The following is a 72089-nucleotide window of genomic DNA, read 5'->3' as shown; positions in this document are numbered from 1 at the left end:
GATAGAGGCGTCTGTCCTAACTCAGTTGCCGGAAAGGAAGGAAGCCGTTCAGGATTTCACCATGAGGCCAAAGATGACTTTAAAATAGTTACAGAGTTTAATGGCTGAGGATGGGTCAACAGTGTAGTTATTCCACAATACTAACCTAATTGACAGAGTGAAAAGGAAGCTTTTCCAGAATACAAATATTCCAAAACATGCATCCTGGTTGCAACAAGGCACTAAGGTAATACTGCAAAGAATTTGACAAAGCAATTCACTTTTTGTAATGAATACAAATCCAATACAACACATTACCGAGTACCACTCTCCATATTTTCAAGCATAGTGATGGCTGCATCATGTTATGGGTATGCTTCTAATCATTTAGGACTGGGAAGTTTTTCAGGGGAAAAAACAAACGATATGGAGCTAATCAGAGGCAAAATCCTAGTGGAAAACCTGGTTCTGTCTGCTTTTCACCAGACACTGGGAGATGAATTCACCTTTCATCAGGACGATAACATAAAACACAAAGCCAAATCTACACTGGAGTTGCTTACCAAGAAGACAGTGAATGTTCCTGAGTGGATGAGTTACAGATTGACTTAAATCTACTATTCGCTGGTGTCACGGCTGTTATAAGGAGCGGACCAAGATGCAGCGTTTTCGTGATTCCATACATAAATAAACTTGAATTACAAAAGCAACAAACCGTGACGCAGAGAGGGGAAAAAACACACTACTCAAAATATAATCACCCACAAGGACATGTGGGACAAACATCAACTTAAATATGGCCTCCAATTAGAGACAACAACAACCAGCTGCCTCTAATTGGAGGTAATGCCAAACAATGACCAACATAGAAATACAAAAACTAGAACTGAACATAGACATACAAAAACAGATAAACACCCCCTGTCACGCCTTGACCACTCTACCATAAAAAATAACAACTTACTATGGTCAGGACGTGACAGCTGGCAAAGGTGCTTCTACAAAGTATTGACTCAGGGGGTTGAATACTTATGTAAATGAGATATTTCGCTATTTAATTTTCAATACATTTTCAAAAATGTCTAAAAACATGTTTTCACTTCATGGGGATATTGTGTGTAGATGGGTAAGGTAAATTCAAGCTGTAACACAACAAAATGTGGAATAAGTAAAGAGGTATTATAAGGGTACAAGGTGAGGCCCAGATGCAGACACGGGAGGCAGATGGTTTGAGTCTTCGGTATTTATTATAATCCGAAAGGGTAGGCAAGAGAATGTTAGTGGACAGGCAAAAGGTCAAAACCAGTTCAGAGTCCAGGAGGTACAGTGTGGCAGGCAGGTATGAGGTCAAAGCAGGCAGAACGGTCAGGCAGGCAGGTACAGAGTCCAGAAACAGGCAAGGGTCAAAACCGGGAGGGCTAGCAAAAAGAGGATAGAAAAAGCAGGAGCAGTGGGAAAAACACGCTGGTTGACTTGAACATACAAGACGAACTGGCACAGAGAGACAGGAAACACAGGGATAAATACACCGGGGAAAATAAGTGACACCTGGAGGGGGTAGAGACAATAATGTGGACAGGTGGAACCGATCAGGGCATGACAGTACCCCACCCCCCTCTAGGGATGCCACCTGGAGTCCTACCTGGGTGCATACCTGGCTGACCGAGGTGTCTTGAGGGCCGGGTCCAGGATGTCTTTAGTAGGAACCCAGCACCTCTCCTCCGGGCCATAACCCTCCCAGTCAACCAGGTACTGGAAACCCCTGCCCCGTGGTCGAACCCTCAGGAGGCGTCTCACTGTATACGCTGGCTGGCCATCGATGACACAGGGGGGAGGGATGGGCCTAGAAACAGAAGACAGAGGACTGTGAGACAAGGGAAAAATCCTGGACACATGAAAAGTAGGGTGAACACGGAGGGTACGGGGCAACAGCAGATGGACAGCAGTGGGACTAATGACTCTAGAAATGGGGAAAGGACCAATGAAACGGGGGGAAGTTTGCGGGATTCCCCTCGGAGGGGTAGGTCCAGAGTGGACAACCATACCCTCTGCCCGACCTGATAGCGAGGAGCCAGAGTTCGGTGGCGGTCCGCTTGTCGACGATACCTGGAGGTGTCTTGAGAAGAGCCGCCCGAGCTCTTTTCCTGGTACGTCAACAGCGATGGACGAACATCAGGAACATGGTGGGCCACCAGAAGCATTGACGGAGGAAAGCCAGGGTTCGAGGAGTACCAGGATGACAGGTAAGCCTGGAGGAGTGAGCCCATTCCAGGACCTGAGACCAGACCGAATCAGGAATAAAAAGCTGGTTAGCTGGGCCCCAGAGTCCAACTGGGAACACTGTGCCTTGCGGATCAGAGCCCAAATTCCGCAAACAACAGAAGCCGCCAAACAAGAGGCAGGGAGGACAGTCTCAGCTTCAGAGGGACAGGCAGTGGAACTGTACAGACGGAATAGAGAGTCTGGCTTCACGTTTTTTGATCCTGGGCGGTAGGAGATGGTGAAATTGAACCTGGTAAATAACAGGGCCCAACGAGCTTGCCTTGGGTTGAGGTACTTGGCAGTGCGGAGGTATTCTAAATTCTTATGATCCGTCCATACCAGAAATGGATGTTCCGCCCCTTCTAGCCAGTGTCTCCACTCCTCCAGAGCCATCTTAACTGCTAGGAGTTCCCAGTTCCCAACATCATAGTTCCTCTCCGCAGAGTTGAGACGATGGGACATGAAGGCACAGGGATGAAGCTTTTGGTCCTGGACAGATCACTGGGAAAGTACGGCCCCTACTCCCACGTCGGAAGCATCAACCACAAATTGACGAGTCGGGTCCGGATGGATGAGGATGGGAGCAGTAGTTAATCGCTGCTTTAGATCCCCAAAAGCCTTGTCCACTGCTGGAGACCATGTGAACGGTACCTTGGGAGAGGTGAGTGCAGAGAGCTGAGCCGCCAGGTTGCTGTAGCCCCGAATGAAACGGCAGTAGAAATGTGCAAATCCCAAAAACTGTTGTGGCTGCACCCTGGATGTGGGTTGGGGCCAATCCACCACCGCTCTCACCTTCTTCGGATCCATCTGAACATTCCCCTCAGCATTAATGTATCCCAGAAAGGAGATAGTGGAGCAGTGGAACTCACACTTCTCAGCCTTTACAAACAACTGATTCTCCCGGAGGCACTGAAGGACCTGTCGAACATGGTCAATGTGTTTCTGGGCAGAACGAGAGAAAACCAGGATGTAGTCGAGGTAGACAAAAACAAAACGATTCAACATGTCCTGGAGCACATTGTTGACCAGGGTCTGGAAGACAGCGGGCGTGTTGGTGAATCCAAACGTCATAACCAGGTACTCATAATGTCCACTGGCAGTGTTGAAAGCTGTCTTCCACTCGTCTCCTTTGCGTATCCGCAAAAGGTGGTAGGCATTTTGAAGGTCCAGTTTGAAAAAGATAATAGCACCCCGGAGAGGTTCAAAAGCTGAGGAGAGGAGTGGTAGAGGGTACCGATTTTTAATCGTAATGTCATTGAGGCCCTGGTAATCAATACATGGACACAGGGTCTTGTACTTCTTCCCCACAAAGAGAATCCTGCGCTGGCAGGAGAGGCAGAAGGGCGAATGCTCCCAACAGCCAGTGAGTCCTTGATGTACTCCTCCATGGCCTTGGTCTCAGGACCAGACAGAGAATATAGCTGGCCTCCAGGCGGTGTGGTGCCCGGAAGGGGGTCAATAGCACAACCGTAAGGACGATGTGGAGGAAGGGTGGTAGCACGAGCCTTGCTGAAAACCTCAAGGAGGTCATGATACTCTGCAGGCACGGCAGAGAGATCTGAGGCCGTACTTAACCCTGGAGGCAGATGTTTCGGAGAAGGCTGTGCCGCCTTTAGGCAGTGTGAATGGCAGAACGAGCTCAAACCCAGGATGGAACTCGAGGTCCAGTCAATATCTGGGTTGTGCTTCTGGAGCCAAGAAAAACCCAAAACAGGTATGTGAGGGGACTCAATGAGGAGGAGCTGAATTGAATCACTGTGATTTCCAGATACCCGCATGTTAATGGGAACTGTGCTGTGCGTGACTCTACCAATGGAGCGGCCGTCTAGTGCCCTGGCATCCATGGGAACAGAGAGGAGTTGAGTAGGGATACTTAGTTCTGATACCAGGGTAGCGTCCATGAAACTCTCATCTGCCCCAGAGTCAATAAGCACCAGAAGAGACTCAGACTGGTCTCCCCACAGCAAGCTCACATAAAAAGGAGTTTGGGTTCCCAGTCAGACTCACCAGAGTACTTGTATCTACTAAGGCTTCAGGTCTCTTTACTGTAATACCCTACAGCGCCACATACAGACAACAATTGGGGCATAGCCTGCGAGAACGTTCCCTAGGCGATAACCTAGCCCTTCCCAGTTGCATAGGTTCTGGTGTATCAAGCTCACCCGTCATCAATGGTTCTCGAGGGAGCTCGAGTGGCTTCGAATCCTCTCGGAAAAATAGCCTTCGGGGACTTCCGAATTCCTTTGAAGATGAGCGAACCCCTGCGGATGAACGAGTGTGACCTAGGCCAGACAGCCTCTCACTCCTGTGTTCCCTTAGACGTCCATCAATTCTAATGGTGAGGGCGATGAGGGAATCGAGGTCCACCGGGTATTCCCGAGCAGGTAGCTCATCTTTTTTCACCTCAGATAGTCCGTGAAGGAAGGTATCGAAAGGGACTCCAGATTCCAGGCACTCTCAGCGGCCAACGTGCGAAAATCAACAGCGTAGTCTGCCACACTATGGGAGTCTTGACGTAATTCAAGAGGTTTTTGGGCCGCCTCTCTCCTGGATACCGGAGAATCGATCACCTTCCTCACCTCTGTCATGAAATCCTCCAGATGACGACAAATGGCGGATTGTTGCTCCCAAACTGCCGTAGCCCAGGAGAGCGCCCTTCCCGACATTAGCATAATAATATACGCTATCTTCGATCGATGTGGAAGGAAACGAAGATGGTTGTAGCTCAAAAATCAGGGAGCACTGGGAAAGAAAACCTCGGCAGGTACCAGGATCCCCAGAATATCGCTCCGGAGGAGGTAAGCAGGGCTCTTGGGGAGCCGGGGTAGGCTGTACAAAGTCATCACTAATAGGGAAAAAGTTACTGAGTGGTTGGGGATTCTCAGATGTGGCAGGCTGCCTATGAGATAACTCCCTGATTTGCTCCATAATAGCCTTAAACCCTTGGTCGTGGCGTTCCGTCAGGGAACGAAGCCCTTCCAGAAGGTTCTGTAGTAGCTTCTCATGCCTCCCAATGGTGGCTCCCTGCAGGGAGACAGTGTGGCGGAGCTGGTCCAAGCCTGCTGGGTCTGTCATGGCCAGTTCGTACTATAACTGCACAAGGCGAGACCCAGATGCAGACACGGGAGGCAGATGGTTTGAGTCTTTGATATTTATTATAATCCAAAAGGGTAGGCAAGAGAATGTTAGTGGACAGGCAAAAGGTCAAAACCAGTTCAGAGTCCAGGAGGTACAGTGTGGCAGGCAGGCTTGAGGTCAAAGCAGGCAGAATGGTCAGGCAGGTGGGTACAGAGTCAGGCAAGTGTCAAAACCGGGAGGACTAGCAAAAAGAGAAAAAGCAAAGCAGGAGCATGGGCATTGGGAAAAACACGCTGGTTGACTTGAACATACAAGACGAACTGGCACAGAGAGACAGGAAACACAGAGATAAATACACCGGGGAAAATAAGCGACACCTGGAGGGGGTGGAGACAATCACAAGGACAGGTGGAACAGATCAGGGCATGACAGGTATGAATACTTCTTAAGTACTTTCTTCAATTTGCCAATTTAAAAGCTACGACCTACACAGTTGGGGCTCTTGTTTATCTAGGAGGGGATCTGGATACAAATACAGAAAAAATACATTATTTGGTATGAAATTGAAAGGCAATGATGTGAGAGTCCTCCCTTTATTGACTCACTCTCATCTCTCAAGTAAAGAGATAAATTAGGCCAAGTAGATAACATATAACCATGTCCAGATAATACACAATGACTGTGGAGGCATAAAATGGAGTTAACACGACAAATAAACAAGTATACATACATGCAGTATTCCCTTCACACTCTGATGATAAGTAGGCATTGGGTTCGTGTGAATGGCTTTTTCTAGCCATCTCTCTCACCCAGACAGGCCCTAGCCCTGGCACTGATCTTGACTGAATGGCTCTGCACTACAGTAATGACAGTCAGAAGGGATGGCTGGACGAGGAGACACATGTCTGTTTTGGGCTCTTCAAACGTCCACTCTAAACTCCCACTACGTGTGAATAAAGAGGACAGGAAGTGGCAGTTTGGCAGCTCCAACCAGGAGTGTCACTCTCAATTGCGTTCCCTGCCAACTCCAGACACGTCGCATGGCCGAGGAGGTCACGGTGCTGGCTCCGCTCGCTTGCTGCTTCTTTCAGGCGCTCCGTCTCCTCGAGAGGTTGGCAACGCCACCTACACGACACCACGCATTCGGGAGGAGACAGACTGACATACGGAAGACGCAGAGGGAGACCGACGGCCCATTTTTGAAAGCTCTGATAAAACATGAGGATGTCTTGTTGGATTAGCCTGACGCACTGTGTCAAAATGTCTGCCATGTCTAACCACTGTGTCTGGATTGCAGAGGAGAGGAAAGGATGTCCTGAGCTGGCCTTCTTACCTTCTCTGTCCAGAAGTTGAATCCTCATCCTAAAGGACGTTTAAGACGTTTTCAGATGGAAAAAACACATTCTCAGTTTAGCAAAAAAAAAAATTAAAAGCCTTTTTAGCTTTAAGGAGTGACTTGACTTATCCAAATATTGGTCTCTGTATGCTCTCTCTGTCTCTGGTATACATTAATGTCAAGATACTGTAAATGTTAATTTTACAGAATTTGTAAGGCCTCTCTTGTTTATACATGTCTATCTTTGACCCATATAAATCTTGTATGCATGTGTGCAGTAGGCTACAATGTGTGTGTGGAGGAAATAAAAGCCACAAATTACTGTAAACACATGCCAACAGCATCCCATTGTTGAACTGTACCCCAAACTGTTACCTGCTAAAACGCTTCATAATACAGAGGCTCAAGAATGAGGATTTAAATTCACAGCTCCATGTGTAAATTGTCTCAAACAGCATATGATTCTTGAACGTAATAATACCTTGGCAAATAGAAGGCTTGATAAATTCAATTAACACTTTATTAGGATAGTCCATCTGTAGATGCTCTACAAACTATCTACAGTAACATGTCAACTAACTATCTACGAACCCTAGCCCTTAACCCTTCTCCTAACCCTAAACTTAACCCTAGTCTTAACCTTTATTTTAAACTTAACTCTAAATGTAACTTTAGCAAGCAGTTGCATATCAAAAGATAGTTTGTTGATGTATGACCATCTGCAGATCGATAATCTTGACTATCCAAATATAGTGTGGCCTAAACTGATTTAGATTTGGTCCAAATCATTCATTTGCTTTCACACTAATGTAACTTGATCAGAGCCTGTCCAAACCATAATGACAGTTGAGATTCATTTTGTCAGCCTTGTAATCATACCTTATTGATGTGGTTGCTTTGAAATGGCACATTGGAAAAAGCAGTCACCACTACAGGCAACAGTTTCATATAGTGCCAGGTGTCAGTGTCAGGCCCTACACCCAAACAAGGGCACTGCGTTCATCCACCTCTGGCCTGCTGGCCCCCCTACCTCTGAGGAAGCACAGTTCCCGCTCAGCCCAGTCAAAACTGTTCGCTGCTCTGGCACCCCAATGGTGGAACAAGCTCCCTCACGATGCCAGGACAGCGGAGTCAATCACCACCTTCCGGAGACACCTGAAACCCCACCTCTTTAAGGAATACCTAGGATAGGATAAAGTAATCCTTCTAACCCCCCCCCCCCTTAAAAGATTTAGATGCACTATTGTAAAGTGGTTGTTCCACTGGATATCATAAGGTGAATGCACCAATTTGTAAGTCGCTCTGGATAAGAGCGTCTGCTAAATGACTTAAATGTAAATGTAGTGGCCATGTCACTGGACATTCAATTCTATTCTGTAATGTGGACCTGTTGCAATAACTGTTTTACACACGCACAAATGCACACACGCATGCACACACACCCACACACAAACAGGTGCGCTTGCATTAAGCTGATTTATGGAAGGGTAATGCAATTATTCCTATGCCTTAGCTGGAGGGTATTTTTATCCACAAAAACTAACCAGAAAAACATGATAACAAATCAAAAGTGATTTAGTTTAATAGTTTATATAAAGGATAGTTTATATAAAGGTTGCATCAAAGAGGTATCTATCAGAGGGGTGGCAGAGTGTGGACGTGGTGCCATGTGGGCAGCGTGGTGCCAGCCAGGCGAGGTGCCAGTCGGTCCGAGATGCATCCTCCATGCCAGCGCCCTGAGGGGGTGTCCTCATCACAAGGACAGGGAGGTCGTTAGGACCGGCTGTACTAAATCACACACACACACACACACACACACACACACACACACACTCATAGTCGACAGGGCAGGAGAACACAAAGACAGAGCCTGCATCCCAATAATCTGTAATTTCTCAGTGTTTACTTCCCTTCGTGGATTTGAAAAGAAATGACTGGTATAAGAAATATGGTGGAAAGTCCCTACTGTAACTATTTTTAAAATTGTGGTAAGGAGTGTACAAGAGGACGCTTCAGAAAGAACAGATTATTGGGATGCATGGATGGAGGGAGAGCTACAGAGCAATGTGCAGGGTGAGTCAGTGGACTCGTCAGAGGTTTGGCTCGCATACTTTTGGTTCCTGTGAATCATATTAACTAATCTGACAGGAGACTCTAATAGATGATGGTGTCATGACACCTCTCCAGTTTTTGAAAGCTCATAGTATCAACAAAGCTTTAAATCGAGTGACTTATATGCCTTAAATGCATTCTAGGCTTTCGCACATTGTTTACTTTCCAGTGCGAAGTAAACAATGCCAGCCATTATCTAGATGTATTGTTCATGTTTCTTCCAGTGCCTCTCTAAAAAAGACAGCATGGTGAGCTGAGGTAGATTTTCCATTCAGTCAGCACTTCTGTACCGCTGGAGAGATTTCTTAAGGTACCACTTAATGTGCTAGGAGACAGGATCTAATGGATTGATACACAGGTTTTGACATGCTATTTGAGCATGGAGCTCACTATAATTGGTAATGTCATTGTGCATTAAACTAACGATATAAAGAGTAGTGCCCTGAGAAGAGTGTCTTTAGTAAATCTGTCAGATATCAGAGCAAAACGCTTCTGACAGCTATCTCAGGATGGTCGTGCTGGGCCTCACTGCAACTCAGCAGCATGAAACCCTTCCCGCCAGTCACAGGAAATTTGTTACATCTGATTTTTTTTCTCCTCTTTGTCTCTTTTCAGCATTCTCCTTTTTTGTTAATCTCCTTGGCTTGTCCTTTAGGATAACTCATGTAATACGCTAAATCTTGACTTTTTAACATTTCCTGGTAAAGCAAAGGGTTAGGTGTTACAAAGTGTTAGGTGTAGTAAGGGACAGGCCATTGACCATGACACCGGCTGTCATCATAGGATGTGTTGATCCCTTTCTTTCAGAGGACACAGAGGTCAAGGGTCAAAGGTGAAGCCATCTCAGCACTACGCATGATCCACTCTGTGCTGTCATTAAGCATCATGTCACCTCAGATGGAGCGGCCGCAGTGGGAAGAGACACACTCCCAAGAAGCACGCAAGGGTTCTAAGAAACTCAAAGGTCAAAGTGGAGTATGCGATACAGTTGATAATCAAAGTAATCCGTAATCAGATAGGACATATGAGCTGTTGTGTCTTTCTTGTAAATCCATTGTTCTTGTAACCAAGTTAGTTACTGAAAGTTGTTGATTGCTTTTTACAGTAGCCTAGTTATACTCTATATATATTAAGATGGCGCTGAAGAATATGGCTGATGTTTTACAGTCTCCCAACCAATTGTGCTATTTTGTTATTGTTTTTGTGTAACTTATTTTTTAACTTAACCGAAAATAACTTCTGGACATCAGAAAAGCGTTTACTCACCATGGACTGGAAGAAACTTTTTCCTTTAACGAGTCCGACGAGAAGGATATCTTGCTTTCACTGGAACAGGCCCTGATCCACGCCTTTTGCATGAAGAAAAGATGACAGAAAAGGGGGCCGCAGATCGGGCAGCCTCCTGAGAATCCGGAGGCGAGCGAGTAAACTCCCACTACCATTCGTTCTGCTTGCTAACGTGCAATCATTGGAAAATAAAATTGATGACGATTAAGATTATCCTACCAACGGGACATTAAAAACGGTAACATGTTCCCTTGAGACATGGCTGAACGAAGATACGGACAATATAGAGCTAGCGAGATTTTCCATGCACCGGCAGAACAGAGACGCTACCTCTGGTAAGACGAGGGATGGAGGTGTGTGTCTATTTGTCAATAACAGCTGGTGAGCGATGTCAAATATTAAAGAAGTCTCGAGGTATTGCTTGCCTGAGGTAGAGTACCTTATGATAAGCTGTAGACCACACTATCTACCAAGAGAGTTCTCATCTGTATTATTTGTTGCCGTCTATTTACCACAACAGAACGAATCTGGCACTAAGACCGCTCTCAACAAACTCTATCAGGCCATAAGCAAAGAAGAAAATGCTCACCCAGAAGCGGTGCTCCTAGTGGCCGGGGACTTTAATGCAGGCAAACTTAAATCAGTTTTACCTCATTTTCCCCCTTGGTCATATGTGCAACTAGAGGGGGAAAAACCCTAGACCACCTTTACTCCACACACAGAGATGCATACAAAGCTCTCCCCCGCCCTCCATTTGTAAAATCTGACTATAATTATATCCTCCTAATTCCAGCTTACAAGAAAAAACTAAAGCAGGAAGTACCAGTGACTCGCTCAATGCGGAAGTTGTCAGATGGCGCGGATACTACACTACAGGACTGTTTTGCTAGCACAGACTGGAATATGTTCCGGGATTCATCCAATGGCATTGAGGAGAACATCACCTCAGTCATCAGCTTCATCAATAAGTGCATTAACGACGTCGTCCCCACAGTGACTGTACGTACATATCCCAACCAGAAGCCATGGATTACAGGCAACATTCGCATCGAGCTAAAGGCTAGAGCTGCCGCTTTCAAGGAGCGGGACACTAATCCGGACCCTCATAAGAAATCCCGCTATGGCCTCAGACTAACCATCAAACAAGCAAAGCGTCAATACAGGATTAAGACTGAATCCTACTACACCGGCTCTGACGCTCGTCGGATGTGGCAGGGCTTGAAAACTATTACGGACTACAAAGGGAAATCCAGACGCTAGCTGCCCAGTGACGAGAGCCTACCAGATGAGCTAAATGCCTTTTATGCTCGCTTCGAGGCAAGCAACACTGAAGCATGCACGAGAGCACCAGCTGTTCTGGATGACTGTGTGATAACGCTCTCGGTAGCCGATGTGAACAAAACCTTTAAACAGGTCAACATTCACAAAGCCGCTTGACCAGATGGATTACCAGGAAGTGTACTCAAATCATGTACGGACCAGCTGGCAAGTGTCTTATCTGACATTTTCAACCTCTCCCTGACCGAGTCTGTAATACCTACATGTTTCAAGCAGACCATGTGCCCAAGGAAGCGAAGGTAACCTGCCCGTGGCACTCACGTCAGAAGCCATGAAGTGCTTTGAAAGGCTGGTCATGGCTCACATCAACAGCATCCTCCCGGACACCATAGACCCACTCCAATTCACATACCACCCCAACAGATCCACAGATGACGCAAGCTCAATCGCACTCCACACTGCCCTTTCTCACCTGGACAAAAGGAACACCTATGTGAGAATGCTGTTCATTGACTACAGCTCAGCGTTCAACACCATAGTGCCCACTATAGCTCATCACTAAGCTAAGGACTCTGGGACTAAACACCTCCCTCTGCAACTGGATCCTGGACTTCCTGACGGGCCGCCCCCAAGTGGTAAGAGTAGCCAACAACATGTCTGCCACGCTGATCCTTAACACTGGGGCGTCTCAGGGGTGTGAGCTTAGTCCCCTCCTGTATTCCCTGTTCACCCACGACTGTGTGGCCAAACACGACTCCAACACCATCATTCAGTTTGCTGACGACACAACATCTCACCGACAACGATGAGACAGCCTATAGGGAGGAGGTCAGATAACTGGCAGTGTGGTGCCAGGACAACAACCTCTCCCTCAATGTGAGCAAGACAAAGGAGCTGATCGTGGACTACAGGAAAAGGCGGGCCGAACAGGCCCCCATTAACATCGACAGGGCTGTAGTGGAGCGGGTCGAGAGATTCAAGTACCTTGGTGTACACATTACCAACAAACTATCATGGTCCAAACATACCAAGACAGTCGTGAAGAGGGCACGACAAAACCTTTTCCTCCTCAGGAGACTGAAAAGATTTGTCATGGGTCCCCAGATCCTCAAAAGGTTCTACAGCTGCACCATCGAGAGCATCCTGACCGGTTGCATCACTGCCTGGTATGGCAACTGCTGGGCATCTGACCGTAAGGCGCTACAGAGGGTAGTTTGAACGGCCCAGTACATCACTGGAGCCAAGCTTCCTGCCATCCAGGACCTATATAATAAGCGGTGTCAGAAGAAAGCCCATAAAATTGTCAGAGACTCCAGAGACTGTTTTCTCTGCTATCGCATGGCAAGTGGTACCGGAGAGCCAAGTCTAGGACCAAAAGGCTCCTCAACAGCTTCTACCCCCAAGCCATAAGACTGCTGAACAATTCATAAAATCACCACCGGACAATTAACATTGACCCCCCCCTCCCTTTTGTACACTGCTGCTACTTGCTGTTTGTTTGTTATCTATGCATAGTCACTTCGCCCCCACCTACATGTACAGATTACCTCAACTAGCCTGTACCCCGCACACTGACTTGGTACCGGTGCCCCCTGTATATAGCCTCGTTATTGTTATTCTTATTGTGTTACTTTTTATTATTACTTTTTATTTTAGTCTACTTGGTAAAAAATGTCTTAACTCTTCTTGAACTGCTCTGTTGGTTAAGGGCTTGTAAGTAAACATTTCACGGCGCATGTGACAAATAAAGTTTGATTTGACTTGATTTATATCAGTCCCTCTAGGACTCTTTTTTTTTTTTACCAACAATCCACTCCATATTATGTGACGACTTGCAAATTCGACCAATCACTGCACTATTTCCGCATAAAACAGTAAAATCATCGCAATGTTATCACATAAAACAGACCCATCACCGCAATACTAACAGAGGGCTTGCAATTTCAACCAACCACCTCACATTTACCGTCAGTGCCTTTTCGTGATGAATTGGACAAAATCATTGCATATTGCCATGCAAAATGTCAGAATTGCCCAGTAACATCAAGCATTTTTGCTTGCAAATATCACAAAAGATCCCTGCAAAATCCTGAAGGGACTGATATAAATATTTTATTGTTACTTGGCCCAGATAATAACAACACATTCATTGAATCAATGGCCCACAATGTAATTGGTTTCAAGAATGATTTAGACATAGTTTTATCTCTATGGATTTAGACATGAATATATACAGAAATATACACCAAGTATTTTACACTATCACTAGTATTTTGAGACCGGTGCAGTGTATCCATGGCTTGATCCAAATCTACCCCCTGAAACAATGGCAGCCATTTTGTTTTCCTAAAACACTGAGCTGTCTGCCCTGTCAGTCAGCCTCTCTGTTCAGATTGGTGTGATAGCTCTGATGCTCATCACACTGTCAGCCCGGGCTCTTCTTTCATTAGTCTGGGCCTGTCCGTCCGCCACACTAACACAAATCACATTGACATCCTAACTCGTCAGATACACACAGAGCAATTTAACTGATATTCATTAGAGAGATGACAAGAGCTGATGGGCCTCTCTGGAGGAGGAGAGGGGACTCATTTCTCCCTCTCTATCTCTCCACCCGCCTGCACGATGCTGAGTGACTTTGTTTTGGGATCAGTGAGGCGTGGCATCGCCTATCCCTTTCCTCGGCTCGGGTATCCTCGAGACAAAGAAGAGACATCTCATCTGAATTACTTTCTACAATATAAAACCATCTACAAGCATTCTCCTCAATCTCCTGACATCTCCTGAAATGTCGCTTTTCAAGGGCTACGGCAGTTGCTTAGCCTACCTAATGGTCTGTATTAATGCTCATTCAAACAGAAGTCCAATAATTTAGGACTTTCTCCTCAAGCCCCTCATTAACCCCCATAGTGTAAACTATCTTATCTTCGCCCCAAAATCTTAGCCGTGTTCCCCAAGAAGTCAATACGATTCACTCACCCATCAATTATTTGGCATTAGCAACAAACACTTAGATTCAGGGCTATACATTTAAGTCACAGAATACTGTATACATGTTCATGTCCTCAGTCATATGTTCTGCACCAGTGTTGTCAGTTAAACTATACTATAATCAATGACGTGTTACACCCCATCTTTCAATGGTCAGTCTTTCTTAGCTAGAGGCTTTACTCAGCTAGTCTGAGGTGACTCCTCACAAGGTCCCCATGCAACGTTATCGCAACATATTCCAAACGTCTGAGACGGAGCCGTGAGCAGCAGTCTGAGGCGGTAATGAGTTTGTGTGAGAAGACGGGTTCAGGACAGTGTGTGTTAATTAATGTGTTCCCGGATGAGAGGAACTGAAGCGAGAAGAGATTTAAAAGAGTAAATGGTGTGCTGCTTGAGCAGACTGTCCTCCGTGACTGAGGAGAGAGAACAGGGGGTTAGTCTGGGCAACTGCATCACTCACCGTAGTAACCAAGCCAACTCAAAGCCAGATCACTCAGTTTAGACCAATAAAGAAATATGTTGTGGCTTGTCAATGTAGCATTGTATCAGAATTAAAAAATATATTTAAAAAATAATACAAAAGGCATTTGAGGAAGGCCCAAAAAAACTGTCAAAGACTCCGGTCACCCCAGTCATAGACTGTTCTCTCTGCTACCACACGGCAAGTGGTACCGGAGCGCCAAGTCTAGGACCAAAAGGCTCCTTAACAGCTTCTACCCCCAGGCCATAACACTGCTGAACAATTTATCAAATGTCGCCCAGACTATTTACATTGATTCCCCCCCCCCCGTTTTTACACTGCTGCTACTCGCGGCTTATTATCTATGCAGTCACTTTACAAATGACATCGACTAACCTGTAGCCCCGCAAATTGACTTGTGTTCCGGTACCCCCTGGATATAGCCTCGTAATGTCATTTTCTTGTTATTTTTTTTAATATTTTTGTAAGTAAGCAGTTCACAGTAAGGCGCATATGACAAATTGTTTTGATACCATAATAACAAACTCTGCATTCATTTGGTAACAGTGTGTGTATATTCACTTTATTCATGGTCTCAAGGATGCAGTGTGACCTAGCAGTTAAAGTCCGTGTTGTAAATTACAGTACCTCATGAGACAGAATAGGAGTTTGTGTCCTAGCTGTTTAGGGATGCAACTGCTAAGTGTAAGTCTGGCTGTGAGGATCTTCTGTATGTCTGCCATGACCATTAACCAGTGATGTCCCAGCTCCTGTGTCCCTAGCTGACTCATGGTGATGACATTGATGCCTGGTGGTAATCAGCCCACTCAGCCTGCTGTTGCTCTCTCCTCCAGTGGCTTGTTTCAGGAACATCTGGTGGTTTACATGCAGCACGCACCACCTGGCAGACTCCTCGGTGCAACACACCCTGCTCTTAGCTCGCACACACTGCTTGGTTGGCCTGTGCAGACAATACAGTCTACTACACAGATCTGAAGGCTCTGCCTGCAGTAACTAACCGTGTTGTTGTGGATGCAGACTCTACTTTCTGTAGTGCATTTTGGGACTGGGTAAGAGAATAAATTCAGGTCTAAAAAGCATTTGTGATATTTGAAGAAACAACAGTTGCGTGAAGCAATTTAAGTCAATTTAATAATAGAAGCAACAGGGCATGAACAACGTTCCATTTCATATATTTTGTTTTATCAAATAACATTTAGAAAACTATTGTGCAAAACATATTCATGTTAGTCTTCTTCAAAGGCTCTGCACCAGTGGATAGTCATAGTCCTCTTAAATGAGGAAATATAACAAGTATGCATAACAGCAAGTGGTAAGCCTATATACTATATGTACATTTTTACATAGACCTGGATTTTGAGGTCCCCTGACTTGATGATAAGCAATGTGGCAGATTTGACAGATCTGCAACACAAACTGTATATAAAATGTGATGTAACAGACTACTATGTTGTCAATTCATTTGGCAAATTCTCAGAAAGAGCACTCCCATGTTCTTACCAGATATCTTACAGTAAAAATAGACCAACTAAAAACTGACGCACCAAACTTGTTTTGAACTGTCAACTTGTCAATGCATACATGCAGTTCAACAAATGTATATAAACTTCACAAAATAAATACATTGTCATAAATCTGAAATGACTATACTTTCCAAAGGGAAAGTTCACCCAAAACACAAAATGACTTAAATATTTCCTAACCTTCAGCGAAGAAAACAAATGTTAAGTGTGTATCGTGGTCCTTCCTGGTCAATAGACAACTTACGGTAAAAGGTAAGGAAACACGTAACTTTGCAATTTGAGCAAACTATCCCTTTGAAAGCTGAATATTCATGAACTATATCTTCAACATATGAAGTTAATGTCTTTCGAAATAGAGAAAAATACAGACAAGCAAAGGCCATGGAAGTAAATACCATGTGCTGACACGTAACAGTAGTTAATGGCATCATTGTGCATTTGTCACACACTTCATTTGTTTTCTTTTTTCCTAAGGAACATTTTCAAATATTTTTTTTTTTACAGCGTATATTCCAGTATGTCCAATGCTGGCAGCACTCAAGTGTTTCTATAATGTAATGTCAATTCTACTTCTAGTGTTTCTCTATCTCAGAGACATACAGCAGATGGTCCTCCGGGGACATCCCGTGGCTCTTGCTGAGGTGGAGCTTGATGGCATGCTTACTGGCAAACTTACGGATACACAGCTGGCACCGGTACACAGTCCCACTGCCCTCCTCCAGTGACTGGGAGGAGGGTGGAGAAGAGAGGAGGAAGGGGTCCGGTAGGGGCAGTTTATCAGACCCGCCTTTCAAGGAGTCCCTCAGGGTCTGTTTGGGGGAGAGCTTGGCCAGGTCCTTCAGTCTGAAGCCCAGGTGGGCCTCCAGGTGGCAAATGTAGGCAGTGGGGGTCCGGATCTGTGAAGCACACTCGCTGCAGAAGAACACTGGGTGGCCCGAGTCCAGGTTCTTGAGGAACTTGGTCCGGCCAGTCCTCCTCAGCTGGTACTTGACGTTGGCCAGCCAGTGGCTGATGGTGGTCATGGAAAGACCAGTGAAACGGGACACGTGCATCCTCTCCTGGGGGCTCAGGTCGGACATGATGTACTTCCCCTCGGACGTCTGCCTGAGGCTGGAGGAGAACTGGGCCTGCAGGAGGATCAGGTGCTGGGGGTTCCAGTTGGACTGACGGCCCTTCCTCTTATTGGCCATGGACCCCTCAGCATCCTCTGCGGTGGTGGAGCCCACCATGTCTGTGACCCGCTCCGTGATCCTGGTCCGTGAGGGGGGCATGGAGATGTGGTGTGCTGATTGCGTCAGGTTCCTCAACATGTCGGAGATGTCCGACAGGGCGTTTTCATGGTGCGGGCTGCTGGATGTGAAGGGAGAGACCACGGTCATTTTAGCAGGGGTCACCATTGAGGAAGGGGAGATGGAGGAGGCTGTTGAGGAGGGAGTCAGAGGAGCAGAGCCAATAGAGCCCCCTCGATCACTCTTCCCTTTGGTCAGGTCCATGGGCTGGTCATCACTGGACTGACAGACACTGCTACGAGCCACGGGCACAGTTTTTTTTTTGTTGTGCGTGGGGGGAGCGGCCACGGCGGCCCTCTCGGCCATACTCTGGCTCAGCCTGGACAGCAGACTGAGAGGGTCCTGGCTGGGCAGGGTGGGCTTGGCTGCTTTCCCCAGGTGGACATTCATCACAGACTGAAGGGCACTTAAAGGGTTAACAAAGGGCTGCTCCAGAGGGGCGTGGCCTGTTATGAAGGCTGTGCTGCAGCTCAAAGCGGAGGCAGGTGATTGGACCATTTCTCTCAGGCGCTCTCTCTCAGACGGTGAGACCCTGTCGCTATGGCTACCTCCGTCGCTGCTAGCCAGGGTCACTGACCTCCACTCTCGGGGTGAGTCTGCTCCAGTGGATTCCCACCCCTCACTGCTACAGGGTGAGAGGTTCACCTCTTTCTTGGGGGACACCTTGCTCTTTACCCTCCTCTCCACTTTGGCCACTTTCTCTGTCACCTTCTTCACCAGCTCCTCCATGGCCTGGAAGTTGTTGAGGTGGGGGAGGGCAGAGCTCTGACTATCGGGTGGGGAGATCAGGGGCTGGGACTTGCTGAGGGAGGAGAGCCCCCCCTCCCCTCCAGTGAACAGGTACTTGACAGGGGAGCTCTTCTCAGGGCTACCCTGGGGCAGCTTCAGGGAGTTGGGGAACTGATAGGCAGCATGGATACTGGGGTATCCCCCCCAGCTGGGGTTACCACTCTGGGCTTTGTTGATCGCTGATGTCACGGTGTTCTCCAGGGACTTGAGGATGTCGAAGCCGCCCTTGGGGCTCTCTTTCAGGTCCTCCTCAGTCAGATAGTTATACTTGGTGGAGATGTCAAACTTCTCCTCCACCTCATCATCATCATCGTCCCCGTTCAACACCTGCTTGTCATGGCTGACCATGTCCTGGGTAAACTCTTCCTCCATCTCCTCTTTCTTAATGTCTTTGAGAGGAGGGGAGATAGCCGGGGGTGATACGGCAGAGGGTGGAGGAGGGGAGAATGTAGAAGGAGCTAATGGGATAGATTGAACCTGCTCCTCATTGGGGGGCGTGGCCTGTACAGGGCTGGGGGACATGGCCTCTGGGACTGGCCTACCTCCTCTCTTACTAGGGGGGTTGCAGTTGGTGACCCGGAGGAAGTGACCCGTCACCATCATGTGGGCGGTCAGCTCCTGCAGTGTATTGTGGGAACTCCCGCACTCCATGCACTTGAGGATCTGGGACTTGCGAGATTCGAACTGCCATGCATAGCTGGCGCCGTTCTGGTGGCCGAAGCGGTTGTTGGGGGTGATGTAGGGGTTGGAAGCCTTGTTGGATGGGATGTTGTGGTCACTACCTAGGAAGGCTTTGGGCTTGGGGGTCACCTCTCTTGAGCGTGGGGAGCCAGGGAGGTCCAGGCTCCCAGAGAGTGGGCCTCTCTTCCTTGAGATCATTTTGGCTGCCACAGGGGCCATGGGTTCCTTCAGAGGCACTTTCTGGTAGTGTTTGGTCTTGATCATGTGGACGCTCAGGTCCTGCAGGGACTCGAAGGAGTGGCCACAGTACATGCACTTCAGCACCTTCGCGGCATCCTCCTTGCCCTCCATCTCCAGCAGGGAGCGCTTGCGAGGCTTGGACCAGCGCCCCTTGGCCCCATTGGCTCCCCTATCGTGGTTGTCATCGCGGTAGTGACCCGTATCATTCATGTGCACAGTGAGGTCCACCAGGGTGTCGTAAGCAGCGCTGCAACCCTTGCAGCGAAACTTGCTGGCCCCGGTGAAGATGTTGCCGTACAGTCTGGGGTTCTGCCTGTGGAGCTGTACTGTGCTGAAGATACTGGGCTCAGAGGGAGGAGGGTTGTGGAGGCTCTGTGAGGCCTGCTGCTGCAGGGACTTAGCCACTGCAGACTGGTGCCAGTCATAACTACTGCTGCTGCAGCTACTGCTAGTGCTGCTAGTCCGCGGTGGCTTCTCCACGGGTGTCGGTGTCTGTGTTAGGGTTGAGTTAAAGTTCAGGGGTGACCAATAGGAGTTTGTCAGGAAGCTGGAGTAGATTTCCTTCATCTGTTCCAGGGTGTCCTGCGCCAAGGGAGCGTCCAGGCCCGAGGGGGTCCCTACCCTCACCCCTGCGCCGTTCAGAGGCTCTTTGCCAGGCCCCTCCTCAGATTTTACCGAGGCGGTCTCAAAGTCTGAGAGGGGGTCGCTGGCCTCGCTCACGTGTGATTCACTGTCCATCTCCTGAGCAGAGAGCTCAGCCCCAGCAATGGAGTCCTGGTCACCCAGTGGCTCTTTGGTGAGAAGGTCATTTTCTGAGCTCTCTCCCTCCTCTGGAAAGTCCACGTCCTCTCCTTCCACCTCCTCCTTCATCTCCTCTGGAGAGTAGGCTGGAGGGAAAACAGAAAAGAGAGCGAGTTATATTATGGCCAGTGAACACTGTGTTAGTAGAACTACTGTAGAGAAAGTTTATCTTCTACGGGTGCCTGAGGTCTCGCAGGAATAAATGAGCCATCTGTGAGGGATCCGAGTTAAAGCCAAGTTGAGAAATGACAGTCATCCTATTTCACCTCATCAACCGTTAAGGCAAGCCAGTGTTTATATACTACCCCAGCCACATGTATAACTTACTGATGCTCCGCTCCCCTTTACTTTGTTTATGGCGGGGAAAAAACTAATCTTGGCAAAAACATAATGTGCCATTTTATTTATCTCAGGGCGCAACAGCTTGAAATGAAAGCTGAATCTGAAATTAATGAAGCCCAATCGTGCTGTGGCATTCTCCTCTGGGGTAATAAATTAGTTGGATCAACCTCCATCTGTCAGTTAATATGTCTGACGCCTCTTCATCTGCCTCCTTACATGCACATGCCATCCACATTAACAAGGAAGTTTCACTCATTACTAAAAAAGGGAAGCGGGATTTATGACGATAAGACTATGGTAACATTTTTAGGGTCCGCAATAAACCATTTAAAAAGCATTTATGAATTCTGTGTTCACTACTTGTTCATAATTACTCCGACTTTAAGAAACTATTTAGTAATTATTAGTAAAGCATTTTTGCAGTCTCTAAAGTGAGTGCCATTTATGGTTCATAAATGTTTTGAATGACCACTAATTTCTCACAAGAAAATGGGCATGCCATTGGTAGACATTCCTGTCAACACAGGATGTTTAAGGAAATATACACATACACACGTGTGAATAACTATCTTACTAACATTTACAAATGTGGGAGTAATGATTATTAAATGGTGTGTACACTGTTTGTAAATGCCTTATAAATGTTTTATTATGGACCCTTAAAATAAAGTGTTACTGACTAGGTAAATGTTAGAATGACATTTTTCAATGTCATCTAGATTGATGCCAGTCACAACAGATTATCAAGAGTGATGTGGATTATGAGTATTGCAGACAGGGCAGGAATGGTTTTTGTAGCCCTGAATGTCTCCCTGAATGTCCCTCACAGGTGCTGGTGTTAGGCAAACACAGTATCAGGACATCAGACATTTCCTCAGAGAGAAAGAGAGGGAGGGAGAAAGACGGAGGGAAGAAGAGTGTGAGGTTGAGGAGAAGACAGCGGCAACACATAAGCGACCGGTCACTTTGCATGTGTGTGCCTTCAGCTCACCTTAGACAGGTGACTTGTTAGTGTGTGTGATGGGTGCCTGGCCCTAACAGATCACAGGGGACACAGACCCCTCCTTCAGTGCCCACCTCCCGTCCTCAGAGATAGACGGTCCCCTGTAGTGACAGACTGTCCCCCACCCGGGTCCCCACACACCATCACTCTGACACAGCTAAGTGGCACAAATGTCTTAGTGAAGGCCGCGTCACCAGCCTCCTCCCTCTGCCCCTCCCCTTTCTGTCCACTTCATTCTGGACTCAACCCCCCACCCCAAAAAAACAAAATCTCCAAAACAATGAGCAAAGATACTGGGAACATCTTGTATACTTATGACAGATATAGATGCAGATGAGCATACTGGCTCTGCACACACTGATCCACCATCCCAAACACCCACCCACCATCCAAACCATTCAACCACCAGCCCAACCACCCATCCACCAGCCCAACCATTCAACCACCAGCCCAACCATTCAACCACCAGCCCACCCACCCAACCAACCACCCATCCACCAGCCCAACCATTCAACCACCAGCCCACCCACCCAACCAACCACCCACCCACCAGCCCAACCATCCATCCATCCATCCATCCAACCACCAGCCCAACCAATCAACCAACCATCCAACCACCAGCCCAACCATCCAACCAACCAACCAACCACCAGCCCAACCATCCATCCAACCAACCAACCAACCACCAGCCCATCCATCCAACCAACCACCAGCCCATCCATCCAACCAACCACCAGCCCATCCATCCAACCAACCAACCACCAGCCCAACCAACCAACCAACCAACCAACCAACCAACCAACCAACCAACCCAACCACCAGCCCAACCAACCAACCAACCACCAGCCCAGCCCAACCAACCAACCAACCACCAGCCCAGCCCAACCAACCACCAGCCCAACCAACCACCAGCCCAACCATTCAAATCAGCCAACCACCAGCCCAACCATCCATCCAACCACCAGCCCATCCATCCAACCAACCACCAACCCAACCACCCGCCCAACCATCCATCCGCCAGTCCAACCAACCACAAGCCCAACCAACCACAAGCCCAACCAACCACAAGCCCAACCATCCATCCATTCATCGAACCACCAACCCAACTAACTAACCACCAGCCCAACCAACCGCCAGCCCATCCATCCAACCAAACAACCACCAGCCTAACCAACCACCAGCCTAACCAACCACCAGCCTAACCAACCACCAGCCTAACCAACCACCAGCCCAACCATCCATCGAACCACCAGCCCAACCAACCAACCACCAGCCCAACCAACCAACCACCAGCCCGACCATTCAAATCAACCAAGCACCAGCCCAACCATCCAATCACCAGCCCAGCCCATCCATCCATCCAACCAACCACCAGCCCATCCCTCCATCCATCCAACCACCAGCCCAGCCCATCCATCCATCCAACCAACCACCAGCCCATCCATCCATCCATCCATCCAACCACCAGCCCATCCATCCATCCATCCAACCACCAGCCCATCCAACCACCAGCCCATCCCTCCATCCATCCAACCACCAGCCCAGCCCTCCATCCATCCAACCACCAGCCCAGCCCATCCATCCATCCATCCAACCACCAGCCCATCCATCCATCCAACCACCAGCCCATCCATCCATCCAACCACCAGCCCATCCATCCATCCAACCAACCAACCACCAGCCCAACCAACCAACCACCAGCCCGACCATTCAAATCAACCAACCACCAGCCCAACCATCCATCCAACCAACCACCAGCCCATCCATCCATCCAACCAACCACCAGCCCATCCATCCATCCATCCATCCAACCACCAGCCCATCCATCCATCCATCCATCCAACCACCAGCCCATCCATCCAACCACCAGCCCAGCCCATCCATCCATCCAACCAACCACCAGCCCATCCATCCATCCAACCACCAGCCCATCCATCCATCCAACCACCAGCCCAGCCCATCCATCCATCCATCCAACCACCAGCCCAGCCCATCCATCCATCCATCCAACCACCAGCCCATCCATCCATCCATCCAACCACCAGCCCAGCCCACCCACCAGCCCATCCATCCATCCAACCAACCACCAGCCCATCCATCCATCCAACCAACCAACCACCAGCCCATCCATCCAACCAACCACCAGCCCAGCCCACCCACCAGCCCATCCATCCAACCACCAGCCCAACCATCCACCAGTCTATCCATCCATCCATCCATCCAACCACCAGCAAAACCATCCAACCACCCTATCCATCCATCCAACCAACCACCAGCCCAACCATCCAACCAACCACCAGCCCAACCATCCAACCAACCACCAGCCCAACCATCCAACCAACCACCAGCCCAACCAACCACCAGGCCATCCATCCATCCATCCATCCAACCACCCATCCAACCACCAGCCCAACCATCCATCCATCCAACCAACCACCAGCCCAGCCATCCAAACCAACCACCAGCCCAACCAAACCAACCACCAGTCCAACCATCCATCCATCCAACCAACCACCAGCCCAACCATCCAACCAAACACCAGCCTAACCAACCACCAGCCCAACCATCCAACCAAACACCAGCCTAACCAACCACCAGCCCAACCATCCAACCAACCACCAGCCTAACCAAACACCAGCCCAACCATCCATCCAACCACCAGCCCATCCATCCAACCAGCCACCAGCCTACCAACCACCAGCCCATCCATCCAACCAACCACCAGCCCATCCATCCATCCAACCACCAGCCCATCCATCCATCAGCCCAACCAACCATCAAACGACCAGCCCATCCAACCAACCATCCATCCAACCACCAGCCCAACCAACCACCAGCCCAACCAACATCCATCCATCCAACCAACCAACAGCCCAACCATCCATCCATCCAACCAACCACCAGCCCATCCATCCATCCATCAGCCCAACCAACCATCAAACGACCAGCCCATCCATCCAACCAACCACCAGCCCATCCATCCCTCCAACCATCAGCCCACCCAACCAACCACCAGCCCATCCATCCCTCCAACCATCAGCCCACCCAACCAACCACCAGTCCATCCATCCATCCATCCAACCACCAGCCCAACCAACCATCCATCCACCCACCAGCCCAACAATCCATCCACCATCCATCCACCATCCATCCATCCACCCCAACCAACGAACCACCAGCCCATCCACCCACCAGCCCAACCATCCATCCATCCACCCACCAGCCCAAACATCTATCCCACCAGCCCAACCATGCATCCCACCAGCCCAACCATCCATCCATCCATCCATCCATCCATCCAACCAACCACCAGCCTAACCAACCAACCACCAGCCCAACCATCCACCCACCAGCCCAACCATCCACCCACCAGCCCAACCAACCATCCAACGACCAGCCCATCCATCCATCCATCCATCCATCCATCCATCCAACCACCAGCCCATCCATCCCTCCAACCATCAGCCCACCCAACCAACCACCAGCCCAACCATCCATCCATCCACCCACCAGCCCAACCATCCACCCACCAGCCCAACCAACCATCCAACGACCAGCCCATCCATCCAACTAACCACCAGCCCATCCATCCCTCCAACCATCAGCCCACCCAACCAACCACCAGCCCAACCATCCATCCATCCACCCACCAGCCCAACCATCCACCCACCAGCCCAACCAACCATCCAACGACCAGCCCATCCATCCATCCATCCAACCAACCACCAGCCCATCCATCCCTCCAACCATCAGCCCACCCAACCAACCACCAGCCCAACCATCCATCCATCCACCCACCAGCCCAACCATCCACCCACCAGCCCAAACAACCACCAGCCCAACCAACCATCCAACGACCAGCCCATCCATCCATCCAACCAACCACCAGCCCATCCATCCCTCAGCCCATCCATCCCTCCAACCATCAGCCCACCCAACCAACCACCAGCCCACCCATCCAACCAACCAACAGCCCATCCAACCAACCCATCCACCAGCCCATCCATCCACCAGCCCACCCAACCAACCACACACACACACTATCCACTTCAAATCCCACATCCCCTACACACAAAAACATCCAGTCTAAACAAAAAAGTAATTGCTGGAATAACTCCCATTTCCAGTGCTAACAGCCAATCTCAGGGCGGGAAGCGGGTGGCGCTGGTCTGATGTGGGCCCTGGGGGTGGTGGGTGTCAGCAGGCAGGCAGCCCCACTGAGAGGGCCAGTCTAATGGGGACCTGACAGGTGTGGCCTAGTCTCCCATCCTGCCCGTAGATTTGGTTTGTCACTGGGTATCCATTAACTGCCAGTCTCTACTGATCGCCTGCGACAGCTCTGATCAAAAGATGTCACCGGGCGCTGTGCGCCTGGCAGGGCCTGGCACAGCGGTCGTAAAGAGAGCCAAACAGGCTGTAAATAAAATGACATGATCACTTCCCTGGCCTCCCATGTCCTGGACACAATTATGATAATGTGAAAGGAGGAGGTAAATCGCTCACCGCTCGGCAGCAAACCGGCAGGGAAGATATCTCGGTCGTTGTTTTTTTCCTCTCCGCTTCCGGATGGTGTTTGTGCGAGTGTCTCATTTGAAGAAGGAAATACAGTCAGGATGAGGTAGCTATGTTAATGTGTTTGTATCCAGAGCAGCTGGTCACAGATGTCAGGTTTAATCACGGAGGTTATGACTCTGGCATTAGCAGGCAGGTTGAACGAGTCCTTAAGTCTTATAGTCTTGACCTATCATGAACATGTCTCACATATTTCTTCAAATCTCTGTTCTATCTTTATATGACCACTTTTGGTGAAAGTGCGCCAGTCATCTAGCCATTCTTTCTTACTGTTGCATAAAAATTAAAAAGGGATCAGAATTTCAAGGTCCTTAAAAAAATAAAAAATAAATAGCTTTTCTGGCTATTTAAATACAGACATATACAACCTACTTTAGGTTACTGTTCATTAGTGTAAAGTCTAGACAGCCAAAGAAAGGAAGACTAAGAGATGGCCAAAAGGGCCTCGCAAAAACAAAACAAAAATGGCCGACCAGCAGTCAACGGTCCCAGGCAATTTAAAATGCCAAACAGCCATTACATCTGAGCACTATCTGTTAATTTGATCCCCAATGACTGATCATCCATCACCGTGGGTGACAACCACCATCCAATTATTCTCCCTGGCTTGACTGACAACAGAGGTGATTTATCACGCTAATAAAATATGATGGGTTTTGTGGGTTCATTTTGAGAAACAGAATGGATTATTAAGAAATCAGAATACACCTGGATGGATAATTAAGATGGCTACACTCTCATGGGTTCTTTAAAAAGGTTATTTGTGGTGGGGTAGGGTTCTACATGGAAGCTTTGTCATCTGAGGAACCCTTTATGGTTCTAGCTAACACCTGTTTTTTCTAAGAACGTAAAGTATCTGGGTGGTGTATTTGCTAATAGTGGTTGTGTGGGCTTTATCATGATTAAATCTGCCAAACGCTGCACTTTGGACTTAGTGTGGGAGGCAGTTTCACATCTCAGTCACGCTTCACACAGGAATAGCAAGACCAGAACACACACACACACAAACAGGAATCTTTCACATGTAGAGAAACACATCCTGCACGAACACAAACTAAACCCTACAAATTACAAATATAGTCTGTCGTCGGTTGCAACACACACATACAGGCGATGAGAAAAGACAGTGACATCTTTGGCATGATCACGGCATTCCTGTGGAGTATCAATTTCATAAACATTAGGGCCGCAGACGCGGACGGATAGATCATTTGATAGAAATGCTGGAGAGACATGGGATAAAAAGGTACAGCAAAAGTAAAAGAAAGGAAACCAGGCCCCCTCTGACGGTAGATGGTATAATCAAAACAAAGCATGTCTCAAAGTAAGAGGCACACCCTAGTTCATCATCAGTAATCATATAGTCACAGTCTGGACTGGAAAGCTTGTCGAGAGAAGGAAGCAAGACACGATTTAGTCTACAACCAGATTTTTTGACGTTGAAAGAAAACAAAACATGCAAACTGAAGTTATCAATTTGTAAGAATCAACCTTTAAGAATGGTAAGGGTGTTGTCGGATCTCTGTTGCCCCTCAGTCCCTGCTCCCTACACAACTAACCTCCTCAGTCATCCTACACAGCTGGGGAAACAGTAGAGCTGGGAGCCAAATCACGCACAACACCGGGGTAAACAGGATGTGTAATCACTACTACCAAAGTCTGCACTACAACCACTTCATGACACACTGTAACAGCTTACAGCTAGCGACAGGAGCTGAGCAGAGAGCAGCTGAAAAGTGGGAGAGGAGGGAGAAGAGACGGAGGAGTATTATATTCATTGGTGGTCCAACCACCGCCTAGCCTAAAGCTGCAGACGTAGACAATCATCTAGCACCGCAGCAAAATGTGGGTCATGAATATTCATAGGAAAGGGATGCCATCACTAAACGCTCTCGTTCTGCAACTGTACCACATAACAATAACAGCTCCACAGCAAGGAGGCTAGGGTTGTCCAGTTAGAATTGGCTAATGCTAGCTCGAGTTAGCAGTGGCTATTTAAACAAATCCAAACTGTAGATTAATCTATCCTGGCCCATATACTGCTTTCAGGGTAACTGGAAAAAGAGGTAGGTGTGAAAAAATATAGTATTTAAAAGGGAAAATCTTTCGAGGATCTGAGGTGGTAAGGAACAACACTCTACAGTAGAGTTATGATCATAGCTAGATCACAGGGAGGGTACTGAGAGCGCAGAGAGTTAAACAGGGCCTCACAACACGGCGGACAAGTTTCTTATTCCTGATGTGTTCTTTAACTGGGACCTCTCACCCTTAAAGCAACACAGCCCCTCGGCGGCAGGGGGGGGGGGGGGGGGGGGGGGGCTTACTGACAGGAAGTAGCCTTAAAACACTTAGAACCTCCAGGCAGGAAATCACTTCTGCCTCAATCACACAACCGCAAGCCACTGACTTCCACTAGCTCGGTTCCCAGCAGTTGACTGAGTAGAGGATTTAAAAGAGAGGAATAATTTCATACAACAGCCTTGTTTGGTTCTGTTAAACTGTCCTAAGATTAGTGGGAAAAGGAAGGAGGAGAGTATTATACTCATTGAAATGTCTTTATTCCATTAGCATTTGTCATGCTAGGCTAACCACTCCTTGGTCTAGCAGTGGTGTTCACCTCGTGGTCTCTGTTGCTAGGAAGGCTGAAGCAGGTGAAATGACACTGACTGCCAGAACAAATAGGCTACAGGTGTCATAAGTCATACCCTCAAGAGAAAGATTTACTAAAATGTAGGAATGGGAATTGCCAGGGACCGCATGATACGATATTATCACGATAGCTAGGTGCGATACGATATGTATTGCGATTCTCATGATTCTATATGTATTGCGATTCAATACTGCAATCGTATTGTGATCTGATGTTCCAAACATATTGCTCATTATATGTCTGCTGCAAAGAGACAAGAGAGAGCATGAGAAAATGAGTTTTGATCAGTCATAGAAATAAAAGTGCTGAAAACAGCTTGGCTCACCATTTAAAAAGAAGATGGAGAACAAACTCCAGTGTTTTTCATCCTATAGTTTTGGCACATGTACAGCCGACTAGCTACCGCTACCTAGCAATTATTATTGTCATTTTACAAATCGATACCTGGGAGTCAAAGTATCTATATAATATCGGCCAAAATAATTTGCCGATATCTAGCTATAGATTTTTTTCCCCCATCACTACTAATGTGTGCCTGGTCGCTCAGAAAGAGATGCTCACGACAGTCTATTGTAACTGTACATCTCTGTTCCTATTTTTTAGCCCCTAATGAACGAGGTAATACACTTTGTCCGCTGATTGTAGTGCAGGATGTGTACTCTGGGAGATGGGAAAAATCACAGATATCCCTCTCGCTCCAGGCAAGCCTTAGGGCTGTACCATGTCAAAGCAGGGGAAGAGAGAGAGAGAGAGAGGCTGAGCAGGCATATATATTAAACTGTACTGTACCCCCAGAATGCTGCACTGTTGTTTTATGACTGTACCTCCAATAGGCAGCTGTATATACAGACCTTTAGGACGTGAGCTATATTGGTTTCAAACAGGTACAGTTCAAAGACATTACGATCTTCCACATACAAAAAGATTAAGGGAGAGAGAGAGACCGTTTCAGATGTTATGTTCTCGCCCTATAAAAGTGTTTAGAACTAGACCCAGTCACAATAACTGATGGATAAATGGAAACAAACAAATGAATACTACCTAAACAGCTTACACAGGTGCAGAATGGGTTGGCAATGGGTTCACAAGTTCAAACATCAGAGTGGAAGAATTCTGTGTTACGGGAAAGCTGTGCTCTCAGATCTACCCTAAACCTATCGTCCAAGACCAAGCACTAACATAGGGTCACATTATCCAGTACTTGTACAGTTTTCTACCCATATCACCCAGTAATTCCCCTCAGCTCTACATCAATCATATATCCTTCAAGATCTACCATGTATGATATATTATCCACTCCAGTACACTTGTCTTACAGTTGCTCTACCCACATAACTCCTACTTCCTTGTATTTGTTCTCATCTCTCTTGTCCACCCCACTATAGCTAGCTCCATAGGTCATATGTTAACTGCTCTTTAGATTAATGTTCTGATGGTGTGACTCCAGCACAGGTCACCTGCCTCTGCCTTATCCTGTACCTAAGCCTCTGCCAGGACATAGGGCCAACTTCACTCCCAACAAACAGCTGTTGCGATGATCGCCTGGCAACGAGGTGGTGATGGACGACCCTAAGATGGATGGCCACCATAAATCACACAACACCAGTGTGTTGGGGGGAGGGGAGAAGAGAGAGAAACTAAAGAAAGAAGGACAAAAACAAAATAACCTTTTCTCTCTTTGTGGAAGAGGCAGTGGTGCTGGCCTTGCCTTGACCTCTCACTGAGCTCTTAGTGGTGATAGTGGTGTAACTGCATGGAGCACGATGGGTCAGACGCCTGACGACCTCATCAGGAAAGAGAAAGAAGGGTTTTGGTCTGACACCTAATGCGTTGAATTGCTAATCTACGCTACACTATCAACTGACTGATTATACATTAAAACGAACCATCACTATTTTTATTCCGTCTAGGAAGAAAAGCTCCTTTCACCCACGAAATGGTTTGCCAGCACATTGTTCACTTATAAGACTGGGATCTACTCTTTCAAAGGGCAGAACCCTCCCGGCAAAGCAAAGCAACCTGGGTAGTGTAGTTGAAGGATCAACATCTGATTCGGCCCAACTGCTGTGGCACGGGTGTCTAGTTACACTCAGGCAGAGAGCATGGTCATCCATCACACAGTGAGTGTCTGTCTAAGGCTTTCCACCCTGCCTCTGCTCGTCCTGCTCTCCAGTTACAGCCCTACACGGCCAGCCTAAATAATATTCTCCATGATAAATGGCACTATAAGCCTGGGATCCATCATTAATCTGCTTTTTAAAGAAGCATCCCCGGTTAGGACCACAGGAGAGCAGAGCAGCTTGGGTTCATTTTGAGGCCAGCCTAGCATGAGTGATACCCGTCAGCCCGCTCATCATGGAGCTACAGATTCTCTCTCTCTCTCTCTCTCTCTCTCTCTCAGCCATAGATACACACACACACCGCACACATTACACAAGGTGTAATTACACACAGATAACACACATTTCCAAGAACCAGATATTGTTCACATTTGTACAAACATCCAGGGATCGCCATGGAAAAACATTGTCACTCATCAAAACATAACTCATGTCACTCAATCCTCTGTCATTCAAAAAACCCTCCTTGTCCTCCTCCCCCATCCCCTCTAGTGCTTTGTACAGTCCCACACTGTTGTGAAAAACTTTTCAAAGTGCTCTTTGTCTCTTTCCTTCTTGCTCCTCCTTTTCTCACTACTCGCCCTTCCCCTCTTTCTCCATTCCTTCCCTTCTTTCTCTTTGTTTCTCTCAGTCCTCTGTCTATTTCTCTCCTCTTTCATTATCTCCCTCTCCCTCTTTCACCCCCTCCCTGTGTGTCTGCTAAAGCCAGTATGATAAATGACACACGTCAGTTTGTCAGGAGCGAAGGGTGGGCCAGTGATAAATGACTCTGTTGAAAAGGAAATCGGCTTTTTGGCATGGCCAGGCTATTCTCCTCCTGGATTCAGTTTCAGGACCCCTGAAGACCAGAGTAGGCTCAGTTTCCCGAAAAGAGCACACATCCCACTAGGCTCTGATGCGTTACCCCTGGGGGAGGAGGGTTTGAGTGAGCGAAGCTGCTCCAATTGTCACCATAGCACAGCTGCATCTATAACAACAACAAACGGTGGGACGCTTTTTAGAAAGTACCTCCGTAGGCCTACTCCAGTCCAGACAGAGGGCTCTTACATACAGATGAGGATGGCTAAAGTTTTTTATTTCTGTGAGAAGGTTCGCTTTTCTTTTCTGGAGCCCGGCCCTATGGTCTGACATATGTCAAGTGGGGTTTAAAAGGGAGAGGAGCCTGTTCCACCTCTCCTCACTCATTCACTGGCAGTTCAGGGTGGCATTGTTACCATCACACTGGGTGGATTTATGGAGTCAGGCCCTATGGCAAAAACAAAAAGGCATCTGTCAATACCAGTGGGAAGCACTCTGTCACCCACCCCTCCATGGCCTGGCAGACAGGCGTGGAGTGCTCATTAGGTATGCACTTATCAGACACATAGATCACAGACATGACTCAACCTCGCCGGAATCTAACCACAGTAACGTTCATTAGCAATGGGCTGAGTGGTGTAAAAAAACAAGACTTCCTCGAGACTCGGACCTGCACGGTCTAGCCCTATCTATTGTTTAGTGGAACAATTACAAGCCCATATGGCCCCTCATTCCCGTAATGACATATACAGAACACACACACACACACATACATACAACACCGAGTCACCCACAGAGAAAAACTGTGTTTTGGTGTGATTTCCAATCCAGACACTATATAAACGTGTCTTTCTACAACAGCTGTTGGTCTCTGTAATCCATATGTCTCTAAGCAAGTTTGTAAGTGAGAGCATCCGTTTTCAATTTCAATGTATATTTTAGATCTTTGTGTAATGTGCGCTAATGATAATCTACAGTATCTGAGCCAATTTCTGTCTAAGTATAAGAGATTCTGCAATGACGACAATGGTTGAGTGACAATGAGGATGGGGTGAGGAGGAGGAATGAGGGGGGGAGGAGAGAGAGAGAAGAGGGATAGAGGGCGAAAAGGGTTCAGAGAAACGATGGCCTATGACTGACCCTCCTCACTGCAGACTTTATGGCTGCCATTCCTTTCATTACCCCTGCCATCCAAACTGCACACACTGAACACACGGCTGATTGCTGCCACTCTGGCACAGCTGACCTGGAAGCCATAGGCCTGACCCTGCAGAAACAGGAGACTTCTAGCCGTAGAGCCCAGTCTAAACCAGAACCCCACCTCCTGTCGCTAGCTCTGCTCACACACGACTGGAGCACAGGCCGGATTTGAGCAGGGGCCTGGATTTCACTACGCTGGCCTGAGTAGGAGACTCGATACCTGTCTGGGACAGAGTAACTCTCACATCCATAGAAACTAGAGGTCGACCGATTAATGAGAATGGCCGATTAATTAGAGCCAATTTCAAGTTTTCATAACAATCGGAAATCGGTATTTTTGGACACCGATTAAAAAAAATACATTTTTATAACACCTTTATTTAACTAGACAAGTCAGTTAAGAACACATTCTTATTTTCAATAATGGCCTAGGAACGGTGGGTTAACTGCCTTGTTCAGGGGCAAAACGAGAGATTTTTACCTCGTCAGCTCAGGGATTCAATCTTGCAACCTTATGTTTAACCAGTCCAACGCTCTAACCACCTGCTTTACATTGCACTCCACGAGGAGCCTGCCTGTTACGCAAATGCAGTAAGAAGCCAAGGTAAGTTGCTAGCTAGCATTAAACTTATCTTATAAAAAAATCAATCAATCATAATCACTAGTTAAACTAGTAATATCATCAACCATGTGTAGTTATATAGCCTGTCCTGCGTTGCATATAATCGCTTAGGTACACGTTGCTCCAACGTGTACCTAACCATAAACATCAATGCGTTTCTTAAAATCAATACACAAGTATATATTTTTAAACCAGCATATTTAGTTAATATTGCCTGCTAACATGAATTTCTTTTAACTAGGGAAAATGTGTCACTTCTCTTGCAACAGAGTCAGGGTATATGCAGCAGTTTGGGTCGCCTGGCTCGTTGCAAACTGTGTGAAGACTATTTCTTCCTAACAAAAGACAGCCGACTTCGCCAAACAGGGGATGATTTTACAAAAGCGCATTTGCGAAAAAGCACAATCGTTGCACAAATGTACCTAACCATAAACATCAATGCCTTAAAATCAATACACAGAAGTATATATTTTTAAACCTGCATATTTAGCTAAAAGAAATCCAGGTTAGCAGGCAATATTAACCAGGTGAAATTGTGTCACTTCTCTTGCGTTCATTGCACGCAGAGTCAGGGTATATGCAACAGTTTGGGCCGCCTGGCTCGTCGCGAACTAATTTGCCAGAATTGTACGTAATTATGACATAACATTGAAGGTTGTGCAATGTAACAGGAATATTTACACTATGGATGCTACCCGTTAGATAAAATACGGAACGGTTCCGTATTTCACTGAAAGAATAAACGTGATAGTTTCCGGATTCGACCATATTAATGACCTAAGGCTCGTATTTCTGTGTGTTATTATGTTATAATTAAGTCTATGATTTGATAGAGCAGTCTGACTGAGCGGTGGTAGGCACCAGCAGGCTCGTAAGCATTCATTCAAACAGCACTTTCGTGCGTTTTGCCAGCAGCTCTTCGCAATGCTTCAAGTATTGCGCTGTTTATGACTTCAAGCCTATCAACTCCTGAGATTAGGCTGGTGTAACCCATGTGACATGGCTAGCTAGTTAGCGGGGTGCGCGCTAATAGCGTTTCAAACGTCACTTGCTCTGCATGGGTAACGCTGCTTCGAGGTAGGCTGTTGTCGATGTGTTCCTGGTTCGAGCCCAGGTAGGAGCGAGGAGAGGGACGGAAGCTATACTGTTACACTAGCAATACTAAAGTGCCTATAAGAACATCCAACAGTCAAAGATATATGAAATACAAATCGTACAGAGAGAAATAGTCCTATAATTCCTATAATAACTAGAACCTAAAAGTTCTTACCTGGGAAAAGGAACCACCAGCTTTCATATGTTCTCATGTTCTGAGCAAGGAACTTAAACGTTAGCTTTCTTACATGGCACATATTGCACTTTTAATTTCTTCTCCAACACTTTCATTTTGCATGATTTAAACCAAATTGAACATGTTTCATTATTTATTTGAGGCTAAATTGATTTTATTGATGTATTATATTAAGTTCAAAATAAGTGTTCATTCAGTATTGTTGTAATTGTCATTATTACAAATAATAATAATAAAAAAAAAAAATATATATATATATATATATTTTTTTAAACGGTCGATTAATCGTATTGGCTTTTTTTGGTCCTCCAATAATCGGTATCAGTGTTGAAAAATCATAATCGGTCGACCTCTAATAGAAACACCCACACACACCAAATATAGCCACTAACTGTGAGGAGGCTAACCTAGGGGCCACCCTGTTAGGTTCCAGTCACTACACCGAGTACACTCACTACAATGCTTCAAAAGCAAAAAGCACAGCCCCTGGGCCTATAGTCTAAGCTAATCACAAGCCATTTGAATGCATCCTGAGTTTCCTCCCCAGCTGTTTGAGTTTCTCCTGTTAGGCTGTCTTCAGAGCACTCAAACCTGACCCATGCAGGTACACTGGGCCATTTGTCACCTGCAGCGGAAAATTGAGTTACAGCACGACCAAATGTGAGTGCTGCGCCGGGGACCAAGGCACTGTGTAATATCAACTTGATTACATCAAAGTGGTGGCAAACCTAGTTGGTTGGGGCCGGGCACACCAAGGCTTGTCATCTCCAATCATTAAGCCCGTCAAGACTCCATCAGTCCTTCCAACTAATTAGGTTAACTCTAATTAAGCTAGCAAAATATCTTTGCTTTTTCTACCAGCCAAGAACAAGGCAGAGAGAAAAGTGGGGCCGAGAAAGGAGTGGGGTAGAGAGAGAGGTTTTTCATGGAAGTCTCAAGGTTGCTTTGGGCCGGCTCTCTCCCGAAGTCCCTAATCAAGACCCACCATCGGTCATCCTTTTCTTTTCTCTCTCTCCATCCCCATTTTCTGTGCTGCAATCAATTCATCATCACCCTTTGTGTGCAACTGAACAGTTGACAACTTTATAACTTGCAGCTGCAAGGGACCCACTGACTAAGAGGTAAAAAACCCAAAGAGAATCAATGGATGAATGAATGAACAAATAAATTACATTTCCTAACATCTCCATAACTAACACAGAATGGGTCTATATTACAACATGCCATGATCCTGCGTCAGAGAGACAACAAAACAAGTGGATAGGAAAGAAAAAAAGGAGAAACAAGATATTCCACTGATCTCAAATCAGAAAGCTTTCAGTCATTCTTTATGTGCTCCCCCCAGCCTCTCTCTCTGGGAGAGATTGAGGGTGTACATTAGGCAGGGGCATTTTGATGAAATAAAAGCCCGGGCCAGCGTATGGCTAAACAGAATGGGAGCACTCACTCAGCCTGTCTCTGATTGACCATTAAAGCCATTGATGAATGGGGCTGTCAGAGGAGAGAATTAAATCAAACATGAAACAAAGCCGTCCTGACTGCCTGGTCTGACAGAGCAAACCATTCCTCCCCTCCATTACATAGCGCACGTCTCCTTTTACAACCCCCCCAGTGTGTGTGTGTGTGTGTGTGTGGTAGGCAATATGTGTGTGTGTGTGTGTGTGTGTGTGTGTGTGTGTCAGAGAGCCAGTGATGTCTGACTGTGAAACCACTTTACCCCTTTGCTTTTTTCGTGAGTCACTTGACCATTGCAGAGGAGAGGGAGGAAAAAGTACACAATGCTTTCAAAGTGGTTTTAATGTGACGTCAAGGGGCTGCATCACATGGTGGAGTGAATTCCTGATGTAGATCGGGAAGGAACAGATCAAAGCCGGATGACAGCCAATCAATCAACCGTCAAATCAGACATGGCAACTGTCGATTATAGCTTCTTCCAGTCCACATAATCCCTTTGTCTGTACCCAATTGTTTATTTTATCAAAAAAAAGAGAGGTCATTCTTCAACCTCCCAATTCCAAAGTTAGCCGCTTGGCTCAAATGTTCACAAAGACCATACTACAGAGACAGTAGGCTCTGGCACCGCCTTGGGATTCCGTTATAGCAGACTGAACACCGTTTCCCCATATTCTAATTCGTCCACCACGGTAAGTTAACGTTTACCAGGAAAGTCAGCTATCCACGGGAACAATGGGAAGAGGAAAGTTGACTGTAGCTATCGGATGTGAGTGCTACTGAGAAAAATAGTATGGCTACTTTGTAACAAGGGGAAACAAATGGCAACATTCGAGGGATAGTTACAGTAGCGTGCTACTCCTGGGTTAGTAGGCTCGCATTAGTGTTACAAATCAAGTTAGCCTATACATCGAGTGAAAGCACTAGCACTCCTATGAAAAAATACTGGAAACGGAAATCCAGAGGTTTGAGAACAACACATCTTTCAGCTTCTATAGCTACATATAAAACCCTTCCCGTCGTAGTAGCCTACGTACCTGCAGCGCGCCTGGGCGCTTCTTGCTTCCTCCGCGGCATGTTTTCTTTCCCAAAGAAGAGTTCTCTTTGGCCTCACAGAATCAGAGCTACTCCACTACACCGCGATTACGCCTTCATACACGAAACAGTGAGTGTTATCCGTAAAAAAGCTAAGAGCATTGTTTTTCAAATAGCACAGAAAAACGAAGCAAGTCGGGAAAAACTGCGAATATCTGTTTTTCGTCCCCCTATGCGCGACCACAGGTAATGATCAACAGCGTTAAACGCGATCACCTCGGATCCTCTCTTGTCGAGGCAACAGGCAAACTTCAGCGATAGCGTCATTCAAAGCATGAGACTGGGCAAACCCACTTTACACCTCGAGAGGGGAGGGACATTATGACACGAGGCTGTCTGTCTTATTCTCTTTACTGTCAATAATGTGTGGGCTAACGTTACGTATGTTCACAGTGGGAACACCACTAGTAATTAGAATAGTTAACGTTTTGATAAGGACATACATTTAGTCTAGTCTACATTAGGCCTATACCTTTATGATCACTACTCTGGACGGTTCTGACTTAGAATATGTGGACAACTATAAATACCTAGGTGTCTGGTTAGACTGTAAACTCTCCTTCCAGACTCACATTAAGCATCTCCAATCCAAAATTACATCTAAAATCTGCTTCCTATTTTGCAACAAAGCATCCTTAACTCATGCTGCCAAACATACCCTGACTAAAAACTGACATAAAACTGACTATCCTACCGATCCTTGACTTCTGGGATGTCATTTACAAAATAGCCTCCAACACTCTACTCAGCAAATTGGATGTAGTCCATCACAGTGCCATCCGTTTTGTCACCAAAGCCCCATATACTACCCACCACTGCGACCTGTATGGTCTCGTTGGCTGGCCCTCGCTTCATATTCGTCACCAGACCCACTGGCTCCAGGTCATCTATAAGTCTTTGCTAGGTAAAGCCCCACCTTATCTCAGCTCACTGGTCACCATAGCAGCACCCACCCGTAGCACGCGCTCCAGCAGGTATATTTCACTGGTCACCCCCAAAGCCAATTCCTCCTTTGGCCGCCTTTCCTTCCAGTTCTCTGCTGCCAATGACTGGAACGAATTGCAAAAATCACTGAAGCTGGAGACTCATTTCTCCCTCACTAACTTTAAGCATCAGCTGTCAGAGCAACTTACCGATCATTGCACCTGTACATAGCCCATCTGTAAATAGCTCACCCAACTACCTCATCCCGATATTGTTATTTTTTTTCTCCTTTGCACCCCAGTATCTCTACTTGCACATTCATCTTCTGCACACCTACCATTCCAGTGTTTAATTGCTAAATTGTAATTATTTCGCCACTGTAGCCTATTTATTGCCTTAACTCCCTAATCTTACTACATTTGCACACACTGTATATAGATTTTCTATTGTGTTTTTAACTGTACGTTTGTTTATCCGATGTGTAACTATGTGTTGTTTGTGTCGCACTGCTTTGCTCTATCTTGGCCAGGTCGCAGTTGTAAATGAGAACTTGTTCTCAACTGGCCTACCTGGTTAAATAAAGGTTAAATAAACATTTTCAAAAATAATAAAAGTTTACAATGTTCTTAGCGCTTGACCATAACTCTCAGTTCTATTACACATAAATCATTGGATGAAGTTTTGTTAAGAGCAGCGACATTCGGTCTGAACATTAGCCTAACACGCATTGCATGCTCTATGGTTTTGGAAGCATAAGGACCTTATCTTTCATGTCAGCGAGATAATAAAAAAATATCTATATTTTAAATTGATACACACCTTTCTTAGGGTTAGGGTTCCCACACTGCCACATATTTTCATGTTACAGTGATTGTTTACAGAAAACAGATGGGAGACAATAGTGGACCTGTGCTAATTAGCTATTTGCGTACCTGTGTTTAAACGAAGAAGGACGCAACAAACGTGGTGACACTGAAATACTCTCGGCTGCAACTGTGTTAAAACACTGTAAAGTAATTGTTTATTTTGCATTTGTGAAATTATTTTGATGTGATATGAAAGTAGAGGGATTTATGTTTCTAGAACCATACCGCAATTGAGAAGCGATTCACTTTTGTAGTGGCGACCCATCATTCAGGTCAGGTGGGGCAGTTAATAAAGCCGCATACAAACAGGCAGCTCCAAAATGCAGGTGTTTCAGCCTTGCTCAGTGCTTTCTGTGGTGGTGGGGCAGGCCAGCAGGAAATAGGAGCATTGCACTGTGTTTGGCTCAGCATTGCACCGTGATTGGCTCAGTGTTCTGTCACTCATGGGGACACTACGTCACCCGCCTTTAGTAAGGGTAGACATCAAGAATGTGAGCCCTTTGAGTTCTGCCATAGACTTAGATTGGAAGTGCCCTTCCAAGAAGGCTCAAGGTCATTGGCCACAGATAAAATTATGTCAAATCACATATCTACAGTAGCTTTGATTGGACTGATCATGTCAACATCTTACTTTCAAAGTCTTAGCTAGCAGTCATCATCAGTTGTCATCAAGTCGACAATCTACTTACAAATCCTTTTTAATCCTTGTCATATGAAGAGAAATTATAGATAAAACGTATCGGTGCTCATCGGCCATTGGACATAAAGATTACACAACAAGTTGGAAATCACAAATTCAACAATGACTAATTTGGAAGGAATCAGTGGCTAACTGCAAGTGTTGCAAAGAAACCATTAACGCTAACCTGCTATTCAATGGAGTGGTTGTGTTTTTTTTTTCAGAATTCCCACCATAAATCCAGAGAATGCCAGACTTTGATGACAAAGTTTGATGACAATATTTGCCCACAAAGGACCGCTGCGCCACCTTCACAAGGTGAGTCTAAAAATGTCTTGTATGCTGCTGCATAAATGATGTAATATGCAAGGCAGAAATGTATACTGTAGCTAAGAAAGTAATACTAAGTGCATGTTGTATAGTAAGCTGTTAGTAGCCCATGTGCCTCACCCTAATAATTTGGTCTATTTTCACCAACGCGGTATTGTAAACACATCGTTCGTGGCCCAGTGAGTGCTTGTTTGGCTACTGTTTTGTACAGCTTTGACAGTGCTACTGATAGTAGTGGTGGTGCTTGGCTTACACGTGCAAATTCAGCACACACACAACATGGCTGCAGCGTAGCCTAGTGGTTAGAGCGTTGGACGAGTAACTGAAAGGTTGCAAGATCGAATCCTCTAGCTGACAAGGTAAAAATCTGTTGTTCTGCCCCTAAACAAGGCAGTTAACCCACTGTTCCTATGACGTCATTGAAAATAAGAATTTGTTCTTAACTGACTTGCCTAGTTAAATGAAGGTAAAAAAATGTATATTCTAAAAATTATTGAACGCTTGAAATAGTGTTATATGATGTGTATCTTTTTTGACTAGCAAAGACCCATACGGCGTTCAATGTGCTTCACCCTAATAATTTGGTCTATTTTCACCTCTTAATTTCGCCTACTGTTCTAAATTGGTGGTGCACATATAGCTTATAACTTGTTTTAGAGAAATGTAATAATTGAATATTGTAAGAGCTTACATTGTCTGCTTATTTGTCCCCTTTATTTATCCTACGGTTCTGCCTTGTACAGGGAGTACACTGTAAGAACGGCCCATGTTCTGAATTCTGTCGCTGTACATTTCAAAAGTGCTGAACAAATAGTTATATTGACTACGGCCGTCGTCGCTTGCTCATTAATGTCATAATCGAAATAACGGATTGCCTCTTATCCTCTTGCTGTTCCCTTATGCCATAGTTTGTACATCTCAATTGTCAGTAGAAACCACGTTTGTTTAAGCAAGTCAGCCATATCAGCTGTGTTTTTTAAAAAGGCAGTAAATGAGGCTGAATGACCTGTTTCTCTGCCAGACAAGGCTTCGCTGATAGCCAGGTGTAGCAGTGGTAAGGTGTTGGGACTCTGCCGTTGGGACTCTGCCGTTGGGACTCTGCCGTTGGGACTCTGCTGTTGGGACAGCTTTATGTAGGACCTAACAGTTTGTGGGCACCGTTTGCCACCGTTATAGTGCAATTAATGTATTGTTTAGTGTTGTGTAGTGGCTTTGCTGGCATGCACGTGGGAACTCATTCAAGACTGTTGGAGAAGCTTTCCAGGTGAAGCCAAGAGTGTGCAAAGTTGTCATCAAGGCAATGGGTGGCTACTTTGAAGAATCTCAAATATAAAATATATTTTTGTTTTTTTTTAACCTCCAAAAGAGTAAAATGTCAACAAAAAAAACTTGAATGAGTAGGTGTGTCCAAACTATATATATATATATATATACACAAATTTATTTTATATTTGAGATTCTTCAAAGTAGCCACCCATATATATATATACTCTAATAAATATGTTTTATATATATATATATAAAACATATTTATTAGAGTAGAAAATAATAGAATAAAAGAACTACAATAAAACATTTTCAGATAGAAGTCAACTCACTAGATATGCAAGTGGTCAGAGGTGACAATATTGTCTGCTCCTCTTCTTATAACCTCATAATAATCAAAGTGCCTTTGAAAACTAAAAGAAAGTATGGTGCTGCTTTTTTTCCCTAGTCAACTACCACTTATGGCACTGGAAGGATGCAACTGAAAATGGAAGGATGCATTTTTAGTGTTGGAACTAGGATAATGATTACTTGGCCATGTTAATTTCCCCTACCCTTCAAAGGGGGTAAGGTCCTTTGATTCCCCTTTTTCGCTTTTGACCAATGTCAACAATAAACACACACACACACACACACACACACACACACACCACACACACACACACAATTATTGCCTGCACAAGCAAACAAACACATGCACACAAATGAAAGCATTAAGCCCCCTGATCTGGCCGTGGCCCCTTCTAACAGCACAGTGGCTGCAGTCTCAGCCTTAGTGTCACTTTAACAACATGAAATTACAACCCAAAAGGGACGTCAGGGGTTAGAATTGTCTAGCTGCAGTATGTGAATATATTTTCTCCCATGGATTCACCCTCATCATGACCTTCCCAAGGAAAAACAAGTAACTGGCTGATTGGCATTTTTATGGCCAAATTAAACTGGCTCAGGGCCTGTCGGAGGCGGGGAAAGCATCCTCTCCAAAATTAGTGAGTCATCATGGTGACAGAAAGTAACAGGAACATGGTGTCATCTCGAAGGTGTATCGATTAACCCATAAATACTGCAGCATCCTATGCGCTTTTCCTCCAATATCTGTGCCATATGTCTTGGTGGGGGAGACTGTAGAACGCCTGCACATAAAATACCTTCTAGCCTATATACAACCTTGTAGATAACTTACACTGTACACCAATAGGGGGAACATTAGATTTACATATTGTGTTACAGATTCTGTAAATGTCCTTGAATCATGGGCATAAAACATGATCAATTATGAAATAAAACATATGCTCCTGAAAGTTGTAAAATAAAAATCAACTTGTTTCTTTGTTAAGACACACACAACACTTTTCATTTTAACTCTATTGTTTCACATTGTGTCAAACAATATAATTTAGATCAAGGCAGGTTTTTCTGATTTGGAGATGATCATTTCTTAGTTATTTTTGTAGAAGGCTCATGTGCTCCTCTTTGTGCGTGAGGTAGCCTTTCTGTTCTCTCCTCCTTGTTCTCCACACGAGGATTACCATAAAAGAGGACGTCTGTCAGAGCCGCATTGATTTGCACACATAAGTTCAACCAATCAATCTAAAAGTTGTGATTAAAAAGTACGCACTGCTTCTTTCTTCTATTGAAATCTTCTGAAAAAATGGGGAGAGGCCTTTCAATTTCATATCCTCCAGAACACTCAAGTATTCATTGCGCTCTACTTTTCTCTTTCAACCTCTCCACAGGAGGCAGGACTTATGACATTCTACTGTATGCATGCCGCTCTGTTTCAAGATGCTATTCAGCCTTCAGAGGAGTGCTGCCAGTGATCCCTCAATACCATCAGATCTCTCTTAATGCGTTTGCACCCAGTTGTGGGCCCATCCAGAGATACCAGAGTGTACTGCACTATGACTGTGCTCTTCTCCCATAAGAAGAAGGCACATCAGTCCCAACTGGATATAACTAAAAAAGTAGAATTAAACTAAAGTAGTAGAAGAAAAATAGATTGTATATTCGTTATTGTAAACAATTATCTGGTTATTTTCAGCAATGTGATTGGAAATACTGAATTAGATAAATATTCCGGAGTTATATTAACACTGTATCTCAATGACATGACATACATGCAGATGTGTGTGTGTGTGTATCATTGTGTGGGTGTGTACTGTGTAATGCATGGTCCTGTAAAGAAGAGTGATTGCTTTATTCCGGCCTTTGAGGGCTACAGGGGCCAGGGCTGTGTCTTTGGGCAGCTGTATGGATGACTTGAGGAGGTTTCCATCATTCATAAAGCCCATCTCCTACATGTAGAATTGATCTATTAAAGAAGCAGGGTGGCAACAGCACTTCATCAGTCTTGCAGCACCACAAATCACATGGCGGTATCCCCCAGGGGATAGGTGACGCCATGGTCAATGCAATGTCCCTCTCAAACACCAGAGGGGGCCAGTCTAGTCATCTGGTAGGGCCTAGTGTCCCCAAACTGTACTGCACCGGTATCACTGTTCAATTTATTTTAACATAAATTCAATCTGTTTTTGTTTAAAATAGTTCGTTAATGTTTTGAGTTACGATAACATTGAAAGACAACAGAATGGCAAGAAAATTGGCCTAAAATAAAATACATACATTTCTAAATCTGTTGTCATATAGTGAAAAAATGCATGATTTGAAATAGACATACATTTTAGGGTGCATCAGATCACTGGAATCACAAGTTCAGTAACTTGGGAAAACAGACTCTCTGCTTGCCAGTCTAGTGTTGTTGTGGGTGAGTAATAATGAATGGCCCAAACCAACCAGTCCCATAGCCTAGCAGTCACTGAAGTTAAACACTTTTCATAATACATACATAATTAAAGCTACCTTTACTCATTTTGTTTAATATATGCATTTCTAACTATTAATAACTTGATGGTCATAAATCGGCGGTGTATGACGTGGGGTATTTTTACTAACTGGTAGAGGGCGCATGAGATGACTGTCTTGCCTTGGGTTATGTATCTCCTTTCATTCCTTAGCTTTCACAGTCACACTTACCTTTCAGGCATTGTCATTGATCTTCTTGCTAAAATAATCTCTCATCATTGCTCATTGTAAGCCTGCAGAGGAACATTTCCAGAACCAGATTCATTAGTTTCACACTGAAAATAGAAAAGCTTGGGAAAAGGTGGACACCTGATGAGGATTCAGAATTTGTCAACCTATCCCATCCTATCATATCCCATCCTATCATATCCCATCCTATCATATTCCCATACTTTACTATCCTATATTCATTTATTTTTCATCAATTGTTTTTGGTCATTTTTCCAGTAGCTACAGTATTCATCAAATTGTTCCTCCCTGTCCCGTTTCCTCCCTGTCCCGTTTCTTACCTGTCCCGTTTCTTCCCTGTCCCGTTCTTCCCTGTCCCGTTTCTTACCTGTCCCGTTTCTTCCCTGTCCCGTTCCTCCCTGTCCCGTTTCATCCCTGTCCCGTTTCTTCCCTGTCCCGTTTCCTCCCTGTCCCGTTTCTTCCCTGTCCCGTTTCCACCCTGTCCCGTTTCTTACCTGTCCCGTTTCTTCCCTGTCCCGTTTCCTCCCTGTCCCGTTTTTTCCCTGTCCCGTTTCCTCCCTGTCCCGTTTCTTACCTGTCCCGTTTCTTCCCTGTCCCGTTTCCTCCCTGTCCCGTTTTTTCCCTGTCCCGTTTCCTCCCTGTCCCGTTTCTTACCTGTCCCGTTTCTTCCCTGTCCCGTTTCCTCCCTGTCCCGTTTCTTCCCTGTTTTGTTCTTCATAAGGTTGTATAGTTCAGGGACTTCTGCTCATGTCTTCATTAGGAACATTAACATTCGCACACTGTGCTGAGTGTGACAGTTAAAGGGTCTCCCTAATATTTCTCAGTGCAGAAAAATCCTCCCTAGACAACAACAGCTAACTGTCTCAATCAATGTCTCAATCTGTCTGGGAATTGATAATTAGATGCATTTGTAATAGGAGAGTAGATTTTAGATTTAGCCTCTAGTGCGTTGCTACTAGCCTTTGGACTGCTCACATGTTTGGCATGACAATTTCATAAGGAGTTGACAAGAGAGCAGAAACAGACTGGTGCCCAGGCTATCATGCTACTACTGTAATGTTAAATCTACTAAACATGAGTCTCATCATTACTACATGGTGTTAACATGTGGTAGAATAGATGATACCACAGTTCTAATTAGCACGTTTCTGATTGTGGAGGTGGAACTCAGACGATTGATCAAGTCTTTTCTCTCTCTCGTCGCCCAAAGATCCCATTAAATATTCAGGCAGATTATGAATGGTTACATGCCTATCTATTTATATCTCTTATATTGACAGAATTACATTTATATGGAGAGTCAAGGTGAAGGATTTAATTTAGGTTCAGGGCACTATTGCTCAGATCCTTTGGGAGGAGACTGATTAAAGGACTAGGATGTATATTAATAGCATTTCAGAAAAATTGTGAGGTGTTGTTTAATGACAACACACTATATAAAACAGGCACCAGTTCAGATATCGTTCTACTGTTAGCCATTGCTGTCAGTTTGGATATTGTGAGACGTCAGGCTTCTCTCTTCTTCTTCCTGTCTGAGACAGGTGGGGAACATAAAAGATAACATGTTTATGATGGACAGGCAGATTTTAGAATAAAAGTATCAGTGTTGGGTGGGAGAGAGGGAGTGGAGTCAGGACATCTGCGATGTGACGAGACAGGAACATTATTTTTCCACGTGTCGAGATGTCGGGTTGAGGCCGGGGAATCAGAGCTGAGACAACAGACAGCATCATCACTCCTCCAGAGAGAGGGTGATGGATCCAGAAGACAGGGAAGCAGAGAAGGAGAGAGGGTGATGGATCCAGAAGACAGGGAAGCAGAGAAGGAGAGAGGGTGATGGATCCAGAAGACAGGGAAGCAGAGAAGGAGAGAGGGTGATGGATCCAGAAGACAGGGAAGCAGAGAAGGAGAGAGGGTGATGGATCCAGAAGACAGGGAAGCAGAGAAGGAGAGAGGGTGATGGATCCAGAAGACAGGGAAGCAGAGAAGGAGAGAGGGTGATGGATCCAGAAGACAGGGAAGCAGAGAAGGAGAGAGGGTGATGGATCCAGAAGACAGGGAAGCAGAGAAGGAGAGAGGGTGACAGAGGGGTAGGAAGGCCATTACAGTTACCATTTCAATCAATGACTGATTTCTATGACTTCTGTCATTTAAAATCTTTGATGTTTGAAAGTGTAAAAAGTGTACTTTCTTCCCATTCACAATCACATATGGTATGGATACTGTTAAAGTTTGCATGATAAAATACATCAGCTGTTATTTGACATTGAATAGGCCTACATGGCATCCACAGCATACTGTGTAGGCTACATCTACATAATTATATATATATTTTACCTTTATTTAACTAGGCAAGTCAGTTAAGAACAAATTCTTATTTTTATCAATGACGGCCTACCCCGGCCAAAGCCTCCCATAACCCGGACAACGCTGGGCCAATTGTGCGACGCCCTATGGGACTCCCGATCACGGCCAGTTGTGATACAGCCCGGGATCGAACCAGGATCTGTAGTGACACCTCTAGCACTGAGATGCAGTGCCTTAGACCGCTGCGCCAATCAGGAGCTCCTTGACAAGTACAGTACCTTGACAAGTTGAGTTTTAGGCAAAAGCATGCTGGTTGAACAATCTTGGAAATAATCTCATAAATTCACACTCTCCAAAAAGTATTTCATTCCCCTCTGTATTTCTTATCATATTCAGCAATTACCCTTTGATCTTCCTGGGCTTAGAAAGGTGTGAAGATAGAAAGGAAAGATAGTTTAAGAGAGGGATTTGTTGTCGAAATATCTCATCAGCCAGAAATCGGAGGGCAAAGCTGCCTGTTAATACATACAGATCATGGAGGCCAATTGTACCAACCTCATCTTTCATACCAACTCCATTTTCTGGGATTTGAAAGTTTGCTCCTTGACTTTGCCATGTGTCATAAACCACTCTGTATGTGGCCCGTATCGTAAATCCCCTGTCATTATCAGTAGGGCTGGAAATTGCCAGGGACCTCACGATACAATATTGTCATGATACTTAGGTGCCGTTACGATGTGTATTGCAATTATCACGATTCTATATGTACTGCGATTCAATACTGTGATTTCATTGCGATCCGATGTTCCAAACATATTGCTCACCATACTGTATGTCTGCTGCAGAGGGACAAGAGAGAGCCATGATAAAACGAGTTTTGATCAGTCATGGAAATAAAAGTGCTGAAAACCAACTGGCTCCCTATTTAAAAAAAAGATGGAAAACAATCTTTGAGGGAGAAATACTGGAGTTTAGCACAAAAATAATACTGCAATATTGTCAAAATGATGCGATATATCGTTGAAAATAATATCCCGATACGTAACTGTATCGATTTTTTTTTTTTCTCCCATCACTTATTATCAGTGAGTGAACATAATTCAGATTCCCATCTTAACACGCTGATGACATGCAGTCACTCCATATGCCAAGTGGCCTCCTTGGACTTCAGTGCCACACAGAATGGAAACACTGGCTGAGGCCCTCTTCATCTAGTCAGACAGAAACAGAGAAGGCTGTGTTTATGTTACATTGCCCAAAGGCTATAGTAATACTGAAATAAAACCTGATACTCACATGATGTTTTTCACTGGGTATTTTTGCAGTGCACATAGAGGACTGCATTCTATTAGTCCCCGGATTCAATTGTATTGGATTCTTTGTTCATATCATGAGATTAATGACACTGTCATCCACTTTTGAGTTGTCCTTAACTAAGATTCAGTGGTGTAATGTCCACTCCATCTTGGTTCCATTTTCCCCTTCAGAGACATACCAATCAGCATTAGCCCATTTTGAATCCCTCTTCTCCTGTACCTGAGGATCATGCAGCATTTTTGCCAAACAGATGGAAAAGCATCACAGCATTACAGATCTTAATTTGAGACCGTTTGCTACAGCAGGAATATAATGCAGCAACAGGATATGTGAATTATTATATGGATTATAATTAATAAGTTATCCCGCAACAGGGTGATCAAATTAAGATCCTATACCTGTACACACAGCCGACATACTTTCCTCTTTCTGAAATCAGGGCCTGAATCCTTGTCTGACACCTTACTCATTGTGAATTAATGTGCAGTAGTTACAGTTTCCCTTTCAAAACAGATGCCACCAGAACATCTAGCTAAGTAACATACCATGTTTTTGAGCTTTTTGGTCTGTGCTATTTTGTCTCTCTCTGTACTGTAACTCTAGATACATTTCCACCTAGTTCCGACGTCTTTCAGAATGAAGCGATATCTCATCTCATTGAGGTGTTTTGACTCTGACCTCACCTCAGCCCCCAATAACTTAAATCACCATTTAAATTATTCACACAATAACGACCTGGCCGGGAGCCCTCCATTATGAAGCGTTAGTGCTGAGAAATGGGCTTGGGTGAGTTGAGGGATGACTCTTATCTTTCCCTGTCAGCTGAGACATTAGTCATGGTGAATGTTCCTTCTGATCTGTGTTCAGGGGCTTCCATTGACGCTTTACATAGCAGATCAATCATGGATCACAGTGTGATGGGGCTGGCTGGGCTGGTTCAGCTAGAGAGAGACACACGACTCTCTAGGGGTGGTAGAGGTGTGCGATGTCACTGTGACACTGAGGTCCTGCTGTAGGACATTCAGATGGAGACACTTGATCTGACTTGAGCTCCCTGTCATGCATGCATATGGTCCAGTAGACACACAAACATACTGTATGTGTACACGCACCATATACACATGCATGTACACCAGAGAGGGCTGGTGGGAGGAGCTATAGGGGGATGGGCTCACTGAAAATGCCTGGAATGGAATTGATGGTACGGAGTCAAACATGTAGTTTCCATATGTTTGTTGTGTTTAATACTGTTCCATTAATTCCATTACAATGAGTACATCCTCCTATAGGTCCTCCCACCAGCCTCTTCTGATGTACACATGGACACGCATGCACACACGCGTTCACACACACACGCGTGCACAAACACGCACGCACACACACACACATACAAAAAAGTCCTCTACATTTACATCTCAATCTCATTTCTTGGCTCAGACAAGAACAAAACCACTGATTGGTAGCAAAGTACATTACTGGATCAGAAAAAAAAACGTTTTTAGCTGAGGCAAAAGGGAAGAAGGACATCAGTTGTTTCCTCTGTCATTTCTTTTTTCTCTCTCCGAAAGCCAAACTCAATTTATGTCAACCAAGGTTAAAATGGAATGGAATTAAAGCCGCAAACTGACTGCTGTCAGAGCTAAAGCCCTGCTAACAATTTAGTGCCAAACTGGCGTTGTTCAATATCATTTCATATTATTTCATGTCACGGCACGGTGACAGCTACACATCAGCCCAGTCACAGCTGGTTTGCCCCGAAGAACTCCTAGTTGTCTGGTGCAATCGAAGCTGACTTCAGTTTGCTCTGATCTCAAATGGGAAATCTATCTGAACTACTCTGCAGGGAGCCCTGGCCAGGCTTTTTGTGTAACGAATGCACTCCCTCGGTTCTTCCAGGTCGATCAGGTAATGAGAAGAGATATTTGGGGGATGGAGGGACTAAAGCTGTAATGGGGCTGCCATGTCTTCACTGGCTCCATTGTAACTACTGGAGACAGCCTTAATGGACTAGTCACCTAAACAGGGACTGAAATAACGCCAAGCACTGTAATATTGTAGTTTTTCCATATAACTGTCTCAGAATGTAACTTAAAGCTTAGTCAAATGAAACGTCTAAGCCTCCATGAGCCATGTTTTTTGTCGATCCTCAAAAATGAAGTCATATTTGATTTGTATACTGTGTATATGTTGACATAGCATTTCCCGAGAATCACTATCTGTGCTATTAGAATGTTGACTCAACTGGGCGGCTACAGAAAACCCTCACATTCAAAGAGCTCCTTTTCCTCTGCCTCAGTCCCCCCCCCCCCCCACTGCTGGTACTTTCCTCAGCGGAAAGATAGTTATGGAAAGCTAGGCGAAGAGGAGTAGAAATTAATGTTAGTGGGTGTAGCCTACAGTACATGTATTTGATGGTGCTTGGCGACATCACTTAGCACACAACAAGGGTGAGGAACATGACAACAAGATCTCTGTGTGATGAGTGTATTTGTGAAGGCTGTCCGCACACAGCTGAGTGGCAATTTGAATCATCCTCACCATGCACACATGCAGATTTCACTTCACATTTTCCGTCCTAATGTCACTTTAAAGCAACAGAGGAGGTTCAACGAGACAGAGAGCTCTGTGTGTAAAGATGGGCTCATTTTGTCAGTCAATACAATTAGGATACAACATCAAGATGGTCTCTGTTGTTTTTACTGTAGTGAGTGTAGTCAGTGAGTTGCAATGGTTGAGAAAGAAACTTCAGACTTTAACTGAGAAGCAGCAATCACAATAGAGTGACACATAGTAGAGGCAAAATGGCTTCATCCCTGGCACCCAGCCACTATAACAGGAAGATAACACAGAAAGCATTACCTTGTAGAGAACTCTCTCTCTGTCACGACTTCCACCGAAGGTGGCTTCTCTCCCTGTTCGGGCTGTGCTCTGCGATCGTCGTCGCCGGCCTACTAGCTGCCACCAATCCATTTTTTCCTTTTCGTTTGTGTCTGTGTTTTGGTTACACCTGTGTCCTATTAGTTAATTTGGGTGGGTTTATTAACCTCCGCTGCCTGCTAGTCTTTGTGGGGAATTATTTGCTGTTGTAGCTCTGCTAGGGGTGCGTGTTTGGGTGGGTTTATTAACCTCCGCTGCCTGCTAGTCTTTGTGGGGGATTATTTGCTGTTGTAGCTCTGCTAGGGGTGCGTGTTTGGGTGGGTTTATTAACCTCCGCTGCCTGCTAGTCTTTGTGGGGGATTATTTGCTGTTGTAGCTCTGCTAGGGGTGCGTGTTTGGGTGGGTTTATTAACCTCCGCTGCCTGCTAGTCTTTGTGGGGGATTATTTGCTGTTGTAGCTCTGCTAGGGGTGCGTGTTTGGGTGGGTTTATTAACCTCCGCTGCCTGCTAGTCTTTGTGGGGGATTATTTGCTGTTGTAGCTCTGCTAGGGGTGCGTGTTTGGGTGGGTTTATTAACCTCCGCTGCCTGCTAGTCTTTGTGGGGGATTATTTGCTGTTGTAGCTCTGCTAGGGGTGCGTGTTTGCGCCACAGGGTTTTTTTCCCTCACGGTCGTGTGGTACCGTTTGTAGTGTATTTAGGTTAGAGGTTTCTCCTCCGTGTGTTACGTTTATATCCCTGTGTGTGGCGACTTCGTTGGGTGTGTTTCCCCACGTGTTGTTGTGGTGTTTTGGGACGTTCAATAAATGATTGTGCTACTGGAAATTCCTTGCTCTCCTGCTCCTGACTCCTGCACCTACCTCTTCTTAGGAGGAACATAACACTCTCCTTATTCCTCCCTCTCTCTCCTTTCTCTTTCTCCCTCCTCCTCTCTCTCTCTCCCCCCACTCTCTTCTCTCTCTTTATCGCAGCAAATATAACTGGTTGACAACTCATTCGTCTATGGCCATTCCACAGCACTATGCTTTCATTATTTGGCTTCTTATACGGTTAATGTGATTTTACACAGTGAAAGTGGAGGTGCTCACGCTCTGGGGCAGTGGGGATCCATGAACTCTGGGTCGGCCTGACCAGCTCAGACAGCAGCAGAGTCTGCCAGCCTGAGAGGCCTGATTACTGGCTTAAACGGCTACAAGTGAATGGTGAATACTGGCATCATTCTGCAAAAAACTGCAAACAACAATAAAATACAACCGATCCCCCACACATGTATGCATCACATGTCCCACTATAAAGTTGTATACTGTAGCTCTAAACAAACATGCCTGGTATGAGTGGCCTAGCCTGGTTCCACGTCTGTTAATAATGTCTTGCCAACATGAATGACACTAGGAGTTGGCAAGACACCACAAACAGATCTGGGCCCAGACTATGACTGTGGCTGAACTTCCCCAACAACATCCAGTCAAAAGTATTGTGCTTTCAGTGTGGTCTGATACACTGATGCAGACCATCAGTTGTCCAATCCTCTGCATCGCCATCATTTCGTATTGCCTGGCTAAGAAATGGCTTGAGTCAGGAACAATGTCAGTCTTTTCCTTCCCCATTCGAGTTTGTCTTGGGTTATAGGGAGGGCATTGCATTCACAGTGGCTCTGCTAGGTTGTGGCTCTTTCAAGATTTTTCTCCTTGGTGCTCTTTGTCAAAATATCAAACCCCAGACCTTACAGACCTTGTCACCTCCTAGACACCCACACATGGCTCTCCATATAGAGGTGGACTCTGTGACGCCGCTTTTTGATTTTGAAAGAACGAGTAAGATGATTTGAGAATATTGTCCAAATCCTCAGCACCCCTCTCTCCTCCTCTCTCTCGTCTCTGACATAGAACAAATATTACATGATGACTGGCTCCCATTGAATCCACATCGTGAATCCACATCGTGAATCATCGGCCAAGCAGCTGAATTGCACCAGGTCTGCCAAAATACTTCCCAGGACTACGCAGGAGATGTGAAAAATGAAATGTCATTTTTACACAGTGGAAAACTTTCACCTCTCATCGAAGCAGAATAATTTTATGCTACGTTCATTCCTGTCGTGATGTATGATGGCTTCAGGCTATACTTAACCTACTTAGTAATGTCATCTACACAAGAATGTGTTTACTTTTGAAAAATAGTGAGAAAACATCAACTCTATCAGAGCCTGACATCAACACATTCTTCCTACCCGAATAAAGTGGCTTTTTATGTTGATTCAGGGAATCAATTTCCCCCCTCATCAGACTTGTTTGCAGTGTATCATGCGGCAACGCTTGAAGTGTGAAAAAAGGATGTAGGCCAGAGGAGAAGAAAGATGCTATTTGGAAATACTGAGGGATGTCTGTTTGACTTTATACCGCTTAGGGTTGAAGATGGAAATGGAATAGCAATTGTTTCAGATGGCATCATGGCAAATTCTCATCCACCAACTTTAGTAAAGCATTATTATGGAACAGTAAAATACCCAGTAAATAAGGTGACAAATCAAAGTGAGAATAAGGGAAAGACAATGGGGGAGAAAAGCAGGAGAAAGAAAAGGATGAGGTTTAGAGACAGAAAGAGAAGGTGGTAGCAAAACTGTCTGAGCAATAACTGGCTACTTTAGCAATTAAAATGTGGGGCAAAGACACAGCAGCTTGGCTTGACCGAGAGACTGCACCATTCATCATAGCAGCTGCCATAAAGCAGCACTAGATGGAATCTTTGATTTCAGCTTCACAGGAACATAAATCAAAATCCAAACCATGGCTTGTCAGGGGCATCGCCAGAATTACCCATTTGAGAGAGAGAGAGAGAAAAAGGGAGGGAGGGAGGGGGAGAGAGAGAGGTAAGGTTGGAGAGTAAGTACATTCTCTCATTGTTTCACACTCTCTTACCCCCCCCCCCCCCCCCCTTCCCCCCCCGCCCAACACACACAACGACACAACCGAATCCTGGGATCATTGATCAAGAGGCTGGCTTCTGTCACTGGCCGGTGGGGAGTACCTGACCTGCCCAGCCCTGCCACGTCCCCCCTCCCTCACACCCTCGCTTACAAGGAAGTGAGGTCACACCACGTGTACAGCCATCAATCTAAATAGGATGACAATGACAGCTAATAAATCATTCATTCATTGTTTAATCTATTGTCTGGCCGGGCTTAAGTCAGCGGCCTGATATGAAGACAGATTTACCCCATGCAGGTGAGGCACAGCAAGGGTGAGGTTTTAATGTTTCTACTCTGCTCGGGTTTCATTATTAATTAGTTATGTCTTCATTATACCTGGGTGCAATTAAAGCCTTTAATGATTGAAATAACACGGGGAGTCCTCGATCAAGAAGTGCCATGCCTTGCCAATTGGTTGAACATTTGATTTTCGTTTGAAACACACAAATACACAAAGCAGACTAATCTGTAGCCTTGTAGTTTTAGTCCGACCACCACAGAGCAGTCACAAACCCTGTTTTTAAATTCACAACTGCCGGTTCTACTAATTTAGCAGTCATTTATGCGTCTGGAATGGAAAGACTCCATGTCATGCACCAGAGAGGTCATGTTGCAGAAAAGTTTTGGTTTTTCAAACAAAACCATGAATATTCAGCTTCTGAGCTTCAACCTTAATGAACGTTACATAGGCTAGCAGGCCTGATTTCCATTAATTACAGCAGGTCTAGCTCTAAAGGTAAAGCATAATGGAAGAGGTAACAACCCTGACATAACCCTATTACAGGGACAGTATTCTTCCCCAGTGCCAAATCAATGAAAAGCTAGTGACCTGAAACAGCTCAGGACAGGTTAATGGGGTCACAGTGGGATGTGCATATCATTACCACAGCTAGCTTACCACAGCCAGCCAGAGGGGAGGTCAGGAAAGGGAAATGCTGATGTTCATGGAACAACAACCACAGCCTTGAACAAAATAATATCAAATAAATGAAAAGGGAAATCAGCTGGACATCTCATGTAATATTCAGCGTTGAAAAGAGGCCAAGATCAACCAAATAATATCTAATAAAAGAGTGAGGAAATTGCCTGTTCAACTCTTGTAATGTTCAGCCTTGAAAAGGAGAAGAAAATCACCTTCACAAATCATTTTGGGCACCATTGTTTTTTTAAAGAAAATTGTCTGTGTACTCCATATATAGGCTACAGAACATGCGGTACAAAAACACTATGGAGGTTCGTACACAACAACATCATCTATATTCTAGAGATCAGAAATCTCAGCTATGTTACGACTGATCTTTAAGCGTTTTCATCTCTGAGGTCAATAGAATGAGTCTGGGCTCCAACAAGACTGGTTACAGGGCAACCCAACCTGTTGTTTGTGTGGTAAGGCAGTGTGTGGCACTCCTGTCTGTGCCCACGTGCAGAGCGTGGCATTAGTCAGTGGGTGTAAGGTCCTGACAGCGAGACGGGAGACAGGGTGAAGGAGATGAATGGGAGGCAGGTTCACTTTATTACTGTCACTCTCTCTCTCTCTCTCCACCTCCCCAATACCACCCCAGGATTAATCACCTGCTACAAATGCCTCCCTCCCTCTCCGTCTCTCTCTTTCTTTCTTTCCTGCTGTCTGTCCCTGTTTGTCTGTCTGTATCTGCTTCTCTCTCACACTCTACCTCTACCTCTCAGACTAACACTCTCCCCTCTTTCCTGTCTTTTGGGTAGGTGTGTGAACAACAAGGCTCTATGTTACACCAGAGCTCACAATGCAATTCCAGTAATGCAGAATGCTTTTAAAGTGATATGATCAACAGACCTGAACATTTTGATAACTCCATGCCTTCATAAAGCCTTCATAACAGCTATGCAATACATTATAATGCCACATTGGGGCTCCCGAGTGGCGCAGCCGTCTAAGTCACTGCATCTCAATGCTAGAGGCGTCACCACAGACGCTGGTTCGATTCCAGGCTGTATCATAACCGGCCGTGATTGGGAGTCCCATAGGGCAGCGCACAACTGGCCCAGCGTCGTCCGGGTTTGGCCGGGGTACGCCGTAATTGTAAATAAGAATTTGTTCTTAACTGACTTGCCTAGTTAAATAAAGGTTCAATAAAAAACTAAATAAAACATTTTTCAAGACCGGTCTAAAGTAATCCTGGCCCAGATTCAGTACAGATTCAGCTGGCAGTTAGAGAAGGCTCTAGGGTCTGGTCCAGTCTAACAGCATAACAGCTATCCGGCTATCTCTCTCCCTCTCCATGTCCCAATAGTGATCAACTACTCCGAAGCTCCCCTCTCCCATGGGTCTGTGTCAGACAGTTGTGCTGTGTTGATGTTTTTGTCATATGTTATATATAGAGCTAGCTAGCTCTCTGGGGTACTTGGGTACCACTACCTGGATACCAAAGGATACCAGGCGGGCTCCCAGGGCCCTGAGGCAGGCTGAGCCCATCTCCCATAGGCTGGCCGCGCTGCCGCTCCCCGGATCCTTGCGCCTAATGGGTCGGCTGGGATTTGGGGAGGGGGAGAGGGCGGACAGAGACAGATGGCTGCTGACAAACAGCCACTGACAGCCAGTGAGTACAGGGCAGCCTAGCAGAAAGGTCAGAGCAGGGAAGGATAAAGGACCGCTTGACTTTCAAAGTTTCACCCTTTATGGGGGAGAAATGCTTGCACAGGATAGACTGGTTATTCTTGTGGTATAGTGAACATACAAATATCTTGTTAGGAATTGCGTTTTTCATCCACCTAAAATGCCTGTTAGATTGGTGAAATTAAAAATATAAGCATAATAATGTGTATATGTTGTCACACAACATAAAAGATGCATTCAACAACATAACACACATTTTTATGGATTGCGTTAACGGTTTCGATCATCAAAACATTTTACAAATCACAAGGATGGAATTGATGAACTTATTACATTCTTTACCTTCACAAAGACAAACAGTTTCCACCAAATGAATGTGCCCTCCCCTTGGTGGCCAGTTTCACAGTGTAGGTGCTGTGCTTATTGACTCCAGTGGACAAGAGGAGGGCAGCAGTCTGAAGCAGTGCTGATCTAGTCAGATGTCACCAGCCCACAGCAAAGCCACACTAATGGAACCTCAGGGACATTGTCTTTGGCCTCTCACTAGGAGGAGGATCTCCATGAGCATACTGCTGCTCCATGTGGAAGTTAGGGGGAGATGCATGTCACAGGTGTGACCTATTTGAATGCAATCTATATTAATAATTCCTTTTGGTTAATTGATAGTTCATATGATTTGAGCTGCCTGTATTTAAACCCCATATTTTGTTTTTTCTAGGCGGCTGCCCACAGGAAGTGATGCAGTCCGGAGGCATGGTGGAGCCTTGTGTCAGAGAGCTTATGGCTGAAGTGTTTGGTGAGGGAGCACCTGGATAATGGAGTTTTTTTCTGTAGTGACTAAGTCTGAGATGCTGCATGCTGTACTGCATCGGTTCCTGTGCCCTTTTTTTGCTAACATGGTCTTTAGTGTAAAAAGAAAGATAAATGATGTTGATGGTCAACTATATTTTCAGAGTAACTTTCCCAACACTGGTTTTATGTAAGATGGCTGTGTGTGTGTGTGTGTGTGTGTGTGTGTGTGTGTGTGTGTGTGTGTGTGTGTGTGTGTGTGTGTGTGTGTGTGTGTGTGTGTGTGTGTGTGTGTGTGTGTGTGTGTGTGTGTGTGTGTGTGTGTGTGTGTGTGTGTGACAGGTTCTGTGTCTGGGTTGAGCAGGCAGATTGAAGCAGAGGTAGACAAAGGCACAGTTGTCAACATTTATTTTCTATTATTGGTTTTCTGTTTTTCCGTTTAAACACACTCCAGTTTTTAATTTCCGTTCAATTGCTTGGTTTCCAAGTTACCAATTGGTTCACACTGGAAGAAGTTAAGCTACACTAAGTTACACTTAAGAAATAAATAGTTTACCTAAATAAAGTTACTTTGAAAAAGTAGTTCGCTTCATCCAAACGACATTGTGAAAAATGATCATATGTAAATCTGAAATGTCATGAACTCACTTTGGGGTCATAATGTTAACAGAATGACTAGTGGAGCTACATGTAGTATACTACCACTCCACCACTGCATCAAACACAAAGCTGCATCTTTACTCACTCCACCATCAATCCACTTTTCATTCTGCCTGTCTATTCATATTCATTTCTGATCAGTGATGGTGGCTTATTTCACTATGATGGAATGGTAGCTTCAAGCAACTGTGTTTGTTTCAGACAATTTCTTAGGCCAGGATTCAATCCGATCTACCCTTTTCGGCTATGCAGCTTTTACAGGCAATGTTCCCGCGGATTCTGCATTCACGGTAAATGCTGCATATGTTGTCTCAATTTGAAATTACCTTTAAATGTCAAGCACGCTACAGTGCCGATCTTCCACGGTCCGGATTGAATCTAGGCCTTAGTTCTTTTAAAAAAACATTCTTGTTTGATATACTTACAGTGGAAGTCAGAAAATTACATACACCTTAGCCAAATACATTTAAATGCAGTTTTTCACAATTCCTGACATTTAATCATAGTAAAAAATCCCTGTCTTAGGTCAGTTAGATCACCACTTTATTTTAAGAATGTGAAATGTCAGAATAATAGTAGAGAGAAGGATTTATTTCAGCTTTTATTTCTTTCATCACATTCCCAGTGGGTCAGAAGTTTACATACACTCAATTAGTATTTGGTAGCATTGCCTTTAAATTGTTTAACATGGGTCAAATGTTTTGGGTAGCCTTCCACAAGCTTCCCACAATAAGTTGGGTGAATTTTGGCCCATTCCTCCTGACAGAGCTGGTGTAACTGAGTCAGGTTTGTAGGCCTCCTTGCTCGCACACGCTTTTTCAGTTCTGCCCACACATTTTCTATAGGATTGAGGTCAGGGCTTTGTGATGGCCATTCCAATAGCTTGACTTTGTTGTCCTTAAGCCGCAAAATGGCTTAAGGATAACAAAGTCAAGGTATTGGAATGGAAGTACAGTGAGGGAAAAAAGTATTTGATCCCCTGCTGATTTTGTGCGTTTGCCCACTGACAAAGAAATGATCAGTCTATAATTTTAATGGTAGGTTTATTTGAACAGTGAGAGACAGAATAACAACAACAAAAATCCAGAAAAACGCATGTCAGAAAGCTGAGATTAGGAGCACACTCTTAAAGGGAGTGCTCCTAATCTCAGCTTGTTACCTGTATAAAAGACACCTGTCCACAGAAGCAATCAATCAATCAGATTCCAAACTCTCCACCATGGCCAAGACCAAAGAGCTCTCCAAGGATGTCAGGGACAAGATTGTAGACCTACACTAGGCTGGAATGGGCTACAAGACCATCGCCAAGCAGCTTGGTGAGAAGGTGACAACAGTTGGTGCGATTATTCGCAAATGGAAGAAACACAAAAGAACTGTCAATCTCCCTCGGCCTGGGGCTCCATGCAAGATCTCACCTCGTGGAGTTGCAATGATCATGAGAATGGTGAGGAATCAGCCCAGAACTACACAGGAGGATGTTGTCAATGATCTCAAGGCAGCTGGGACCATAGTCATCAAGAAAAGAATTGGTAACACACTACGCCGTGAAGGACTGAAATCCTGCAGCGCCCGCAAGGTCCCGCTGCTCAAGAAAGCACATATACATGCCCATCTGAAGTTTGCCAATGAACATCTGAATGATTCAGAGGACAACTGGTGAAAGTGTTGTGGTCAGATGAGACCAAAATGGAGCTCTTTGGCATCAACTCAACTCGCCGTGTTTGGAGGAGAAGGAATGCTGCCTGTGACCCCAAGAACATCATCCCCACCATCAAACATGGAGGTGGAAACATTATGCTTTGGGAGTGTTTTTCTGCTAAGGGGACAGGACAACTGTCAATCAATTTATAGCATTTTTTACATGCGTTTTTCTGGATTTTTTTGCTGTTATTCTGTCTCTCACTGTTCAAATAAACCTACCATTAAAATTATAGACTGATCATTTCTTTGTCAGTGGGCAAACGTACAAAAACAGCAGGGGATCAAATACTTTTTTCCCTCACTGTATGCTTGGGGTCATTGTCCATTTGGAAGACCCATTTGCGACTAAGCTTTAATTTCCTGACTGATGTCTTGAAATGTTACTTCAATATATCCACATAATTTTCCTCCCTCATGATGCCATCTATTTTGTGAAGTGCACCAGTCCCTCCTGCAGCAAAGCACCCCCACAACATGATAGGAGCACACTCTTTTTTATGGTGGTTTTGGAGCAGTGGCTTCTTCCTTGCTGAGCTGCCTTTCAGGTTATGTCGATATAGGACTCGTTTTACTGTGGATATAGATACTTTTGTACCTGTTTCCTCCAGCATCTTCACAAGGACCTTTGTTGTTGTTCTCGGATTGATTTGTACTTGTCGCACCAAAGTACGTTAATCTCTAGGAAACAGAACACGTCTCCTTCCTGAGCGGTATGACAGCTACTTGGTCCCATGGTGTTTATACTTGCGTACTATTGTTTGTACAGATGAACGTGGTACCTTCAGGCGTTTGGAAATTGCTCCCAAGGATGAACCAGACTTGTGGAGGGCTACAATTTTTTCGGGGGCTGATTTCTTTTGATTTTCCCATGATGTCAAGCAAAGAGGCACGGAGTTTGAAGGTAGGCCCTAAAATAAATCCATAGGTACACCTCCAATTGACTGAAATTATGTCAATTACCCTATCAGAAGCTTCTAAAGCCATGACGACATTTTCTGGAATTTTCCATGCTGTTTAAAGGAACAGTCAACTTAGTGTATGTAAACTTCTGACCCACTGGAATTGTGATACAGTGAATTATAAGTGAAATAATCTGTAAACATTTGTTGGAAAAATGACTTGTCATGCAAAGTAGATGTCCTAACCGACTTGCCAAATCTATAGTTTGTTAACAAGAAATTTGTGGAGTGGTTGAAAAACGAGTTTTAATGACTCCAACCTAAGTGTATGTAAACATTCGACTTCAACTGTATAACTTCACAGGGGACATGCATCTTCAACTAACTGTCTTGATTTCAAAAGTCTTCTTAGTACACTCTATTGTGATGATCATACTTAGCGTGATCCTCATTGTCTCAGTCCAGCTCGGAGGTCGGTTCATCACCCTGGCTGTGAAACCAGAATGGACACTTCCCAGCAGGACTCCTGTCCTACCCACCGCTCCCAGAAGGCCATGCTCCAGCCATGTGTCCATCAGCGCTCTCGGGATGCATCTCGTTTGTGACCCTGCCATCCCGTTTGAAGTGCCACTCGCTGTCCAACCTCCGCTCGCTGATGAGCCATGTGACCTTTTTCCCTGTCATGTGTCGCGCTCCCTTAAGTCAGGGCAGCGGACGCCGTGTCACAACGGGGCCCCCTCAGCCTCTTTTGACTCAGTGAACGTTCCCCAACGTTCCTGTTTGTTCCCATCGAGTGGCTGCTTTAGAGTGAAACGGGACCTGACGCGAGATGACAGCTGTGACACAGCGGTGACACTGACTGGGCGTTCTGGCGCACGTCGAGGCGAGTAGGGTGAGGTTGCCTGGGCGCAGTGGGAGGTGTCCCAAGAAGACGGGCCACACATTGTTCATTACCCAGGCGGTGGTGGACAGCTGCCAAGATGAAAGCTGAGAAGAGGCCGTGTGGTGACACCCCCAGACTGCAGGGAGGACAGTGTGGAGGCAGGGCCAGTCAACTCGGTTTAGAGACTTTACTCCACACACTGGACTGAGAAAGAGGGAGGGAGAGAGAAAGAGAGGGAGCGGGGGAGAGATAGAGAGAGAGAAGACAGGGGGATTGCCATTATGCCCATATCCCATCCGTACATGAAGTAGCACTGCCACTGAGACCAGACACTGAGACCAGACACTGAGACTTTTATTAACCAAAGATACAGTATTTGTATGAGTACGTTAATCTGTCTGTGTGTGTGTGTGTATATGTGTGTGTGTTTGTACGGGAGTGCATCCATGTGTGTGCTCATCTGTGTGTAAGTCAATGTGTGTGAACGTGCGTTTGTGTGTGTGTGTTTGTATGGGTGTGTGCATGTGTGTGGGCGTGTATGTGTAACATCTGTATGTGTTAGGCTATGGCTATGTCTGTTCACTGTGTGCCCACTGTGTTATAACCCTTTCCCTCTCCCTCATTACTTCCCTCATGGTGGAAGTAATGAGCGGAACACAGCAGAACACAGCGCTCACACCGTTGCCTCATCTAGTCAGGGCTGACTGGGACACCATAGCAGGCTTCTTCCAGTGGTCTACCCCGGGGCTACTCACCCCCAACTGTCACAGGACTGTATGTACCAGCAGTGCAGGGGTCAGTCCACCCCACACACTAACTCCATCTGTCCACCACCATCATGTATTATAGTAGAAACACATCAGAGCTTTTCCATAAATTAACTCCCCACTGTAGCATTCCTTTCAGAGTACTTTACACTACAGTATGTGGTGGTTTTGCATGATAACAGTCATCTTGATAGTTAATAGTCATAATGGCATTAAGGCTTATTTTCAGTGTGCCTTGACTTTTAGTGGGCGTACACAGGGAGAATTGTGTTTGCGTTATGGTTTGACTGACATGTTTTGAATGCATATTTTAAGGATTTCTATCTATTTCAATGGCCACCAAGCCAATGGTAATATCCTGTCATGCAGGGAAGGACAGAGGGGGTATTTGTGATTGTGAAACAACCCGACTACAGTATAACATCCACACACAGCCAAACGACGGATACCAGCCCAGCAAACAACCACCACACCCACAATCCATTTTTATTGTGTTTGAGCAGCCGTCTTATATTTCCTGGCCTCCCCTAGCACCACACACACAGGGCACTCCAAACAAAAAATCCATACTATCGACCGGCCAATGTCACCACAATTACTCTTCCCAAACAGCCATTGAGGACAAATTACATCTGCACTGCCTTTTCACCCGGTCACTCCGGCTGAGCAGAGCTATCTCCCTCCACTTCTCTGTCCTACCTCTCTTGTACCCCAGAGTCTCAGGGACAGGATAGCAGAGAGGGGACAGGGGGCAGGTGAAAGGGATATGGGACAGGGGACAAGGCAGAAGTATGAGGAGCCGTTCAGTGAAGCAAGTTCACATGACAAAGTAGTGTATTTGACGAGAGGCTTATAACTGGCTCAATTATTCTTATACTGAATGTATCTAGTATACCTATTCTCTTACTTTCCACCAAATCCCAAAGAAGCAGGAGGTGGAGGATTGGTCCACAGCTAGGCCTATAGTGGTAAGAGGTATAGTCTAATGATGCTCTGAGATGTCAGCGAAACCACTTCCCATGTCGACACGAACACAGCAGCACAACTAACACAAGAAGTCCTCTGGTACGCTGCATTGATTTTGCTGTCTGGATGCAGCGACCCAATCATTTATTCACTATTGGCAGCTGGGCTAGCAGGAGCCTGCTTTTAATGCTCTTAGCTATTAAGTTTCTTCTTAGTAATCTTAGGAGAAAGTTGTCCCCCTTCAGTAGCAGACAAGGTGATTGAATTTCTCACTGTAACTGTGACCCAAGAAGACATTTTAAATGACTTGTAGTGCAGGTGGCATGTACCAGTAAATGTCTGAGTTTCAGACTGTCTGGGTCTCAATCTGATCCAGGATCATCAGTCACCACCTACAATCTGCCCAGAACCCCTGTCTAAGCCAATGCGAGGCAGTGTTATACAATTATTACCCAATAATCCCTTCACACACTGGAACATTCTCAGCTCTTAGTTGATGAATATGATGAAACGTTTCATGTTCCCCCTCAGGCTCAGCAGCCTTTGTCAGTAGCAGCCATCTTATCTACAGCCGGGCTAGCCTATCCATAATACTCTTAAATAAAATGAAAGTTAGTGCCCGAAATGTATTCTTGTGCACAAGGACTTTTCTGCATCCAAAGCTATAGTCTTGATCCATCATAAACTCAAACACAGCAGCTCTCTCTCTCTCTCTCTCTCTCTCTCCCCCCCCCCCTGTTTGGACTATTCAAAAAGCGTCTCAGTGAGAGTGCTTATCTAGGATCAGCTCCCCCCTGTCCATAAAATCGTATTAATTATGATCTAAAAGCAAAACTGATCCTAGGTCAACTATCCTACTCTGGGACACAGATGAATAAACCCATCAGGATTAGACTGTAAAGTCATCAGCAGTGTGAGGCTGTGGCATGTGGTCATCAGTCACTGTGTGATTATTCCCCCACTGGCACTAATGAGCCACGGCTGCACTCAGAACCTATTGCAGGCAAATTACACCTCCAGGGGGGAGGGGCTACTGGCTGCTGCCTCGCCGCTTATCACCGCAAAATAATCACCTGCTTTTATTCTGGACTTGTAGTCTTAGACCCAGGTGGGAATTGAGATATTGTCTATTGGGAGATAGGGGATTGGATATTTAATGATTCAATGATTTAGGCTGTACTGTAGAAGCATAGATCTGCAATAGTTTTAGTGTGCCAATATATGCCATCTGCCTGGGTCAGATTCCTACTCTGCTTGGTGTGAGGGATTGGTTACTGGAGGGGAATGGTAGAAAGAAGGAAAAACAGTGATGGGGTAGAGAGAGGAGGTTCAAAAAACTATCGGTAACTCTTTATTTCAAGGGCCCGTAATAAACCATTTATAAGGCATTTATAAATAGTGTGTTCAGTCTGTTTATCATTATTACTCTGGTCATCTATGAACGTTTGAACATCTTGAAGAACAATCTGGCCTTAATGGCCATGTACTCTTATAATCTCCACCTCGGCACTGCCAGAAGAGGACTGGCCACCCCTCAGAGCCTGCTTACTCTTTAGGTTTCTTCCTTAAGTTCCATGCCTTTCTAGGGAGTTTTTCCTAGCCACCGGGCTTCTACAGTACATCTGTATTGCTTGCTGTTTGGGGTTTTAGGCTGGGTCTCTGTACCAGATCAATGTGGAGCTATATACAGGGAGTACCAGTACCAGATCAATGTGGAGCAATATACAGGGAGTACCAGTACCAGATCAATGTGGAGCTATATACAGTGAGTACCAGTACCAGATCAATGTGGAGCTATATACAGGGAGTACCAGTACCAGATCAATGTGGAGCTATATACAGGGAGTACCAGTACCAGATCAATGTGGAGCAATATACAGGGAGTACCAGTACCAGATCAATGTGGAGCTATATACAGTGAGTACCAGTACCAGATCAATGTGGAGCTATATACAGGGAGTACCAGTACCAGATCAATGTGGAGCTATATACAGGGAGTACCAGTACCAGATCAATGTGGAGCTATATACAGGGAGTACCAGTACCAGATCAATGTGGAGCTATATACAGGGAGTACCAGTACCAGATCAATGTGGAGCTATATACAGGGAGTTCCAGTACCAGATCAATGTGGAGCTATATACAGGGAGTACCAGTACCAGATCAATGTGGAGCTATATACAGCAGCGGAGGTGGCTCCGGTTCAGGGTGTAACCCCCGTTCCGCCCGCAGATCCCTCTGCTTCTGTAACACCGGACCGTGGATCGTTACCGGACGAATCGGACTGTAGATCATTACAGGAAGCTCTGTGCTGCAGACCGCCACTGGAGGTTCTGGGCTACAGGCCGCCGCTGGAGGATCTGGGCTGCAGGCCGCCGCTGAAGGTTCTGGGCTGCAAGCCGCCGCTGAAGGCTCCGGGCTGCGGACCGCCGCTGAAGGCTCCGGGCTGCGGACCGCCGCTGAGGGCCCCGGGCTGCGGACCGCCGCTGAGGGCTCCGGGCTGCGGACCGCCGCTGAGGGCTCCGGGCTGCGGACCGCCGCTGAGGGCTCCGGACTGGGGAGCGTCGCTGGGGGCTCCGGACTGGGGAGCGTCGCTGGGGGCTCCGGACTGGGGAGTGTCGCTGGGGGCTCCGGACTGGGGAGTGTCGCTGGGGGCTCCGGACTGGGGAGCGTCGCTGGGGGCTCCGGACTGGGGAGCGTCGCTGGGGGCTCCGGACTGGGGAGCGTCGCTGGGGCTCCGGACTGGGGAGCGTCGCTGGAGGCTCCGGACTGGGGAGCGTCGCTGGAGGCTCCGGACTGGGGAGCGTCGCTGGAGGCTCCGGACTGGGGAGCGTCGCTGGAGGCTCCGGGCTGAGGTCCGTCTCAGTAGGTTCCGGGCTGAGGTCCGTCTCAGTAGGTTCCGGGCTGAGGTCCGTCTCAGTAGGTTCCGGGCTGTAGGCCGTCTCAGTAGGTTCCGGACTGTAGGCCGTCTCAGTAGGTTCCGGACTGTAGGCCGTCTCAGTAGGTTCCGGACTGTAGGCAGTCTAAGTAGGTTCCGGGCTGTAGGCAGTCTAAGTAGGTTCCGGGCTGTAGGCAGTCTAAGTAGGTTCCGGACTGTAGGCCGTCTCAGTAGGTTCCGGACTGAAAAACGTCGCCGGAAGCTCTGGACGGGGAACTGTCGCCGGAAGCTCTGGACGGGGAACTGTCGTTGGAAGCTCTGGACTGGGAATGTGCACTGGAATCCTGATGTGTGGGACTGGCATGGGTGGCGCCAGACTGGTAACACGCACCTCAGGAAGAGTGCAGGGGGCAGGAACAAGACACTCCGGACTGGGCATGCGCACTGGAGGTCTGATGCGTGGGACTGGCCTAGGTGGCGCCGGACTGGTAACACGCACCTCAGGACGAGTGCAGGGAGCAGGAACAGGACACTCCGGACTGGGCATGTGCACTGGAGGTCTGACGCGTGGAACTGGCCTAGGTGGCGCCAGACTGGTAACAGTCACCTCAGGGCGAGTGCGGGAAGGAGGCACAGGACGTACTGGGCTATGGAGGCGAACTGGAGACCAGGCATGCTGAGCAGGCCTACTCCTTCCTGGCTGAATGCCCATCTTAGCCCGACACCGGTGAGGAGCTTGCACCGAGCGCACCGGGCTGTGAGTGCGTATGGGCGATATAGTGTGCATCACACCATAACCCAGTGCTCATTAATCCACTCGCTCCTCAGCACGCCCGCTCCGCAGCGCTCTTAACGCCAGCACCTCTCTCCGGAATCTTGCGTCGAACTCCGCGCTCGACTCTCTGACTGGCTCCAGTTCACTCCACAGCTCTCCATGGTAAGCACGGGAAGTTGGCTCAGGTCTCCCCTCTGACATTGCCAAACTCCCCGTATGAGCTTGGAGGGGACTATGCCATTGAATAACATCCTACTAACATAATGTAGTTATTTCCCCATTTGTCCAGGTGGAAGAGGGCAGTGTGAAGTGCAATTGAGAGCGTCATCTGTGGATCTGTTGGGGCGGTATGCGAATTGGAGTCTGTCTAGGGTGTCTGGGATTATGGTGTTGATGTGACCAGCCTTTCAAAGCACTTCATAATTACAGATGTAAGTGCTACAGGGCGATAGTCATTTAGGCAGGCTACCTTGGAACTCTTGGGAACAGAGACAATGGTGGTCAGCTTGAAACATGTTGGGATTAAAGACGGGACAAGGACAGATGTCTGTGAAGACACTTGCCAGCTGGTCTGCGCATGCTTTGAGAACGTGCCCTGGTATTCCGTCTGGCCCGACAGCCTTCGTGATTGTTAATGTGTTTAAGTGTTTTGCTCACATTGGCCACGGAGAGCGTGATCACACAGTCATCCAGAAAAACGGGCTTTCACGCAAGGCACAGTGTTATATTGTCTGCAAGCCCTGCAACATACGACGAGCGTCGGAGCCAGTGTAATAGGATTCCACCTTCCTCCTATATTTTCCTTTTGCATGTTTGATGTCTCGTCGGAGGTCGTAGTGGGCTTTCTTGTACTGTGTGTCCCGTTCCTTGTAAGCGGTAGCTCTAGCCTTTAGCTTAGCGCGGATATCACCTGTAATCCATGGTTTTTCGTTTGGATATGTTCTTATAGTCACTGTGGGGGTGACATCGTCTATGCACTTATTGATAAAGCCTGTGACTTTATGAATGAATCCCAGAACAATCCCAGTCTGTACTAGCAAAACAGTCTTGTAGCCTCGTCTGCTTCATCCGACCACTTTCATATTGAGCGCATCACTGGTGCTTCTTGTTTGAGCTTTTTTTGTAAACAGGAAGCATGAGAATGGAGTCATGGTCAGATGTGCCAAAGAGAGGACAAGGGAGGGCCTTGAATGCCTTTATGTGGGTAGAATAAAAGCGGTCTAGAGTTTTTGCGCCCCTAGTGGTGCAGTAGACGTGTTGGTAGAAGTGAAGTAGGACGGCAAAGTATAATAAAAAAAAAATAAAAAAATAAATAAAAAAAATATATATATATATATATATATATATATATATATATATATATATATATAAGTAATAGTAATAATTCATAAATGGTGAGCAAACGGTTTGTAATTGCCTTATAAATGCCTTATAAAAGGTTTATTATGAACCCTTAAAATAACGTGTTACCAAACTCTCTATATCCAATGCTTGGGTTATAGCAGACAACCATGTCAGCACTTTCCATAATGACACTGAGAAACCCAGGGAGGGAAGTACAGGGGAGAATTAGATCCTTTTGATTTTGTGTGTGTGTGCGTACGTTTGTGCCTACATGCATGTGTGTGTGTATGTATGTGTGCGTGTCTGCGTCATGCACACTAATCACCTTAATTATAACCTCTAATTACCTGTAAACAACTAATGAATTCTTCAGGAATCTCATCATGTTGTGTGCAGTGTGCACTCACAGCATCATTTGTTTTGCATCCCTGACGTTAATTTGCTCATAAACAAATACAATTAGCATAAAATGTTTGATTACAGGCTCATATATCTGGGTGATATTCTAATGATGTTACAGCACTGATGAACTTCCCACAGGGGGGAAAATAGAAAACATTTTGCCTTGTCTCAAATATTTTGACAAATGTAGTGATGTGTGTGTGTGTGTGTGTGTTTGTGTGTGTGTGTGTGCAGGGTTTGGGTAGGTTATTTTCTAAATGTAATCCGTTAAAGTTACTAGTTATCTGTCCAACATTTGAAATAGTAACATAACTTTTGGATTACTTTTCCTTTAAGAGGCATTAGAAGAAGACCAAAAGGATCCATCAAACACATTTTTTGTGTCATCATAGTGGTCTCTGACTCGTGGTCTCTGAATTGGAGTCAGAATTATGAATTTAATGTCATTGAGAAAACAGAAAGGTGTCATAATGTATTTTTTTTTGCACACATTCTTTCTAAATAATCATATCGTTTTTCAAAAGTATCTGTAATCTGATTAGAATATTTTTGCTGGTAACGTAACTGAAGTTCAAGTTTTTTTGCAATCAGATTACATGTAATCAGTTACTCCCAACCCTGTGTGTGTGTGTGTGTGTGTGTGTGTGTGTGTGTGTGTGTGTGTGTGTGTGTGTGTGTGTGTGTGTGTGTGTGTGTGTGTGTGTGTGTGTGTGTGTGTGTGTGTGTGTGTGTGTGTGTGTGTGTGTGTGTGTGTGTGTCCATGTTTATATTAATATAATTGTTAACTTTGTAAAAGCTACACCCAAGGTCATGCTGTAAAGCAGGACAACAGACTTCTTCTTGAGTGGATTTATGATGAATGTGTACTTTCCACAACAACAAAAGCATAATGACCTCCTTCCATAATGAATATATTCATCATTAAAAATCTGTGCCCTGCAGCAAAGTATTTTTTAGTTTTTGCATATTCTGTTGTCATGTTCTATCTCTCCGGTACCTCACAAACCTCTCTAGTTAGTTCTGAGCAGATGATAGGCCTCCACAACACCGGCATACATCACTGGGCTTTAACACAGACATTAGCTTACAGGCTTGTGTTCAATCAGTCCTGCCACAGCAGTGTTTATGCAGTGCCTATGTTTACTCCATCAGACTGCCTGGTCTGCACTGTAACGTATGTGTCTCTTTGTGAAAGTACAGTATCTTCTTCTAAGGGGATTATTTTTATAATACTACCCTCTTTGAAAAAAATATACTACCTAGAACTATGAAGGGATCTTCGGTTACAGATAGCAAGATGGTGCCGACAGATGGTCGCCTCGCTTCAAGTCCTTAGGAAACTATGCAATAATTTGTTTTTTATGTATTATTTCTTACATTGTTTTCCCAGAAAATCTTAAGTGTTATTACATACAGCCGGGAAGAACTATTAGATATAAGAGCGACGTCAACTTACCAACATTACGACCAGGAATACGACTTTCTCGAAGCAGATCCTTTGTTCGGACCTCCACCCAAAACAATGTCATCGCCGCAGGAGAGGCAGACGGACAGGCCTCCTGACTTAGAAGGCGAGCACACCATCCACCGCTTCTGAGCATATTACTCGCCAATGTCCAGTCTCTAGACCACAAGGTGGATGAAATTAGGGCACGAGTTGCCTTCCAGAGAGACATCAGAGATTGTAACATTCTCTGTTTCACGGAAACATGGCTCACTCGGGATATGTTGTCAGAGTTGGTACAGCCACCGGGTTTCTTCATGCTTCGCACCGACAGAAACAAACATCTCTCTGGTATGAAGAAGGGCGGGGGTGTATGCCTCATGGTTAATGACTCATGGTGTTACCATAACAACATACAGGAACTCAAGTCCTTTTGTTCACCTGACCTAAAATTCCTTACAATCAAATGCTGACCGCATTATCTCCCAAGAGAATTCTCTTCGATTATAGTCACAGCCGGTTATATCCCCCCAAGCAGATACCTCGATGGCCCTGAAATAACTTCACTGGACTTTATGTAAACTGGAAACCATATATCCTGAGGCTGCATTTATTGTAGCTATGGATTTTAACAAAGCTAATTTGAGAACAAGGCTACCTAAATTCTACCAGGACATTGATTGTAGTACCCGCTCGAGCAAAACACTGGACCACTGCTACTCTAACTTCCGCAATGCATACAAGGCCCTCCCCCGCCCTCCATTTGGCAAATCTGCCCATGACTCCATCTTTTTGCTCCCCTCCTATAGGCAGAAACTTAAACATTAAGTGCCCGTGCTTAGGTCTATCCAATGCTGGTCTGACCAATCAGATTCCACGCTTCAAGATTGCTTCGATCACGTGGACTGGGATATGTTGCGGGTAGCCTCAGACAATAACATTGACGTATACCCTGACTCATGAGTGAGTTTATTAGGAAGTGCATTGGAGATGTTGTGACTATAAAAACCTTCCCTAACCAGAAACTGTGGATTAATGGCAGCATTTGCGCAAAACTGAAAGCGCGAACCATTGCATCTAATCATGGCAAGGCGACTGGGCACATGACTGAATACAAACAGTGTAGTTATTCCCTCTGGAAGGCAATCAAACAAGCAAAGCATCAGTATAGAGACAAAGTAGAGTCGCAATTCAATGGCTCAAACACAAGACGTATGTGGCAGGGTCTACAGACAATCACGGATTACAAAAAGAAAACCAGCCCCGTCGCGGACTTCGACGTCTTGCTCCCAGACAAATTAAACAACTTCTTTACGTGCTTTGAGGACAATACAGTGCCACCGACACGGCCCGCTGTCAAAGATTGTGGGCTCTCCTTCTCTGTGGCCGACGTGAGTAAAACATTTAAACGTGTTAACCCTCGCAAGGCTGTCCTCAGAGCATGCGCAGACCAGCTGGCTGATGTGTTCACGGACATATTCAATCAATCCCTATCCCAGTCTGCTGTTCCCACATGCTTCAAGATGGCCACAATTGTTCCTGTTCCCAAGAAAGCTAAGGTAACTGAACTAAATGATTATCGCCCGGTAGCACTCACTTCTATCATCATGAAGTGCTTTGAGACACTAGTTAAGGATCATATCACCTCCACCCTACCTGATACCCTAGATCCACTCCAATTTGCTTACCGCCCCAATAGGTCCACAGACGATGCAATCGCCATCACACTGCACACTGCCCTATCCCATCTGGACAAGAGGAATACCTACAGTTGAAGTCGGAAGTTTACATACACTTAGGTTGGAGTCATTAAAACTTGTTTTTCAACCAGTCCACAAATGTCTTGTTAACAAACTATAGTCTTGGCAAGTCGGTTAGGACATCTACTTTGTGCATGACACAAGTAATTTTTCCAACAATAGGTTTACAGACAGATAATTTCACTTATAATTCACAGTATCACAATTCCAGTGGGTCAGAGGTTTACATACACTAAGTTGACTGCACCTTTAAACAGCTTGGAAAATTCCAGAAAATGATGTCATTGCTTTAGAAGCTTCTGATAGGCTAATTGACATAATTTGAGTCAATAGGAGGTGTACCTGTGGTTGTATTTCAAGGACTACCTTCAAA

At 45.7% G+C, this 72089-nt stretch overlaps 1 protein-coding gene and 1 long non-coding RNA gene across 2 annotated transcripts; one reads left to right on the top strand and one right to left on the bottom strand.

Moving 5' to 3' along the window:
- Positions 1-15913: 15913 nt before the first annotated feature.
- Positions 15914-37546, bottom strand: LOC106561399 (teashirt homolog 3). The gene is made up of 2 exons (XM_014125338.3): positions 37215-37546; positions 15914-20213 (listed from the first exon to the last, which is right to left on the bottom strand). The coding sequence occupies exons 1-2, from the start codon at positions 37252-37254 to the stop codon at positions 16900-16902; spliced, it is 3354 nt and encodes a 1117-aa protein (XP_013980813.2). The 5' UTR covers positions 37255-37546; the 3' UTR covers positions 15914-16899.
- LOC123724509 (uncharacterized) lies at positions 36511-57819 on the top strand. The gene is made up of 3 exons (XR_006757067.2): positions 36511-36869; positions 39966-40059; positions 57167-57819. It is a non-coding gene; the product is annotated as an uncharacterized LOC123724509 (long non-coding RNA).
- Positions 57820-72089: the final 14270 nt, after the last annotated feature.

The sequence above is a fragment of the Salmo salar genome, chromosome 10 (genome assembly GCF_965601325.2).
Source record: "Salmo salar chromosome 10, fSalSal1, whole genome shotgun sequence".
NCBI lineage: Eukaryota > Metazoa > Chordata > Actinopteri > Salmoniformes > Salmonidae > Salmo > Salmo salar.
The sequence above is the reverse complement of the archived record's forward strand: the minus strand, read 5'-3'. Positions and strand labels throughout refer to the sequence as shown.

Coding starts and splice junctions, on each gene's coding strand:
- LOC106561399 (XM_014125338.3), bottom strand. CDS start 37,254: ATGCCGCGGAGGAAGCAAGAAGCGCCCAGGCGCGCTGCAG. Junction 20,214..37,214: donor AGCGCCCAGGCGCGCTGCAG/GTACGTAGGCTA, acceptor TTTTCCCTCCAG/CCTACTCTCCAGAGGAGATG.